The sequence below is a fragment of the Equus caballus genome, chromosome 26, assembly GCF_041296265.1.
Source record: "Equus caballus isolate H_3958 breed thoroughbred chromosome 26, TB-T2T, whole genome shotgun sequence".
Taxonomy (NCBI): domain Eukaryota; kingdom Metazoa; phylum Chordata; class Mammalia; order Perissodactyla; family Equidae; genus Equus; species Equus caballus.
The window spans coordinates 34061682-34133770 of NC_091709.1; the positions used below are offsets into that span (position 1 = coordinate 34061682).

Sequence of the window (72089 nt, forward strand, 5' to 3'; positions counted from 1 at the left end):
TGTTAAGTCTCTTTCTCATCATAATTGCAGCTAAGCTTTTTGAGCTCTTACTGCATGCCAGGGAGAAGAGTTGAACTGGATCTCCAAGTGTGTGACTACTTGACGGCTTTTGCTTTAGAGTGAGATGTTGAGAAACCAGTTCCAAGTGGAGGGCAACCACTCCCTCACAACTGCCTTATTTCTGCCAAACAGGTCTTTTGATTTCTTTCAGGAAGGACTGCTTATTGTTAGGGTTATTTTTGTTACATCGCCAAAAGAGGTAAAAGCATTGCTATCTGCAGTTCCGCAAGTGGTGCTGGGAGGGGCAGGACATCAGCTCGATAGGGCACAGACTTTCTATTAATTCCCTCCTTACTCCTTGGTCCAGACCTTTCCAGGGCACAGCCAGGCAGGCTGACTGCCTCCTTCCTTACAGCTCCTTCTCAGGCATTCTAGGCTGAAACTCTCTACAATTTGCTTTGCCAACGTTATCCCATCTACTTTTTTTTCAAGCAGAGTTTTGTTTAACTTTTTTCCTCTCCTGATGCCTCCAACAACCTCCCAGCCAACAGACACTCTCTTTGCAATTGTGCATTTATACTTTTTTACTTTATTTTCTGAAATTTTAAAAGGGATCTGAGACAGAGGGGACAGGGTTGCCTAATTTAGCAAATAAAAATGCAGGACACTCAGTTACAACAATTTTTTTTTTTAGAATAAGCATGTCCCACGCAATACTGAAAATATACTTATATTGGAAAAAAATTTGTCTATCTGAAATTAGAATCAACTAGATATCTTAGAGTTTATCTGGAAACCGTGAGAGAGGTGTCTCACCTACCTGCACATCCAGGCTGCTATCTTTAAATAGAACCTTCTCCTAGGTTCATGATGCTTCCTTTCATCTCTCTAGCAGTCCAAACCACCAAGACTATATGAGTGCGTTCAAGGCAATTTTCAACTTCCTCATAATCTTTTCATTTCTGTGGTAGCTCTTCAGTTATATTCCTTATCACCTTGTTGGAATAAAATATAACATGTGGTTACTCTAAGTGACCTTTCTTCAGCCTTTTTCTGAAAGAGTAATAACCTCAAGGCTAGAATCCATGAGCCTATAAACCATATTTATTAATGTTTATACAGAATCCTTTTTGAAGTTCAGGTCAGGAGAAACAATACTTTCATATTTCGGGTAATTTTTCCACAAGAATAAAACAAGGATATGGTTTCTTTTTCATTTAATTACTCTGCATCACTTTCATTATCTCGGGCATGATCCTTCACTAGAGCAGGCAGAAAGAGAGCATTGGTATATAGGTATGGGTATATAGTCATATATGCTGATGGCATATATAGGTATATAGTTATATATGCAGATGGCAAGGCTTTATTGTCAAGAAATAGAATAGACTTAATTGACAACTAGCCATGCTGTTCAATTATCGCCAGGGAAAAATAAAAGTCAATCAAGTACTCTAAAAGCAATTTCATCATTTTGAGTAGATGCTCCACATCATTTATCCAACTTATATACCTAACTGCTTTAAACAACTAATTAATGCTTTCATTTATCTTTGAATTAATCATGCAAACCTTTTAATTCAGAGGGACAACTTAAATTTACATTGTTTACTATTTGACAGGCTCTGGTTGTTAATAGGTTATGTGTGTGTGTGTGTGTGTGTGTGTGTTTAATAATATAAGATAATTGCTTGGCTACAATGACTATGATTTTTCTGGAGTCCAGTTATTGCCACAGGTACTGTGGTGCTGAAAGTTGGGGGGTCTTGATTGTTCATTGGTTTGTTTCTTAAAGTAGAGCCCAGATTAGTTATGGGTGACAATTTAGACCCGCTTCACAAGGCCTTTCTAGGATCCCTTCATGTGGAAGAAGGGTGACTTCTGTTTAAGCATCTGTCTGCATCAGATTTCTTACTGATTAGAAGATTTCCATATGGTATAGCTGCATTTCAGCTTCTCACAGGAGAATGGACCTAGAATTTATGATCACTTAACACTTTGCCAAAGCTTAGGCAAGGGAAACACTGTGAATGGACAAATATCAGGCAGATTTGCCAGCCCTCTATTCCTCTACACTCCAAACTCAATCTGCAATGTAAGCCAGAACAGTATCAGACTTGGAATTTAGCTGGCCCATTCTATATTATCCACCTTGAATTGGCATCCTAACCTCATCATACTATTTTCTTCTCATGCAAATAATTCCCAAAGAAATAAACGAATGCAAGCGATGGTGTATGTACCGCCAGGATGTTGTTGAGGGTGGTACATACTCCATTAGCCGATGCCATTTTTTTTTACAAAGACTCAGAGTTTTCTCTTGGATCCTAATATCAGGATTAACTGTGTTTCTCCTTGGAAATCTATTTCTTTCTATCTTCTTAGTACTGTCAATCTTATGACATGACATGTTAACATCTCTTCAGTGTTTACTGGAAAGCTCAGAGCAAAATGTGCACATTTTGAGCAAAATTTAGCTCAGAGCTAAAATAATTTTTAGCCTTAGGTACAGCACCCAAGGCATATATATACATGTATATACATATATATATATATATTTTTCACTAACCTCATCTCTGGTTTCATTTTATTTTTCTTTTTTGTTTTGACTTTCTCACTTGCTTTTGTATAAAGGCTTTATTTTCTTGGAATAGTTTAGGTTCACAGCAAAACTGAGAGGAAGGTACAGAGAGTTTACATATACCCCCCGCCCCCATACATGCACAGCCTTCTCCATTCTCAACATCCCCCACCAGATGATGAACCTTCATTAGGGTTTTCTCTTGGTGGTATACATTCTGTGGGTTTGGACAAATGCATAATGACATGTAGGCATCATTATAGTATCGTACAGAGTATTTTCATTGCCCTAAAATTCCTGTGCTCCACCTTTTCATCCCTCCGGGTTTCCACTCCAACTGATCTTTTTACTTTTTACTGATCTTTTTACTGTCTCTGTGGTTTTGCCTTTTCCAGAACATCATAGAGTTGGAATCATACAGTATGGAGACTTTCCAGATTGGCTTCTTTCACATAGTAATATGTATTTAAGGTTCCTCCATATCTTTCCATAGCTTGATAGTCCATTTCTTTCTGGTACTGAATAACCTTCCATTGTCTGGATGTATCACAGTTGCTTCCAAGTTTAGACAATTAGGAATAAAGCTGCTATAAACACTCATGAGCAGGTTTTTGTGTGGGCATGTTTTCAACACATTTGGGTAAATATCAAGGAGCATGACTGCTAGATCATATGGTAAGAGTGTATTTAGTTTTGTAAGAAAAGGCCAAACTGTCTTCCAAAGTGGCTGCACCGTTTTACATTCCCACCAGCAATCATGAGAACTCCTGTTGCTCCACATCCTCGCCAGCATTTGTATTATCATTTTCACCTATTTTTAATACCTCTCATTTTTTGGGGCACCAAGATTGAAGACATCATATGTAACATATTTTAAAAATATAGGCAATTGAAAGAAATTAAATCAATTAAAATTTTTAAATTTTTTAAAATTAAAAATATCAATAGCAGAAAAACCTTCAGCATTTTTATTGTGTATCTCTCTCTGTGTGTGTGCATTTGTGTATGTGTAAATTAAATTGTTCATATTTTTGTACATGATCACCTTGTACATATTTTTGCAAAATCTTTTTTTGATTTAAAAGTCAATAACATTTCTCATGTATGGCTACATGACATTGTGTTTTACGAATGTATTTTAATTTATTTAAATATTCTTTTATACTGTTGAACATTTGAGTAGTTTCCAGATTTTTGTCCTTAAAGGCAACTGTGTCAAACTCCCTTTGTAACAATTCTTTGCACATTTTATTCATCAATATACCCTTAGGTCAATAGTTCTTAATGTCACTGTGCCTCAAAGTTATTCTGCCTACTAATCCCTTTTCAGCTTTTGAGACCAAAATTTAATTCCTCCTTTTCTAGAGGGAATTTCTAGAGAAGCCTAAACCCCCAACCTAGAGAGAATTAATTATCTTTTCCATTATGTTCCCATAGACATTTTATATATCCTTAAGTGATGTTAAACTCTTTTTTAATGTGTCTATTTCAATAACTATGTATTATACTATAAATGGTTTTTACCCAGGAATGTGCATCAGAACACTATATTCATAGAGTAAAAAGATACATTCTGAGTTCTGTTTCCTCTAAGGATATGGAAAACCGCAAGAGAACATTGCTCTCAACCTGACAATGAAGAAACGCTAAATCACAACTGGTTTTTTGAGCCCTTTGGAGAGTTGATGTCCCATGGTTACCAAATGAGCCAAATTTCAGAGGGACCTGCCATTCCAAGGGATTATGGACATGTAACCTGCCTCACTCCAAAAGCACAAGAGGAAAAGGTGGCTGGTATAGAAACTAGGAAGAAGAAATCAGCCAAAATTTTAATAAATTCCTGAAAGCTAAGTGTAGGCTAAGGTTTCCCTTCAGAGCAGCGGGGGTCCCAGGAACAAGGGCTGTTTGCATTCACTTCCAAGCTCTTTTCAAGGGCTTCCACCAAGTACTCAGGCTTGGGACAAGGAGAGAGAATTCCCTCGTGGCACAGGCATAGAAAGAGGGGAAAGTGGCATCAAATGCTGTTCACTTCTGCAGACCCTTCTTTAACAGAAAAGGGCATGAAACGCTCCTGTCCCCAGGACTCAGACAAAGATCCATTGCTTCTATGCCATGGGTAAAAGTACAAAGCTCTAGAAGGTAGCAAACCCTCATAGGACCTGGATCCCACAGGAATACAGAGCAGAGTTCCGCTCCCTCTGGAGAGTGACAGGAAAGTTTCTCTCTTCTTTTGTTTTCTTTTTTTAAAGATTGGCATCTGAGCTAACATCTGTGCCAATCTTCTTCTTCTTTTTCCCTTCTTCTTCTCCCCAGAGTCCCCCAGTACATAGTTGTATATTCTAGTTGTAGGTCCTTCTGGTTGTGCCATGTGGGACGCCACCTCAGCGTGGCTTGACCAGCTGTGCCATGTCTGCACCCAGGATCTGAATCAGCGAAACACTGGGCTGCTAAAGCAGAGAACACAAACTTAACCTGTATGATCTCATCTTAACTTGGCTATATCTGCTAAAGCCTTATTTCCAAATAAAATCTCATTCACAGGTAACTGGGTTTAGGATTTTCACTATCTTTTTGGAGGCGTCATTCAACCCACACACATATTCAAGATTTTTTCTTGGTGAGGAAGATTCACTCTGAGCTAACATCCATTGTGAACCTTCCTCTTATTTGCTTGAGGAAGACTAGCCCTGAGCTAACATCTGTGCCAATCCTCCTCCATTTTGTATGTAGGATGCCTCCACAGCATGTCTGATGCATGGAGTAAGTCTGCACTGGGGATCCAAACCGGTGAACCTGGGCCACCAAAGCAGAGTGTGCAGAACTTTAACCACTCGACCATGGGGCAGGCCCTCTCAAGATTTTAACTAAATGAGTGTGTAATCAATGTATAGATAGTGGGGGAATTAATTTACTAAATCCCTAAATTTTGATCAATTTATTACGTAAGTATTAAACAAATAGTTAACAGAATGTAGTTCGTGTGCTGTTTGAAAAGCAGCATGTGTGTGTGGCTATTAGCTGTGCATATGGTGAAAGCTGAGCTGTAGTTATGTAAAGAATGTATTGGTGAATTGATCCTTGCTTCTGGGTTTATGAGCAGCTAGTGTGATGTATGAAAAATGACCTTACTGAAGAGTTTTTCTTTTCCTAGCCCTGTAGTTGCGGTGTGATACTATGGCCCAAGGTGCGGGTGTCTTCGCTTTAATGTCATCTCTTGTCCCAGAGGCAATTTTTGCTTTAGTTACCACAACTGACATTGGAATAGACTCAGTGATGTTTTATTCATGAAAGTAGATCTTATGACTATAGCTTCCAATACACCAGAGACAAAAATATTGCTAAGATTGCACCTAAACTAATCTGTAGTTATGGAACAAATTGACACATAAATTAAATTTTCACTGCTAATGCCTGCTTAACTGTGTAATCATGCTCCAGTTTGGAAGTCGGCTAAAGTTTAGCTTAGATTTGCTCATCAAAGATCACTGAAAATTGGAAAATATCAGAACTTCTATTCTTAACCAATATGCGCCACACCCACAGAGGCTTTTAAGGTTAAATCAACAACTAAGTACCTATTCTTCTACATTTTATTGGATTTGATTCATTGCTAGATACAGGCATAACTTGTTTTACTGTGCTTTGCCGATAACATGTTTTTTATAAGACCCTCCTCCAGCACAATGATTGAGACTCACTGAAGCCTCAGATGATGGTTAGCATTTTTTAGCAATAAAGTATTTTTATTTTTATTTTTGGTGAGGAAGGTTGGCCCTGAGCTAACATCTGTTGCCAATCTTCCTCTTTTTGCTTGAGGAAGATTGTCCCTGGGCTAACATCTGTACCAATCCTCCTCCATTTTGTATGTGGGATGCCACCACAGCATGGCTCGATGAGCAGTGTGTAGATCTGCACCAGGGATTGGAACCCGCGAACCCCAGGCTGCTGAAGCAGAGCATGTGAACTTAACCATTATGCCACCAGACCAGCTCCTAAAGTATTTTTTAATTAAAGTACGTATATTGTTTTTTCAGAAATAATGCTATTGCACACATATTAGATTAGAGTATAGTGGAAACATAACTTTGATATGCACTGGAAAACCAAAAAATTTCTGTTACTTACTTTATTGCAATATTTACTTTATTGCAGTGTTCTGCAAGGGGACCTGCAATATCTTCTAGGCACTTTATATTTTTTCTTGAGAATCCATTCATCGCACGGTGGACATGTCTCCTTCTCCTGCACTTTTTCTTCATTCTCTATTGAGAAGTCATCCTTGTGCTGAAAAACTTTCTGTTTTCCATATGATTGATCTTTTAGGTTGTGGGGGAGTCTTCGCTCAAACAGGGGTTAGAAAAATCACTCTCTTTCATCTTTAGTTTCATCTTCTGAAAGGAAGAAGAATTGAGCTATTTTACCAGCTGTTGTGAACTGTTCAAATTTCCTCTGGGGAGAAAGACCAGTTGCTTTCAAAGCTCTGAGGAGTATCAAAAATGCTCCTGGGCACAAGAAAGTAAATAAAAAGCAATGTAAACCTTCAAAGACTGCTCCTGGGGGCCTAAGATACAGTTTTAGCCACTGAGAATCACTGAAACAAAAACCTGTGGAAAACGCACACAAAATCGGCAAGAATATCTGTTAATTTAGCTTAAGTGTAGGGATCCCATTCATGGTCCTGATGAAGTAAAAGACTGAAAGAAAATATGTGTGCTTTCTTTCCAGAATTTGTGAGCTGGCAAGTTAGAAATAAGATTTGCTGATTCATGAACTAGATTTATTTATTATGGACTTGTCTATACAAATACTCCATAGTAAATCTATAAATCAAAATTTGGGTGAGTTTATTATGTCATGTTTGAGGACTATAGCATGGAGCCTTTCTTCCCCAAGGAAGGAAAGGCACCAAAGAAGTGGGATGTACAAAGTGGTTATATACAGTCTTGGAACAAAGAGCATACACCACATATGATAGGAATGCCTCATTTACAGTTGTCACAAGATGCTTAGCTGGCACAGCAGGCTGGTGGTCAGCAGCTCAGTGGTCACAAGGGGAGCACAGTAGGGCAGTAATGAATCCTTAGTTTCCAGGAAGAGATGCTTATCCTTAAAGAAATGCCAATATGGGAGAAAGTTACATCTCTATCTTTAGGGGCGTTATTCTTGGCTTTGGGGCACAGTAAGTGTTTAAAGCAGATGTACACTGCATGCTCAACAGGCCATGTCAGGACCTTTTGGAAAAACAAGGTCAAGCCAAGTTAGTTTTAACCCAAATGGCTTCCTCAAATACTCCAATATATTCTATCGCTTGTCATTTATTCATCAGACTCTATATCAAACTTGCTCTTCACTCTCTGTTTATAGGTCCTTATTTTTACAACAGGCTCCCTCCTTATCTACTGAGTTCTGAACTTGCCACTTCAAATCTATCCTGCATGCTCACACGAAAAAAATTAAAAATAAAGAAGTAGCGGAAGACCTGTTTTCGCGATAACAGTCTGTGGTACACAGGTCCCAAGATGGCCTCCAATCATCGCCTCCTTCTGGGAGTCACACCCCTGTGTAGTCCTTTCTCATATTGATCGGGTTTGTTCTGTGTGATTAATAGTATACAGTAGAAGTGATGGTATGTCAATTAAGAGATTAGATTTTAAAAGACTGTTGTTTCCCCCTTGGGTGTACTCTCCTGCTGTCTCTCTCATTCTCTCTCTGCCTCTCTGTCCTTCTCTTTGTGTGTCTCTCTCTTTGCTTACTCTTGTGGAAGCCAACCACCATGTAATCAAGACACTCAAGTAGCCTATGGAGAGGCTTATGTGTCAAGTTGCTGAGGCCTCCCAACAACCACATGAGTGAGCTTGGAAACACATCCTTCACCCAGGTCAGGCTTTGACAGCCGACAGCTTGGCTGCAACCTGAGAGATCCTGAGCCAGAACCTTCAGCTAAGCCACTCTCAGATTCTCACCCACAGAAACTCTGAGATAACAAAAAGTTACTGTTTTAAGTGGCTAAGTTTGGAGTAATTTGTAGCGTATAACTAATACAGATTACTTTTGAAAAACCCCAACTCTGTAATTACCTCTTTATTTCCAACGTTTTCAACATTAAAATTCTGCCTACTTTCATGCCCTTCCACATTATGCCTTACTCACTTTCTAATTTGCTTTATTATTTCCCCAACATGAAGACTAGTACTTTCCAGGCCAGAATACTTTCTTTTCAACTGCTACTGCCTTTATCTTCCTTAATTTTATCTACATTCCTCCTTCTGTGCAAAAGTACCTCTTCCTCTCATTTTACCTTACTACTTAAGGTCTGTTCTCTAAAATTAATATCCTCTTGGAATTCTCCCAGGACTAAACCAGGTCACTCTAATAACTTTCTTGTCTGACTCTATGACAGTTAAAAATTAGTAGTACAGGGGCCAGCCCAGTGGCATAACAGTTGAGTTTGTGCGCTCCACTTCGGTGGCCCAAGGTTCACAGGTTCGGATCCTGGGCACAGACCTACATACCACTCAACAAGCCACGCTGTGGAGGTGTCCAACATACAAAATAGAGGAAGATGGTTACAGATGTTAGCTCAGGGCCAATCTTTCTTACAAAAAAAAAGAAAAAATAGTAGTACATAATTAGTCTTAACATCAATAATTTATACAGCTTTTTAAAGATTGCTTTTAGTCTGGTCTACAACACTTGTAGCTTGACCGAGTGCATAACATAATAAGAGTAAGGAAAGAACAAGCCTTTGTTTTAATTAAAATTAAAGTAAAACTTTAATGAAATAGGGAATATATAAAGCCCCTAAGAAATTCCCTAAACTTTATTTTATCTAAAAGTTTTAATAATCTTTATCATAAAACATTTCACTAGAGTTTGCAAGAAATAATTACAAGCCTCCACATTAGTCTATGAGATCCTTCAATTTAGGAATTGTCTTACTCACCCTTGTGTTTTCTGAGTCTAACACAGTTGCTGGCATAGATAAATTAACAACTTTACTGAAATGGAGGGATTTGATCTCTATTGTCATTTCCCTCCCTACCTGCTCATTAGTGAAGATGATAATCTATGAAGTGGCTAGAAGGAAACAAAGCAAATTAGCAGTGTATTCAGTCTACAAATTGGATAATCAATAACTAAAGAGTGGAGAGTAAAATATGCTCTTTATTAATATACCTGCCATGGATCTTCAAGCGCTAATTGATTGATTTCATATATGGCCTGGAGTTATGGGACATATTCGTGTGCTTTGTTGTTAGTACTGCCAAGTTGATTCTGACTCCTAGTGACCCTGTGGACAGCAGAGTGGAACCCTGGGTCTGGTCTTTTTGTGCCATCCTCTCACCTCCCAGTGCTATTTCAGACAATGCTCTGCTGCTGTTCATAGTGTTTTCATGGCCAATTTTTTGGAAGTGGGTGGCCAGGTCCTTCTTCCTAATCTGCCTAGTCTGGAGGCTCCACTCAAACCTGTCTACCATGGGTGACTCTGCTGAGATTTGTAATATCAGTGGCATAGCTTTCAGCATCCCAGCAACATGCAGCTGCCACGGTGCGACAAACTACAGACAGGTGGCGTGGTTCCCTGACTGGAAATGAACCCAGGCTGCAAGATGATGGTGCCAAATCTTAACCACTAGACCACCAGGGCTGGCTATTTGTGTGCTCACCGTTTGACAAATAAAGAAAATGAGTTGTTAAGTTTCATAGTAATATTCACTAAGCATCCAAATCAGTATCTGAAAGAGTTGAAACAGACCTCTGTCTTCCAAGTGTGCCACTTCACTCTTACGCTCTTGCTTCTACTAGAAATTTGATTGGTGACATCCTTTTAGTTGCTTTTTAAATCCTTACTGTGACATTCAAGGCCTTTCAAATATGGATTCTTCCCTACCATTCCATTTATCTCCCTGTGAAGCTGGAGCACCTCAGATTTAATTACATGCCTCACAAATAGGATTGCCAGATTAACAAACAAAAATACAGGAAACCCAGTTAAATTTAAATTTCACATGAACAATGAATAGTTTCTTTTTGGTATGAGTATGTCCCACACCATATATGAAATATATTTTTCTAAAATATACTATTTATTGTTTGTCCGAAGTATAAATTTAACTGAGCATCCTGTATTTTATCTGGCATCCCTACCATTGCTCATCTTCTTGCCTTTGTCTGTCACGTTCCTCTCCATCTCTACATTGAAATCTTATCCATCACTCAAGGCCAAGCTCAAACGCCACCTCCTTGATCAGTTGTTCATGCAAGACATCATGATTGTCCTGGAACAAAAAAAGCCTTTCCTCTTTCTCTTCTTTCATGGAATTTTGGTATTTTGGAGAACTTAGAAATGAAAGAATATGATTTTCCTCTGAATCTCAACCTAAAGTCAACACACAGTAGGTCCATTTGGTTGACCGTGAAATATCAACCTAAACTATTGAGTACTAATGATAAAGAGTTTCCTATAATACTGTGACAAGGTAATCTGTATTGTATTACCTCGGTGAAATATTTGACTTGCTGGCAAATTCCTCACTAGTTCACCGTGGAATGGCAGCTTTCATCCTTAGCTACTGCTCACCAAGAGGTAGTTGCATTTTTTTCCTCCAACCTGTTTGTTGTAATCACATAAATTAATTAAACCTTGTAATCCAATGAAACTTGAAAGTGAGAGTTATTTCTCTGAAAACTAAAATATGTGTTTCAAAACTAAAATTTATGTTGCCTCCATTAAGGCACAATGCTAAAAAATATCATCGAATTGGACGTGGGATTAAAAGCAAAACTATAAAAGATTGAGAAAACAGGAACAACAACCAAAAAGTCATGAACAATTTTATATTCAGATTGCTTTAAATGCATTTAAATTCTTGATTCACTTTAAAGGAGCCATTACTGGAAATTGTAGGTGACATGTTACTCACATAGTTTATGTGAGAAAAAAGGAAAAAGCTCCAATCATCATACCCACACTGAAAAAAAGTCCTGGCCATATAGCAAAGGATGGAGGAATGAATGGAACTTTCCAGGTTTGGGGTTAAAAAATGCAATGTTTGCAGTAAATGTGTATTCACTTATGCCATCATTTCAATTCAATATTTTAAATCACTCACAAACTACTAGGCCCTTTCAGGTCAAATAAGATGTACAAAAGTTAAAATACTTATTGGTATGTTAAATCTATTCAATAATATTAGCATAACTAAAGAAAAAGAAGGATATGAACAGAAAATTCTCATTCTCAAAAGCAGTTTGATGAAAGGAGGGCAGAAATATTGAACTCGGTAAAGGGACATTTAGCCTTGTAGAAAGATTAAATCCTAATTTATGCACATTGAGTGTTTCTATTGGGTTCATCCCTCGACTGAAGGCCATATAGCCCTTGAACTCTTCCATGCTATTTTAGGTGATGACCTTTTCATCAATTTATCTAAGTTCCTTTACCTTGGATTATATTTGAAAAAACAGCTTTTTATTTTGATTTTTATTTGACTTGCTACCTAATGTATTTACTGAGATAGAATGGAGCTAAGCAAAAGATGGAGATTTTGAGATTCACTGTGGTCCAAAAGGTATCTCACACTGGAACAAACTTTCTAACGACTATCAGTTTTGTGCATGTGTGTATTAGTGAGAGAGTGTCGGTGACACTGGTTTTCATAACTCTTTGAGAGAAATCAGCCCCTGACTTCTTCAAAGATGGAAATCAAATCCTGCAACTTATCGTCCTATCTTAAATACTTTTATTTCCCAATAATTTCAGCACTGTTCCTCTTGACAATACAAACACAATCCCTGGCCAATCTCTGTAGTGTGGATGTCTTTTACAGTGATGCTCATAGTACCTCTGATGTATAATTATCCATGTACACATTTTAGCTCTCCTACTGTTTTGTGAAGCGCTTGAGGGCAGAGATTTATGCCTTCTAAATCATTTTGTGAAGTGTCTGGCACATAGTAAGTTGCAGATTGAATGTATTTGGGTTAAATTGAGCTGATGAACTTCTTGGTGTCCCAAATCTAGTACTTAAGGCAGGAGATGTCCTATACTTGAGCATAAATGAACAGTCACAGCTTGGCTACTGAAGGAAACTTTAGGGGAAGACATTTCTCTTTGGCATGCTGTAAAGAGCATTCGCTCCCTCTCCCTGACATGCCATCCTGTTAAAATGAAGCACTTTTCCCTTTGGGCTGATGGACAGCAAAGCAGCATACTTAACTGTAAGACAGTGATGACTGCCCTTGAAGCATCTTGGCCCTGAAGGTTTCTCCTGTCTTTGCAGAAGAACATATGAGATTCAAAGATAGAAATCAAAGCAAACGCAAGAGGTAGAATGACTTTAGGGTTTGCCTTTTATCTGCCAATCAGCTATTTTTGTTCCTATTGGGGAAAGAACTTGTTGGCCAGGATTTATTTACTTAAACTTGGCATAAAGTTATAGCTGTTATTAATAAACAAGCAAGGAGATATATTAATAGTAGACTATGAATATATTCAAAGAACTTTGCCTAGTGTATCATTTAATTCAGGTACAAACCCTCCCTCTGTTCTGTATTCTTCTGTTCTGTCATTTGATGGTATGAGGCGTGCCACAGTGAGAAAATTACCCTAACCTTTACACCATTTTCCTCTGGGAACAGTATTTCAGATAGCTTCCCTTAAGTTCAAGAGCTTAAATCTATTTTTATATCCTCTCTCATATTTAATGTAATGTCTTCTCCTTCTTGTCTTTCTTTTTTCCACTCCTTCACTTCACATATTTTCTACCTCATATGCATTCTTGTATATCAATTTTAAAACATATCTTTTTATAAAAATAGTAAATCTTTTCCTTTCTTTCTGGTTTAACTATTGATTTAATATGTTTTAATTGTTCCTACCGAATGCTTCATTTTTGTCTATAGCTAAGCCAGGCATCTTGGACTTGTCTCTGCTCCTTTTTAACAACTTTTGGGCTTTTCTTTTCCCTCATTACTTTTATGTCAATTACAGGTGAAATCTGAATGCTTCTCTTAATCATATGCTATATTAGTAAATTAATCTCGATTTTATGCAATATTTATTAAGTCTAAAGTTTCCAAGAAAAATAAGATCTGACATGTACATTGTCAAGAACATTTATTGAACCAATTTTTGCTTTCTGACATCTGGATAGAACATAGATAAAATTTTTAAAATCTTTCATTGTATATTTCAGTGTTTCTATAACTATAGCATACGTGTAATTCATTTGGAAGAACCTGTTATAATTCATATTTCTGGGTCCCAAAACACGGGATTCTGATTCAGTAGCTAGTTCTGAGGTAGAGTCAAGAAGCAGATGTTACAGGACTGATGAGAAAAATTCTACCCTGTAAAGACTGACCCTTTCAATGAGTAGTGATCACATTATTACACAACATTGTCTTTGTTTCATATAAACTTTTTAGAGCACCCTCAAAATCTGGGGCAAAATTATTCACCTAATCATTTGACAAACATTTACTGAGTGTCTCTAACGTAATAGTTTTTGGGGATATAGCAATCAGACAAAGGAAGCAAAAATACCTGCCCTTATGGAGCTTTAGCAAAGTGACAGTCTATAGACAAAAAAATTTCTGAAATATATAATATATTACCTAGTGATAAATCTAAAGGAAAATAAAGCAGGGAAGAAGTAGACAGTAGGAGTTGAAGTTTTAGATCAGGAAGCCAGGAAATCCTCCCTGGGAAAGTAACTTAAGTGTTAACCCTAAAAGAAGTGTGTTACCTTTATAACCCTGGAGTGATGTTCAAAATATTTGATAAAAAAGAATGTGGCCTGGACTTGCCAAATGCTCTGACCTGGAAGAGATTGACTCCAACCTCATCCTCCAGTTCACGGTTATCCTTTCTCTGACCTTATCGTGCCTGGTCCAGAATTGCATTTCCTGATCACATGTGGTTTCTTTGGTTAAAAGGAAGACACTCATGAGGCTACCATCAGGTCGTTTAAGGAGTGAATGGGAAGCCAGGGCTACAGAACCAGGCTCAGAAACAGACCAAGAACCAGAGCATCAGAAACCATTTGGTTGTCTCATCAGAGCCTGCCTCTGGTAGACATAAACTTGATCATTATTTTCCACTTTGTGTGGCACTCATCTCTATATCCAAAGTCTCACAAGAGAAGATCTGACTATGCTCAGGTCACATGCACTTTCCTTGGCCACCCAGAGGTGCCACAAAGAAGCACTTAGCAGAAGGAACAGCTTCACCTTTTGTACAGGCAGGACCTCTAGATTCAGAGAGCCACCCAGAGTGTCCATGGTGTGGGACAGCTAATATCCACTACAGTCATGATTTTTCCCAGCTCTACAAGCTCCACATTAATGCCTATGAGCATCTGGTTTAATATCACTAGATCCATTATTTCTATTAGTATGTTATATAAACTTTCCTGTGCTAAAAGACTGGTGAACATAATGAGTTATACATCAAATCACCACTTTTACAATGAATCCCACTGAGGGAAACAACTTACATTGTGAGATGCATTTTCTTCTTCAGGACTTCTTTAGCTGTTAAGCTGGGCTAGGATGCCACAGTTGGCCACATGTCAACTCCTATGATTGACATCTAGGGAACAGAAGACATTGAGAGGGAAGGCGCAATAAAATTTGACTAGTTCCTTACGTTAAAATAAAATTTATTAAAAATAAATTAGTAAGAATTTTCAAATTCTTTCAATTCAAATATACCTTATCTTTTTTTTAATGGACTAGAAAATTTCATTTTCTTTTATATTGTGTAGTCTGTTTTTCATAACGGTTTTCTGATCTCAATGACCTCTCCTTTCTCTGCAGTCAGCTTTGTGCAAAGCCTTTCTGGCTCCCACAGGAGCTTTAACAGTAGTGGCATTTGCAGTAGGTGGTGACGGCATTTCTAAAAATTTCTCTGTGCTGGAAAAATAAGACATATGCGTTGACATTTCCAATTTGAGCACAATAGCTGTTCATTAATTCTGTATTGTAAATGCCATTTCTGGATTTGATTTTCTTTGATTTTCCCAGATTCATTCATTTCAATAATTCTCTGCTCTGCAGAACCATCTTATCTTTATTTTTGGTGTGTTTATGCTGGTATCTTTCCACAGACCCATTTTTATGATTAAATATTATTTACTTTACATGGAGAAAAAATGAGATGAGTTATTATACAATGAATCTGCTTCAATGTCATAGGCATGTGTTTTAAATTGAAAATTTTTGTTTTTAATACATTAGTAGGATTAGAATACAAAGGTAGTGAGCCTAGTCTGAAATGTAAATGTTCTTGGAAAATGCAAATATATTTAGATTTACTAATGTTCATAATCAAAGAAGTCCCTTCATTCAAACAAATGACTAGATGTAAATATTGAAATAAAAAGATATACGTTATGAATTGTCTAGTGTTGTTTCCTTTTCTGAACATTAACAAGTCAGCCTATTTGAAATTGATGCCTGTAATCTCTGAGTGGGGATGGGAGATGTTGGGAATTTTTGGAGTACTAATGTGTTGACTTTTGGGATTCTGGGGGAAATTTTTTTTGTTCCTAAATATTTCTGTCCCCAACATCTCCAGGAACCAAGAACTGTGAGATTCTGACTCTCATCTCAAGCATTATGGACTTCAGAATCACCCTTTCATGGTTTGTTACAGGCCAGGTACCTGAACTCCATTCAGAACATAATGAATCATAATATCCAGGTCTAAGTTTCTACATTAAAATACATCTCAGGTGAATCTTATGTTCACCAAAGTTTGAGAACTATTTATTAATAATCCTCTCTTACCCATAGCTGATACCATTTAATCTCCAAATTCAGATACTTTCCTCTTCTTATAACTAACACATTCTGCAAGTAACCTTAAAAACAGTCAAAATGCACTGAGAAAGGGATAATCTCTTCAATAAATGGTGCTGAGAAAACTGGACAGCCACATGCAAAAGAATGAAACTGAACCCCTATCTTACACCATCCACAAAAATTAACTCGAAATGGATTAAAGACTTAAATGTAAGACCTGAAATAGTAAAACTCTCAGAAGAAAGTATAGGGGAAAGGCCCCTGATACTGGTTTTGGCGGTGATTGTTTTGGATATGACTCCAAAAGCACAGACAACAAAAGTGAAAATAAATAAGTGGGACTACATCAAACTAAAAAGCTTCTGCACAGCAAAGGAAACAATCAATAAAATGAAAAAGCAACCTATGGGATGGGAAAAACTATTTCCAACTATACATCTAATAAGGGTTAATATCCAAAATATATAAGGAACTCAATAGCAAAAAAAAATCCAATTAAAAAATAGGCAAAGGTGGGCCGGCCCTGTGGCACAGTGGTTAAGTTCTCACCTTCCGCCCTCTGCGGCCCAGGGTTCACAGGTTTGGATCCTGGGTGTGGACGTATGTACTGCTTGTCAAGCCATGCTATGATAGGCATCCCACATATGAAGTAGAAGAAGATGGGCACGATGTTAGCTCAGGGCAGTCTTCCTCAGCAAAAGGAGGAGAATTGGCGGCAGATGTTAGCTCAGGGCTAATCTTCCACAAAAAAAAAAGACAAAAAATTTGAATAGACATTTTCCAAAGAAGACATACAAATGACCAATAGGCACATTAAAATGTATTCAACAACACTAACCATGAGGGAAATGCAAGTGAAAACCACTATGAGCTACTATCTCATACCTGTTAGGATGGCTATTATGAGAGACAAGAGATAACAACTGTTGGCAAGGATATGAAGAAAGGAGAACTCTTGTGCACTGTTGGTGGGAATGTAAATTGGTGCAGCCATTAAGGAAAACAGTTTGGAGGCTTCTCAAAAATTACAAATAGAACTCCGATATGATCCAGCAATCCCACTTCTGGGTATGTATTTGAAGGAAACAAAATCAGTATATTGAAGAGATATATACACTTTCATGTTTATTGAAACATTATTCACAATAGCCAAGATGTGGAAACAACCTACATGGCCATCAACAGATGAATGGATAAAGATAATGTGGTACAAATATTCAATGGACTATTGTTCAACCACAGTAAAGAAGGAAATCCTGCCATTTGCAACAACATGGATGAAATTGGAGTGTATTATGCTAAGTGAAATAAGCCAGATAGAGAAAGACAAATATGTGGAATCTAAAAACATTAAGTAAATAAAGCTGATCTCATAGAAACAGAGAGTAGAGTGGTGGCTGCCAGAGGTTGAGGGCTGGGGAAACTGGGGAGATTTAGATCAAAGGGTACAAACTTTCAGTCATAAGAGGAAGAAGTTCTGAGGATTTAGTGTACAGCATAGTAACTGTAGTTTATACCACAGTATTGTATACTTGAAATTTGTTGATAAAAGACCTTGAGCTAAGTGTTCTCATGGCACACACGCAAAAAAGGAGTTAGCTATGTGAGGTGATGGATGTATTAAGTAACTTGGTGGTGGTAATCCTTTCACAGCATGGATGTATATGAAATGATCATGTTGTACACTAAATATATACAGTTTTGTGAATTATTTCTCAACAAAAATGGAAAAAATAAAATACATAGAAGAATCGAAGAAAACAAGTCAACACATTGAATAGTGTAAGGTTCAATATCAAGTCATTCCTACTATTTCCTTCTTATCCTTTTGTCTCTCCAGACCGTGTCCAGTCTGATAACCTGCCTAGTAACCTTGCCCCTACAAGGCTGACGCTTTGAACTATTCAATTCCCAGAACTACATTTGGCCTTGAGACTTACCTCAGAGGTATCCTTCTATTTTTCATTTTTCACTCATGTTCAGATTAACTTCATTGGGATGAGATCTTTCAAGACTTGGCAAAGGTGCCATTTATTATAAGAAGTATACTCCAATCTCTCAGGCTGAGCTCCTCCTCTGGGCTCCCTCCTGTTCATACCACTAAATCAGCTTTGTTTACATTACATTGCACTGCCAGTTGGTGTTTGGGGTAGGTCCCTCATTAGACAATGAGGACCTCTATGGCAAGGGTCTTACTGTATAAATTCTTGTATTCTCGGAGCCTGCGAATTACTCGACATCCAGTAAGTCCATCATAAATACTTGTTGCGTCGATACGAATTGAGGCAACCACAGTTTCTGTGCCAGAGAGTGGTTATGAAAGCAGAAAGTGGTTATGAAGGTCCAATTCAGCTGTGCTCTTTTACCGTTTAATTCTAATCTTAGCTCTTTGATCATAACTTAACATATTGAGGAAAAAAGAGATCCAGGGACATTTTGTTCTCTGACTAGATAATGTTTACCTTAATATTTCAAAGAATTGCAAGTTCCCATTTTCTTTTGACTTAATGAAAGTTCATGATTTAAAATAAACTAATTATTGTTGAAGGCTAGTTTTCAATTTGAGTAAAAGAAAATGCAATTTTTTAAAATGTTAAGCCTCCGGCATAACAATAATAATCATTTTCTTTTCACTGATTAAGTTAGAGAGCACTGACATCTTCTGCTATTGAGTGCTATTTTTTGCTTATATTTTGCTATTGAGTGAGCCCCAGGTGGGCACAATAGGTTTGATCAGAGTAATGTGTTAATGGCTTTGAAAACAAATATTTATTTGAGTTTTCTTGAACTCTTCTTGTGAGCTCATGTAAGTTCATTATTCTCAAAATTCTGGATTTGGCTTTAGCCTAGAAATGTTTTATGTAAATCACATAAGACAAGATGAAGTTAATGCTGCATATTTTCTTCTTTGAAATATATCTGTGCCTACCAGAGTGTCATCAAAATAAGATCTTACGAGATAGTAGAATTAAACTTCAGCAATGTAAAGAATTCAGTTGCAAAATCACACTACTTTCTTCTGCTTCTGAAACTGCTTTACCAAATTATCTACTATCTTTCTATGTTGATAATTGTCAGCTAAAATTTTAAATTAAAAATTTTGAATTAGTGGACTCTTGATATAATTTTGGTGGGAGTAAAATTAGTATAAACTTTTGGAGGAAAATTTGGAAAAATGTATCAAAAAATTTAAGTATACATATTTTTATAAATTCTTATCTATAGATTTATCCTAAAATGTGTTCAAAGATGGGTAAAATTTTAGATAAATATATTTATTGCAGATTTTTAAAAAGAATTGTTCAAAATCAAAAAAATGGAAAGTTCAACAGCTGAGTAAGATTACCACTCAGTGCAAGGATTGTGGTTTCTATTGGATCCTTTCTTTTTACACCTTTTCTATATTTTAAAAATGGTTATGATGAACATTTATTTCTTTAGCAATTAAAAACAAATAAAACAATTAAAAAATTTTTATTTGAAAAATGTAGTGAATTAACAGTTTACTTAAAACAGTTTCACTAAGTTATTAGTCATGGTTCTACTGACTATGAAAAATGTCTATAAATCACCCTATTGGGTCATGGGTCTTGATCAAGAAATTCATCCTTTCACAGTCGGTAGATCCAGGGACAGCATAAATCAAATTACAACATTTTACTAGACTTTACACCCTATGCTAAGCTCTAGGAATTATTCTTAAGTCAGAAATACTCAACCTTGCTAGAAGCTACATCCAAGCTTAGTTACCTCCAAGTGACCTTTCCGTTACATGACAGATCACACACACACATACACAAACACATTTTAATTTATACATATTCATATCCTTGGAGAACAATGGCTGCCAGCTTCATCCATACTTATCATGAAAGGGTAATGTGTGACACACAGGGTAATGTGTGGTACATGTAACACATATATATTACAACATTCTGTAAAAGGGAATGATTTTCTTCCTCTTGGAAATACTGGATGCTGAGACTGGGTCAGCAGCATGACCATTATAAGTACCACAGGTCATGTACTATCTCTATATCTCTCTATGTCTATGTCTGTGCCTCGCCATCTACCCGTATCAGTTCTTCAAATGGCTCCTTGATTGGGAACTTTATCACAATACCTGCTTAGAATCCAGAAACTATATTCTACCAGAATTACACATACAATCTGGATGTTTATTCATCTGCTGTCTTCAAAGTTAGCATCTTATAAGGGTTAAGAATAATGTTTGTTTTCACTGAACCTAGTGCACTGTCCTCTGAGCAGTATCCCTGAGCTTGGGTGGTTCCTTCCCCACCTATGCAACACTGTTTACTGCTGCTCATTGGTCACTCCAGTTTATTCAAACATTATTCCTTGGAATGATGTGTCCTCAAAAGGAGTGAGTAAGGAGATGGGCTAGAGTGAAACTCTTTCTCTTTACCTTGCGCTGGGTTTTGCAGATATATGCATGTTTCTTTATTTCCCTAATAAAGAGTTGAGTTAATTACAGAAGGGAAAGCTTAAGTGTTTTCAAGGATATGAATGTCCTCTGAGCGTCCTCTACACTAATATAGACATAGGATCTTTAGATCTAGCTTCTTTTACTCTCTAGTTCGAACTTTTCTCACCAGAATGCCTTTTAATTCAAGGCTGCCTGTTTCAATCTCTAACACCTCCCTCCCAAAATTGTTTTCCATTGGGAAGTACCTCTTAACTCAGACAAGTGATCCAAACTGTTGGCCCTGGAACCTATACTTTGAATGTTTTATTTGGCTGACACCATTTTTTTTTTAAAGAAGCCAGCGTTTTGCAGTAAAAAAGAATGTAAATAAAAAATCCAGATTTCTGACTCCTAGTAAATCCAGAATCTCTGACAATATCCCTAAGAATTGAGTAGGAGCTGAGTCCTGTAGACAGAGCAACTGCTTTACTTGTTTAATTACCTGGTCCCTATAGGTATCTGAGTTTGAAACTTCTACCCAAGACTCCTCTCTCTCCCCATCTCCTTTAAAGTTGGAACCATCCAGTTTGTACTGTTTCCTTGGGATTCAGGGCTGGTAGCCACAGAGAGTTTTCATTTATGATGCAAGTCCAACGAAACATTGGACGAAAACTGGGAAGAGAGGAGGGCCAGTTTTCCCCTGGTGAATAAAATGATTAGAATACACACACACAGACCTTCTAAGAGCTAAAATTAAATTTTATGATAAATAGTACATTCGAAAGCCTAGATAATAAAAGGAGGCAGCAAGACCCATTATTTTTGTTTCTTTGCTTTGGCATCTCTTGAAATAATAAAGAAGCTGTATATCATTCCATCGGGCCCTCCTTAAAATTCCTGAGGTCTCCTCAGTCTCCCTTTAAGCCTTGGGGCTGGTATCATAAGAGGGTAATTCTTTAGTTTTTTCTATTCTTTTACAATATATGTAAAATTATATTTTACACAAAATAAAGGATATGAAGTAAGAATAAGAGGACAGGTTAGATATAAAGTCTTATTTCTTCTCCTCATTGAATTGGTAGAAAAACTTGCATCAAGATTTCCCTTTTTCCCATCACAGAGATGCTTTTGTAAGTGCCCTAGCCTGCTCTTTCCAGAGGCTTGTCTATGCTGGGATGTTAGGTTTTCATGCAATGTCTCACTAAACAATATTTGCTACGTGTTCTCAGGCTGTGTTTATACCATCCTTCACACTTCCCTTTATCACTGAGACTTTTATATTGTTGTTAAGGAGGTTTGTTTTCTCCAACAGCCTTGACAAAATGATAGCTTCCTGCTTTCATTATTCACCTGGGAGAGCCCCAGTTGTGTGTCTTACAAATCTAAGAGGGCAACTCTATGTGTCTAGCACTCTTGTTTTTCTCTCTGTTTTCTGCCCTGATTGAGATGCATGCTTTACACTCTCAAATGAAGACCAGTAAAGTCTTGGTTGGAATGATACAAAGAGAAAATACCCAAGGGGGATAGTAGCTTCATCGAAGACCCTCAGACTAACCTCCTGATTAACCATCTCATCCTCACTGTCAAGCAGGTTACAAAAGGAATCCTTCCTCCTGCCTGTATGATTTTAGAGTCATTATTTTTAAAAGTCCTCCATGGTAGTACGGGAATTATATTATCTTGACCTTAAATATTTTCTGAACCTGACCAAGGAAGACTATGCTTTTACAATGAATGCTTTGACCTTCTGCATGCCCTTACAAACCTGAAAGAAAATTTTCAGAGAAATAGAAAATGCAGAACTGAGGATTAGGGCTCTATTGATATGAAGACCAAGTAGTCAGAGGCAGAGACTTCACAGGATCCCACGAAGAGGACACTCTAATGATGTTAAGAGCTGAAATCTCCTTAAGATATCAAGGGCACAGGTACTAGAATTCAAACAGGGGATGGCGGAGGTCAGCAAATATATTTCTTGATTCAGGATGTGACTGTGGGAGCCCATTGGGTTACAGAGAGAAGGGGCTTGGAGTACTGAGAAGACAGTGCTACTGGCTCACAGCAATGCAACAACCTAGAAGCTGGCAGCCTACAAAGAAGCATCCAGAGACCCCAATGAGTTTGGTGTTAGCAAGCAACTCGGAGATGGACTCTGAAACTGTGTCTTAGCAGTAAAGACTGTAATCTTGTTACAGATCTCAACCAGGAGTGAGAAAACATGGTGGCCAGGAGGCAGACATTTGGGAGCACACAAGAATCTTTTGGGAACATCATGGCATAGGCAGTATTTGATCCAGGCTGAGCTTCCCATGAATCTGGGTGGCAGAGGGTGGAAGGGTGTGGTGAGGAAGAGGGAAATGGTTTTGTGACTTTGCCCTTGTTGTATTTTCAAACTGGTGGGGATTAGCAAAACATAAGCTACCACAATAAAATAATAGCAAAGTTTACTCTAAATAAAACCCAACAGGTCCTGCTGTATGCTTTGTGGAAATAAAAGTTACATTAATATTAATAACTGAATTTTATTAGTTTGGACTCCCCCCTCCATATGTTTCTTTTCTCAGAGTTTCCCTCATTTGTATTTGGGAAATTTCTCTTACATTTTCTTCTTAAAGGCCAAGGCCATCACAAAGCTTTCTGAAAATAATTGACCACAGTCAGCTTGCTTGCTTCTCCATGAGTAAACCGTTCAGCCAAATGCAATGTGTTGAGCTGAACACTGTGGACCAGTTACCAATACCAGGGGAGGACTCCAACTACATGGAGGATAGCAAGGTCATCACAAGGCCAGCCACCAGGAATAGAAGTCCAAACAATTCTGCCCATTGTGTCTTGGTATTGGAGTTGCCAAGGAAAACACAATGGTCAGGCACTGGATGGAACAATGCTTTACTCACATAGAAAAGAGACAGAGTAAGCTCCAATGGCACGCATTGGTCCCTCATGACCAGCAGGTAGCCCCAGCAGCTGATACAGGGCAATTGGCCTGTGAGCACCCCTCTTGTGTTTCAGTAGAAGACCACAAACCCTCCCAATCAGTCTGAAATACTGATAGTTGGGGACATACCTGAGAAACATTGATGTACACACTGATGCAGAACAAAGGAGCACTCATTGAGACTGAAACAGGGAAAGATATTCCCACACAAGGTGATAAGCCAGGCACAGGCTCTATGGTCTCTTTATCTCTTGGTAAGGAAATGTTCCAGGCCCAACACCCATTCTTATGTGGCCAAGTGGGGGTCAAAAGACTGTGCACATGAGATTGCCTTTCCCAACAGCAAAATCATTCCTGTGATTTCACTGAGCAAAGCATTTCTTTGGAGTAGCTACCCACAGCACTCAGACTGGCAGAGTTCTATGACAATCCACAGTAGTATGGAGGGAATGGCCCACAGCTCAACTGTGTCTTAAACGTTCTCAACTGGACTCTAGGAAGAAGCAGTCCTAAGTCTGTGTATTTCATTTCCTTTGTCAAAACAAATCCGTTGGTTTTCTCCAATATCTTTTTTCCTATAACAGATCGTTCCTAGACTCTTGGTTAGATGGAAAACAGAACATCATTGTGTTCTTCTTTCCAGTCATGTTTCCAGGTGCCTAAGCAGAAGACCTTTTTTGCTCTCCAAACAAGAAGAACAACAAAGTAATCACTAAAAAAACACTCCCATTATTCCCCACAACACACACATTAATTAAAGGAAACCAGACCAAAACGAAATAAAAATGAAACAGAGACCTTGTCCATTACAACTTGGAAAAACCTTAGGGCAGGAGGGGGCGTTCATTCTCTCCAATTCAAAACAGCCTCTGCGTAGGCTCCATCAAGCTTACCATAGCTACCTGAAGTCACTCACCCTAACTCTTATTTCTCTCATCATGTTTATAAACTGAATTTATAAACTTAGTCCTGGCTGTCTGGTTTTCCTGATTTTGATTACCTTTCTGCTTCTTTTATCCCACTACAACGTTCTCCTCATATTTGAAATTTCTTTTTCATTGGTTTCTGTGTCTTATTCTCTCTAGTATATGTACTTGAGAACAACTTTAATACCTGAAGTCATATGTGTGCCTATAGATCAGAAAGGATTCTGGGTTATGAGTAATGGGAACAAGTCAAGATTCTTAGAACAATAAGGCAAAGGTTGGGGAAAACAGGCAAAATATGAAGAGCTCTGATGTGTTGGGCAGCCTGATCCATAATGAAGTTTATGCTAAAGAAAAATCATAACAGGCATTGCTGTTATGATGAGCATGATCTCTAACCAGCCACTTATTGCTATATAATTTATCCAAGATTCAAAGTCCTAGGAGAAAGTCTGAGATTCCCTGATCCTCGTTCACGTGTCTGCCACCTGACAGCACCAGAGTGTGGAAAAAATGGCCAATACTTCCAAAGTCTATACATATAAGAGATTCCTCCAAAGGCAAGATTGAGGTAATGATATACAAGAAGTTGAGTGTTGGGTGGCCAAAAAGTGAGAAATACTCACCAAGGAAAGCAAACTCATTGGTCTCACAATTTTAACTGGACCTTATCCTGGAAAATACTATACATCTATCAAATATATTATTAATCATTTAAAAAATACTGATCCAACCTTCCATCTTTGTCATCCTAGAATTTATCTTACATTTATCTATATAAACTAAATAAGGTTTGCATGACTATGATTAGACTAAGGGAAATCTTAGTATAAGGACCTATACATCTTTATCATTTCCCATGTTTTTATATAGTTTTCATATCAACCGCTTTGATGGTTCTATAAGTTGTCAAATAGATAAGTTATAATTTGCTTATAACTCCCTGCCTCAGCCCTTGTTCACACTATTGGACATTTAGGCCACTTCCATTTTGTTGGCTAACACAGGTAATATTATAATAGATATCCTTACAGGTCTTTCCTACTTTTGGATTATTTTAAGATAAATCCTCAGAAGAGAAAACGATAGTCTTGATATAAACAGGTTAACATATCTTGGTTGAGATTAGCATGTTACTTTCTAAATACAATCAACATTTCTAACGTTGCTTTGAATAAGGCAGTGCAGAGATAAGATGGCTAAAACTTCAATTAAGAGCCTAGAGGTAATATATATGATCACTTAAAGAGAGAAGTTGATTGCCCCAAGATCTATGGAGGGATCAAAAAGCCCAAACACACACACACACGCACACACACCACACTATAGAGAAAAACCATCTGAATCTGATATAGGTATGGTATAACTGTACAACAGTCTTGACAGAAATCTGTCCTTGAAGCCATAAGTAGTAACATGTTAGTACTTCATGATGTGTTATTGACTTCCATTGACAATTGCTGAAAAACCCGTTCCAGAACCATCTGTAACTGAATAAATTAGCTAATCTCCATGCTGGGAAAACTATAAAAATGACTGTATGAAATTAAGGCAACATCTGAACTCGTGAGGCTGCTTATCACATTTAAAGTGGACAGTATGGGTCTTTGGCGGCAGTCGAGCGGGTATGGTAAAACACAGCAGGTAGTACAAGAACTTCAGTGCCAAAGATCATTTCACCACAGGAAAGAGGTAGAGAGGGAGTGATGAACTAAAGCCTAAATTTAACATGTAGGGCTTTATGCCTTCAAAGCAATTTCCTTTTTTAAATGTCAGAAAAAATACTTTAAATAATTAATAAACAGAATAGTCTGTACGTTATTCAATTGTGCTAACATTATTTTGAGTGTCTGTCTGCACTCTCACAATATTTGGGTAAGTCCGTATAGGGTAGGGCAGAAAGAATTCTAAATCAGTTTGTCGAGACTTAATTTTCCTTTAAACACTTGAGTTTGCCTTTCTGATATATGATAACAGAATAAGATTATGGGATCCTTGAAAATAGAGTCTAAGTCATATTAATTCTTTTTTTTTATTAACCCAGCTCTATTTATTCAAAATAGCATTCTTTCCCACCATTTTAAGGAACAACATTTGTTGTAAATCAAGCATTCGCATGTGTCTATTTCTACATTCTCTACTCTTTTTCATTGGTCTGTTTGCCCATCCTTGTACCACTATCATACTGCCTTTTTTTATAACTCTGTATGTCTTGACGTCTGGTTGAGCAACTTCTCCAAACTTGTTTTCCTTTCTCAAAATATTTTTTTCTAACAGCTGTATTGAGATATAATTCACATACCATACAACTCACCCATTTAAATGATACAGTTAAACGGTTGTTAGTATAGTCACAGACATGTACAACCATCACCATCTTTATTTTAGAATATTTTCATCACCTCACCAGGAAACCCCACACCCTTTAGCTATCACCCTCCTCCCTTCACACCTTCCCCCTAGTCTTAAGCAACCACTAATCTACTTTCTGTCTCTGTAGATTTCTCTCTTCTGGACTTTCATGTGAATGGAATCACATAACTTGTGGTCTTTTGTGACTGGCTTCTTTCACTCAGCATATTTTCAAGGTTCACTTGTGTTGTAGCATGCATCAGTATTTTGTTCCTTTTTATGACCCAATAACATTCCATTGTTTGGATATACCACATTTTGTTTATCCATTCATCAGTTGATGGGTATTTGGGTTGTTTCCATCTTTTGGCTATTATAAATAATATTGCTATAACCATTCGTTTCCAGGTTTTTGTATAGAGAAGTTTTCACTTCTCTTGGATATGTACCTAGGAGTGGAATCGCTGGGTCACATGGTACCTCTAAGTGTAATTGTTTGAGGAAGTGCCAGACTGTTTTCCATTCCCATTTCCCACCAGTAGTGTATGTGGGTTCCAATTTCTCCACATCTTCACTAACACATTTTATTATCTTTTTTTTTCTAGCCATCTAGATTGTGCAGTGGTATCTTGTTGTGGTTTTGATTTGCATTTCCCTAATGACTAATGATTTTAAGCATTTATTCACGTGCTTATTGGCCATTTGGATATCTTCCTTGGAGAAATGTCTATTCAAATCCTTTTGCCCATTTTTAAATTATTTGTCTTTTTATCATTAAGTTGTAAAAGTTGCTTATATATTATAGATACAAGTCCCTTATTAGATATATGACTTTCAATTATTTGCTCTTATTCTGTGGATTGTCTTTTCACCTTCTTGATGGTGTCTTTTGAAGAACAAAAGTTTTCAACTTTGATGAAGTCCAATTTAACCATTTTTTTTCTTATGTTGACCATGCTTTTGTTGTCATATTTAAGACTCTTCTGACAAATACCAAGTCATGAAGATTTACTTACATGGTTTTCTCTTATTTATTCTTGTTTCTCAAATACTGTCTCCTACATGTTTAATTACTGAATTAAACACTAGAACATCAAAAGAGATGAATGTCAAAAGTATAGTTTTCTTTTCAAGACTGACAAATTCTCACAGTAGATTGCTCATGCCATTTTCTGTGTTTCACCACTACTGTGGGGAAAACGTCATAGCCCCCTTATATTGTTGATATGTTTTGGTCTTCTTTATCAAACTTGCAATTATATGGAAAAAATTTGTGTAGCTCAAGGTTAAAATAGTCAAGATAGTATTTTCAAAATGTAAAAGCTTAGCTTTGTTAACTTATTTTTTACAAAAGCATCATGACTGGGGCCGGCCCGGTGGCACAGCAGTTGGGTTTGCACGTTTCACTTCAGCGGCCCGGTGTTCGCCGGTTCAGATCCTGGGTGTGGACATACGTAACGCTTGTCAAGTTATATTGTGACAAGCATCCCACATACAAAGTAGAGGAAGATGGGTGTGGATGTTAGCTCAGGGCCAGTCTTCCTCAGCAAAAAGTGGAGGATTGGTGGCAGATATTAGCTCAGGGCTGATCTTCCTCAAAAAAAAGGCATCATGACTAATCCATTGATTTTTCTAAAAAAAAAAGAAAGAAAGAAAAAACCTGTTCTTTCACCTTATTTTAATTTTAAAGAGATATTCTAAAATTAGTAACTTTGTGATCTAATTTATTTAATCTCTATCAATACATTTCTCCTGGATTGCTCTTAAGAGAAAAAAAGCAAAAATCCTTATGATATTGATAACTGTTATTTTTTGAACCTTATTTCAAGGTATTGGGTCAGAGTATATTCATTTTTGGGGAAAAAAGGCCATGAAATATAAATAAACAAAAAGCTTAAGAAAGGTAAACAGGTGAACAGCTAATACCATAAAACAGATTAACCAGTAAATTATATAGATACATACTTTTAAGTAATTAAACTTCTTAGAGTATTCCCTTCTTCTATCCAATTCCATTTATAGTTGGATAAAGCTAACTAGGATAGGCAGCTGGTGGATTTTCAACAACAATGAGCAACAAAATTATAAAAGATAACAAGCTCAATGTGTAGACGTCTCACATCAGAATTAGGTTTAATGTTGGATGTTGCTTTTAAAAAAATGACAAATTAGGATAATATTTATAAAGAATAGCTGACAGAATGTACAAGTTCTGGCAAGTATTTTGTAGAGAAAGAGTTGAAGGAATTGAAGGGTATTAATCTAACAAATAAATAGCTTCAGGGTAACATGATAGTTCTTTTAAACTTTTGAAGACTGAATTTTGTTTATAACAGGAGACAGATGTAGGGGTAACAGATAAAAATTATGAGACAATTGTTTTCCCAACATAAAGAAAAGATTTTCACAATCTTTTGAGAAGTTGTATAGCTGTCTAAAGGAGTAGAAATGAGACTGAAATTTCCTTTATGGATATTCTCCAGGGATCCTAACACAGTGTATTGCTTCTCATCAGGTGACTTTTAATATTTTGTCCAACTTGTAGACCTTACGATTCCATAACATGGGTTACATTTCCTTTTAGAACTTCTGAAGATACTATTGAAATGATACATTTCAGTCACCCTCTTCTCAAAATGGAACCGAATTACTGAAATGCCTTCCATTATTTTTGGCCTGTGTCAGGCACCATCCCATGACCACCAGCCCGTTGAGTGCAACTGAACAGTCTTTGTTATCTTGGGCATTGATGATGCTTCTGATGCAATCGCACAGGTGAACAGAGTGTTCTATATTCTCAGTGTCATTGGAACTTAAAATATTTGACATTTTATGAAGCACTTAGCTGTCTGGTGAGAACCCACGAAAGGGTCTCCCTTAAGTACCCTAGCGTTAGATAGAGACTTTGAACACCAAAGCCAAGTATGACTCACATTGGGTAGATAATTTTAGTGTGGCAGGTGCATTCCAACTTGAACCTGTACTTCCTTACAGGGATTGCCCATTCCTCAACAATATTCTTTATTATATTTAGCAACATAGGTTATTTTTGCCTGATTTAAATTCAAATGATTACATATGTAAGTTTGTTTTTCTTTTCTTTTCTTTTTTTTTGGAATGAGCTAACTACTGCCAATCCTCCTCTTTTTGCTGAGGAAGACTGGCCCTGAGCTCCCATCCATGCCCATCTTCCTCTACTTTATATGTGGGATGCCTACCACAGCATGGCTTGCCAAGCGGTGCATGTCCACACCCGGAATCCGAACCAGCGAACCCCAGGCCGCCGAAGCAGAACGTGTGAACTCAAGCACTGCGCCACCTGGCCGGCCCCTATAGGTTTATTTTCCTTCCTTTTCTCTTTCCTCTCTTTTTCCCCACTCTTCCTTTCTTTCTACTTTACATTATTTGGTAATTTTTTTCTTTATCCTGGTAAGGTTTGAGCCTGGAGTCGATAATTATTTTTACTTTAACAATTGGAATAAACAAGTGCAAAAATAAACATAGATATGTTTGTTTTTAACATAGACATCAGGAAATGGTAAGGATATAGACTGAAAAGGAAAAGAAGAGAAAAACTCACACCTGTAGTCAACCCAGACTTTAGAAGACTAAATCTGACTTTGTCCCTAAGGAAGGACTAACTAAGAATGTTGAGATTTTGCACTTCTGGGATCCCAAACTGGTATCTGGGATAGTTTTTATTTGCAAGACAGTGGTAACAGTACATGCAAATATACATGAAAAAGAGAAATTCTGTACACAAATGAAGAGACAGGATAGCGCAGATAGTGCAAAGTTATGGGTATGTGTCCTAGAGTTAAACTACTTGGTTAGACATTTCCATCACTTTTTATCTTTGTGAGACACTCACTTAAGTTCTCTGTGCCCCAGTTTTTTCATCTGTGAACCATAGATAATAATAGCATCTATAGCAAAATGATAGATCTATGTCAAAATAATAGATTCTGAAGCTTTTAGAAGCATGCCTGACACATAGAAAAATGCTCACTGAATGTTAGCTATTATTATTTTATTTTTTTATGCCTAGAATAGGCAACATACATTATTTTATTTGTTCACTCTGAGAACTTTGAGGCTAAAGCATCACTTCACATTAATCCCTAGTCTGACTCCTTTTGTGCAGGTCCCTGGAACACTAAGTTAGTGCTCAGCTTCTGAATGGAAATGCATCAGAAGAGGCTCTGGGTTAGTTTGCGAGTGCTGGATAATAAAGTATCATGGACTGTGTGGTTTAAACAGAAATGTATTTTCTCACAATTCTGGAGGCTAGAAGTCCAAGATCAAGGTGTTGCCATGTTTGGTTTCTTTTGAGGCCTCTCCCCTTGGCTTGAGTTGACCTCCTCCTTCTCTGTCTTCATGTGATCTCCGCTCTGAACACGTCTGTGCCCTTATTTCCAGTCATAATGGTTTAGGGTCCACCCATAGGACCTCATTTTACCTAAATTACCTCTTTAAAGATCCTATCTCTAAATACAGTCACATTCAGAGGTACTGGACGTTAGGAATTTTGAGTGGGGCGCAATTCAGCCCATAACAAGCTCCATGGTGATGAGATGCTAGAGGTGAGTGTATTAGGAATAGAACAGAATTTACTAAAAAGGTGCAGTCAAGGTGTGGCCCAAGAAGCCCCTAGGATGTCAGTTATTTTGATGGCAGGAGGGCAGCCTCCAAGGGGGAGCCCCTGAGCTGTGGGGGCACACCCAGCACTCTGTGCACAGCTATAACTGGTAGAGACCTATCTCACCAAGAACAATTGTCGGAGACCTGCATTCCAACATCCAGATGGGTTATAGGTGTTAACCCATTACAGAGATATTAACGACAGATACAGTGATGCCAAGAACTGAAATGTTTTAAAAGTGTGCCAAATCTATGAATTTTCTTAAGCTTTTAAGGCAGTGGATTTCAAAATAAATGGTGAAATTTACAAACTTTCTTAAAGCTAAATCAGACTATAGAACCTAGCCTAGTGATTTGCATGTAGTATTAGGTATTTAGGTAAAAGTTTGATGAGTTTAACTTAATATTTGATGTTTGAATCCATTGTTCCACTGTTTTCTTTAAGATGCAGCTGGCTTATGAAATGCTTTACTGGGGACACAGACACATAACAAATCAGCAGCGTCTACTTTATACCCTACAACCTGGAGAAAGGTAGCGTGTGCCTTACAAAAGAGGAACATAATTCACTTGGCAAAATAGAGCCTATTAAACCCCTCAGATCTTTCACAGTGTACAACACTGTGTTGCTACACCTTTGTCAATCCCTCCTGCTATATCTGTAAAGAGGAACTGCCAGAAATTTGACTCTTTTCCAAATTGCTATGGGTCCTATTTACTTTTGTGTTATTTGGAGCCATGCTGCAATATAAATGCCATTTTTCATTCTAAAGTAGAATGATTCTATTTTAGGAGTCACATTGAAAAAATTGTTTGTGCATTGGATAAGTGCTACACGCTGATTTTCCCAAGAAGGGGTCTTTATCATAAATGAATTGCCTGGCTATTTCTTAAGCCATTTTAATTGTATGAGTGCCAGAGGAATAGCATATTTCAAATTCTTTACACTGCTCTTACTTGCGTGTGTGTTTATTTCCTCTAAAAAGCATATTGTTTATTCTATTGCTTTGAGTTCTCTGATATGAGAAGAAAAATATCTCACTTTTTATATTTCTGGCCAGGTCCCTGTGATCAATATTATGCCGTGAGAAAAAATTTGAAAGGCCTTTGACACCAAGGGCAGCATTGCACAAATAGCTTCTCATATTTCTTTCTTTAAGAACTCACATGCATGTGTCTGCATAGTTACAGGATTATGAATGATTATCGGCTCTTGTGACACCATCCTAATAAATTCTTTGGTTCGTTTCAACAAGTATTTATTAAATAAATATGTTATTTTCCAAACTGTCTTAGGTAGTGACAGAAATATGTGGAATAATTACTACCTTTATATTCCTCACTTTTTTAAAGTAACAAGACATACTAAATTAAAAGGAATAGGTAGTATAATCACATAAAATATACATAACGAAGGACTAAATTTAATGTAAATTTAAATGTCCAAATCATTGGGTAAATAATGAGAAAGTTCACTGTGATTGGAGTTTTCTAAAACATTTCAAAGAAGATGTAGGACTTGAGATAAGTATGGAATTCTAAGTAGAGAGGAAATACATGCTATTGAAGGCTTTACAGCAAGGATGTATATGATCCATATGTCTTGTAGAGACAAGCTAGTCTGGAGTGAGGCCAGAGTTTGAAGAGTAGTGGAGAATAGTCTGGAGAAGTAAGATGGGCCTAAAATAAACCATAAAGCTTGATGGATCAGGTAGAGTGTAGGAGTATAGACCTGATCCAATAGGTAATAGAATTCTTGATAAAGAAAATGGAATGGTAAAGACCAGGCATGTTGACTTGACTTTGGGAACACCAAAGTTAGGAGATCTTGTAACTTCTATATGGGAGCTCGTTAGAGCTATGACTAGGGTGCAGGCAGGGAACATGCGAAGAAAGAGTCAAACAGGGGATATGCTATTAATGCATAGGATTTGGTGGTAGTTTAGATAATAGAAATGAAAGATAGCAGAGTCCACTATGGCTCCCATATTTGGTGCCTGCAGTATGGTGTTTCCAGTAACAGAAGTGGAGAAACTGGGGAAGGAATTGCTAAGAGAGAATGATGATGAAGTCAGTGCCTGGCCTAATGAGATATAATTGGGGATATCTGTGGGGAATGGTATAAAGGTGGTTGCAGTTACAAATCAGAAGTTAGGATGGTGACGTTGATTTGGGAGAGGGCATTAAGATAAAAGTTAAAGGTCCAGGTGAATAAGCTCACTGAAGAAACCGGGGTAGAGAGAGAAAAGTAGAGGGTGATGGATGAATGGATTGGTGATGACCACCATTAGGAGAGGGGGCTCTTGGAAAAGGAGGGGATGTTCCAAAATATTGTCATGGAAGTCAAAGTAGAAGGAAGTTATGAGAAAGACCCAATAAAAGTATTGGCCTTTTTAATATGAAATCAAGGAAGAAAGGAAGGGAAGAAAAGTCCCTTGAGACAAGGAGTTCTAACTGTTGACTTTTAATAGAGATATTTAGAATAACTGCAGGAAAAGGAACAAAATCCTAATTGTGGTGTGAAAAGGAATAAAATCAAGGTGAGGATGAATATGGAGTTAGTGGGTAGAGACAACATATTTGAAGCTATGTATAAAAGACATAGTGTCAGTAACCAGAGGAAGCAGAGGATAGAGAGTGATTTTTCTCCCCTAAATGAGGTGATTTCTCTACATAACTGTAAGTAAAGTATCCAAATGGGAGGATCTCTATGAAGTTTGAAGGATTTAAAGCACAGGTGAAGGGATAAGATGTATCTCTCCTCTTTCCCGGGTTAACCTCTTGATCTGGATCCTTTAGTGCATCTTTTTCCGTCTCTTCTAAAAACTTGTCTCATTAATTATTGCCCTTGGGGTTTTCATTCTCAAGCAGCCCCCTGACCTGGCTCCTTGCCTGGCCCTGTAAACATACTGTGATCTCCCCATCCACAAGATATTTTTCCTTATTGGGCCCTCTCAGCTACAGGCCCTCTCTCTTTTCCTCTTCAAAACCAAGCCTTTAAACAGAATTTTCCTCCCTTATTCTTACTACATCTTCCTTCTTATTCCCAGCTCCACACTCTCCCTGTTCCATGACTCCAGCGACATAGCTTTTGTCAAGATTATTAATCCCTTTTGTTACCAAATCAAATTGCTGTCACCTTCTTCCCCTCTTAAAACATTATTTTCCTTTGGCTTTCATGACACAATACTTCTGGCTTTCTTCTTATCTCTCAGGTTCTGCTCTTTCTCCTCTTTTCTCTTCTGACTCAGTCTATACTCTTATGCATTGCTCCTGTGGCTTCAGCTGTTGTCCTGATGCATGTGAATCCCAATTTGGGTTAATAGCCCAGATCTCTCTCTTGACCTGCAGACTGGATACTAGATCCCACAGAAGCTTCAAACTCAATGGATCTATCGCTAAAGCCATTTAGTGCCAACATCCCCAATTCTTCTCTTCTTCCAGTGTTCTGTATCTCTGTAAGAGCCCATTCCCCACCCGGTTAGACAAGCCAGGAATTTCACTGTTGTCCTTGCTCCATATTTCTCCTTCTCCTCTCACATCTCATCTATTACATCTTCTCTTGGTTTTGTTTCCTAAATATCTACTAAATCCATCTATGTCTTCTCACCTCTACTACCACCACTTATTCAAGTCACTATAATTTTTGCCTAGGCTGTTGTAGAAAGCCGCAGAACTGATGCCTTTGATACTAATTTTGGTCCTTTCCACCTTTCTCCTCCAATACACAAGGCAGTACTAAGACATGAATCAAGTCATGTCATTCCCTTGGTTAAAATACTTCCATAGCTTCCTACTGGGCTCTGCATAGCATACAAGCTCCTCAATATGCCCAATATTAGCTTTTTAAAAGTATTAAATACCTAACTGTGTCAGACATTATCTCATTTAACCCTTAACCTATGACTTGTATAAACCAGATCTGTTTACTCCAAGGTCTCTTCATAAAAAGTATGTTTTACGCTTCCCATGCCCTTCTGACTTCTCCAGGAACGTCTCTTATCATTCCATCTTCACATCTTGCAGTTTAGCCAGAGTGAATCCCTTGCTTCTCTCTGTCTCTGTTCTGTCTTGTGAACGCACTCTTTCTTATGCCTGGAACTCATTCCCCATCCCATCTCACTCCATTTTCCTGGCTAACTCTTACTGACACTTCAGATCTTGTCTTGGATGTCACTTACTCTAGGAAGCTATCACTACTCATACAAGCGGTTCCAGGTTGGGTGCCAGTGCTATGTGCTTCCACACCATGCTGTATATTCTACTCATGGCATTTGTAACACTTTATTGTAATCTCCTTTCTATCCCACTAGCAGGTAAGTTCTCTGAGGTCATTACTTTTCCTGTTCACCATTATATCTGTCAAAACAGAAGCCAGTACAGGGTAAGCACTTGGTGATTACTCATTGAGCGCATGGAGGAATGAATGGCTTAGGTGCAGATTTATGCCCATATAGAGAAGATAAATGAAGACCTTCAGGTAGGAAGGCTTTTCATGGAAATATGAGGTAAGAACATCTCAGAATGATGGTTTTGCCACAGGGAAATGTAAAAGAATAGGAGGACAAATAAAGGTCTGGAGGAGCCTTAAATTTCATCAGGAAGGAACAGGATTGTTGAGAATAGTAAAGGAGCCAGATTAAAATTGGATAGCAAAGACAAAACAATGATTTTTGCATCTTTCTCTAGATGTATTTGTGCTGCAAAGAAAGAGCTCAGACGCTGAATGGTAAAAGCCCACCATTGAGAATTGATCCAAGGTTTAGGGTGGCGTGTGTGTGTGTTGGGGATGGTAGTGCTTGTTTGGTGGGGTCTAGGGTAGAGATAAAGGTGGTTGTGAAGTTATCACTTATACAGCCTAACCTAAGAATGTGGGCTGAAAGAGATCCATTGTACTGAAACAAAGTTGGTGGTCTGCTCGAATGCGAGGTTTGGAATAGCTAGAAATTTTGGTGGAGGCACAGTGAGTGAAACGAAGGAATCTGGAAGACAAGCAAAGCATCAGTAAAAGAAAGTATTAAATTCAGTATTTATGAGTTAATACTATTGCCTGTAATTATAGAAATTTACTTCTAACAAATACACTTGCTTTTATCAAAATCAGAACTGATCATTTGGTATGGTAATAATGAATAGTTGATTCTTCTCTGGTAAAATTGTAATCAATATAATGCTTGGAGTTACTTCAAAGAAAAAATTTTAAAGTCTGAGGATCCCCTTTATATATCCCCCTCTTTGATTTCAATCAGCGTAGAAAACTACACCAGGAGACTAGTTTTGCCATGGCAACTAATTATCCACCTAATGCACTTATTTGTGGGTGGATCAATTTCTCTCTAAGTATTTATTCATCCCCTACTGTGTGCCCAATACGATGCTAAGTGCTGGGGGTAAACAAGAAAAATATAAAGCATGATCTCCATACTCTCAATCTGCAGTGTTCCTGTGCGTCAATTCATCCCCCCAGATTTCAATGTCATTTCACTCTTTTACATAAGTAATGACATTAGTGACAGGGTGACTTTTATTGATAATTCTTGCCATTTGTTGTTCTATAATTCTCTTTTGGGTCATCCATAGCTATTGGTTCTTTTAGGTGACCAACTGTTTAATCATTTTTTTAAAAAAGTTGTTAATTTGATCTTATTCTGTAGGTGATAGTAAGCTACTTGTGAATTCTAACATCAACATCCCTTATGCTATTCTGTAAAATGTACTATTTCTTACTTAAAGAAAAATCTTATCTATAGTGTTTTCTGAATTTGCATTTTGATCTATTCTAGATTTTGTTTAATTAATACTTTAACTCATAAAATCTCTTTAGTTTTCTTAACCTTTTTTCTGAAAATTCTGCAATTAAATTATCATTACTTGTTATTAATTCATGCAATTGTTCCTTAAATAATGATTTACTTTCTCTTCCTCCTTAAATATAAACATCATGTTCAGTATTTAGAAATATTTTCCCCCAAGTCTTACTTGGATTTTCTTATTTTTAATATAGTACAGCTTTAAATTAAATCAATTTTAATGGCTTTTTTTGGAATTTACAAGTAAAGAAATTGTAGCTGTGGGGCCATGATATTGCCTTTTACTTATAAACTGAGATTTTTGTCTTAATCTAGACTAAGAAGTACAACTTCCATAACCATTTCTGAGGTTTATGTGGAAATATTTCATTTGAATTGGGGATCAGTGCCACAGATCATAAATGACAGCGACATTTGTTGCAAGACACTATTAGTGAATCCTACGGCCAGTGGTGTGATTAATCCATGGAAGAATAAAAATAAAACAGATTAAGAACGCCTATTATTTTTGCATTGATACTATCTTGCACTTACAGTCTAATAGATAACATACTGCCCATCTTTTCTGGTAATCAAAGTATTATCTGTAAGAATGCCTCTTTGGATTAAAGTAGTAGGCAGTTCCAGAAATCTTTTGAAACACTAGAATGAGTTGCCTAAAAATCAATGCTATTCTGTTTGGGAGGTATTTGCAAATTAGATAGTTATTCATTTGTATAGAAAGAGTTATATGAAACTTGATTAAAGTTAGCAGTCTCTGAAAAGACTCCTGGGGCCACGTTTCATTCATATAGTATTTATTTGACATTTGGACAAATTCTGACAAGAAGAATTCCTAAGTTCAAACTTTATGTCTTCTCATTCCTCGGACATTCTCTTTGGACCCCTAGGTAAAAGGGACAACTCCTTATAGCTATTGGTGAACAACAGCAAAATAGAATAATCAATGATGATCCCATTCAAAATTTTGCAACATGCAGATTAATAAACAACGATCATGCCAGGAACATTCAAAATGGCCACATTCACTGGCTCTTTCTCTGCAGGATTTGCCTGAAATCCAGCCTTCTTTTACAATCTGAAGCTGTATAGTCATGTATTTGGAAGCATTCCCACCAGTCCCTTCAGAGGAAGGAGACTTAGTCTGAATAGTTAATAGGAAGGCGTATTCCATGGAACTTCAGTTAAGGACGTGAACATAAAGATAAACAGTGAGCACCCCTATGAAGCCCGGGTGATGCACATATTTTTATCGTGTACGGTAGCATCTACATGCTTATGTGTGCTATACTTTGTTTACTTTCAACATGTTTCTCTTTTCCCCTCTGCATAGTGGTGAGACTGTTTGTATTCAGCATTGTACAGAGACATAATTATAAATGCTGAGCAAGCTTTGTAGATTTATATGCCCTGCTCCACAGAACAGCGTGACAAATTAGAGATTATAAATCAATTTAGCTACCCAAAGTTGGAGACTTTTAAAAATGCATTTATTTATTTATTAGATTTTTCTCTGAACATCTGAATCCTTTGCCTTTGATTTATGATTTTTGTTGTTGGGTTTTTTTCCTTTTTTTTTTTCAGGAAATGTTGGAGGTATTCACAGAGAGTAAATATTTACTTGGGATCTAATTTATATATATATGTATATTTTCTTTTTCCTTAGGGCACTGTCTGGAAGTTCAGTATGACTGTTTTTTAATGAATAAACATTGCTTATCAATCTGTCAATCAAAGAATCTTCCAATGGAAGAAAAATGCTAATTTACCCATCATCTTTGACATATGAAAATTCTGTACAATTTTGCTTTCTTGTAACACAAAGACCATAAATTAAGGATCTATATCTAAAACATGGATTTAAAAATCTGATAAAATTATCTGTGATGCAAACATATGGAAGAATTTCTGACTGTCAAAGGATGCAGGACTCTATTTTTTAAAAGTTTTTAAATTTAATACTGAGTACTATGACAATTAGAATATTCATTTCTAATAGGACCTTTGACCAAGTATAGCCTTTTAAACACATTTGCTGGTCTATGCGAATCTCTAAATAAGATAGATCACTGTAACTACTTCTCATTTTCAGAAACACATTCTGAACACCAACCCCATGGATGAATTTTCTAATAGAATTTGTGATTTGTGAGTGTGGAGCAAATCCTCCCATGTCACACTGGCCACTTCCAGCCTTATGCACTAAAGACAGATAGTGTTGTCCCCTAATTAGTTCATATAATTTTGCTGTGAATGTTGAACTCTTTTAGAGCTGAGTTTTTCAAATTAGCATTTTCAAAATCAGTTTATTGGGACGCAATGAGATTTAAAATGAAGTTGTAGACTAGAATATTATAGAATAGAATATAGAATTCATTGAAGGAGGAATGACAGTAAGTGTGTTTTTTGGAACTTTTCTTTTAGTTACATTGTATATATATATGTGGGTTCTAGTTGCAATGTTATATATATATACATATATATGTATATGTATATTTCTTTTTAACTGTGGATAAAAGTAAAGATTAGTTTCAAAATAATTATTCTAAAGGTATGTCTTTTTTAGTATCAATATCCAACTGACTCAGCTACACATTATTATTAGTTGTGCTAAAGTAACTGAACTCTTTTTTTACTGAGTGGTGACCATGCACCAAGTAATATGTGGATCTTCTCACATTTTCATCTTTTATCAGTCTTGATAACTCTATGAGATGAGAGTTAAAATTAAGCCCTTGTTACAAATTAAGAAAATAAAACATAGAAACACAACTGACTAGAACTTAGGATGGTGCAAAAAATACACTGATATCAGCATTTTTCAAACATGAGTTTCCCAGGTTTTTAAAGGATATTATTTCAAATAACTGAGTTCCATGGTTGATGGATTTTGGAAATTTTGGGTTAAACTTATTGTTTTCTTTATTGTAGTACTTCTTTGGGATTCTAATGTACTAGTGGCTATCTCAAATCACCAAGTATTAAGACATGGATATAATGTGAATTTCCCAAACTTATTTAACCATAAAATCATTTTTAAATTTTATTTTTTCAGAATATTGTTTATTGGGACACACTCTTGGAAATGTTTAATTTAATCATGTCAGTTGAAATAAGGTGAAAGAGATAAGGCCCTATAAAGTATGTTTGAATGATGTTATGATGTGTGATAATGTTTCCTAGAAATCAGACTAAACTCTAATTTTCCTGTTAGCAAGAATTTAAAAATGGGAGCATTTGGCATTTTCCAAGCTCAAGATTCAATTTGAATGTATATACTCTAGTCTACTCTCTTAGGGAATTCACTTTAGTGAATTTAGAAGTAGTAAATGCTTTGTATTTGTTTGCCCTGCTTACAATCAATAATTTAAATTATTCATTACTATTTTTATTTTAAAAGTAATGTCCCATGGACACTTCCCAGATGTATAACCTATGTTTATTCAAGTCACTCTATCTTGAAGTTACAACAGTATCAGAAATACATAAACTGGTATTTATTTTGTCCAGTGCCATGTCACAGATTTTGAGAACAGGCGATCTCTCAATTTTCTTTAAGCTGGTATATTGATTCCCTGAGTGTGCTCAGTGCAGTAGTCCTTTTAGCTACCACTTCACTTCAAACATTATCTCTCCTTTATCTCCCACCATTGGCTTACAATATGCATGGGAGTGTGCCATTACGAGATTGTGCTTTAGAGGTCTGCAGTGTAGCTCCTAAATCTGATTTTTTAGAAATGTCCTGTGTGTACCATAGATGGAGGATGAGAAGGGAGATTTTAACTTCTTTAAAGTACAGTTGGCTCGCGGACTGGGACGCTAGGATCCATATTCTCTGTTCCTTCCACCTTTCTTATGTGTTGGGCACTGTTCCCTTTCTTCTCTGGTCAACTTTCCAATATGCTTCCAATGAGACGTGCATATGAGTTAGCTTTATCTTCAGCCCTGTTTGTGTATAGGTTTCAAATGCTGTCTATATCCGTGGAGATATTTAATGGGATGGCCATCTGGTTTCCAATGTTCCTTTCTGATAAACCTCTTTCCCTAGAGAATTGGCATGAATTCAGAAGGACTGGTAAGAAGACAAGGATCATATATAGTGGGCTAAATGTACTCTTTCCCATAGAAGAACCCTTTCCTTTGGACAAGGATCATGAAGATTCTGTCCCTTTTCCTTGGCATGAATTCACTTCTTTGAGGCCCACCCTGCTGATGTCACCTGGCAAAGTTGCATGGCTCACCCTCCAGACGTGCCTGAATATGTCTGCTTACTAGGAAAAAGAAATAGAGTTCATTACTAATGTAACTACTGCTTATACCCTGTCTACTATTATAACAACATTGATAGATGCTTTATGTTAATATCACATTTAAGCCTAACATACCTTTAAGATAAGTATACAGATTCCCATTTTTTTAAATGATCTAAATGAGTCACATAGGGGTTAAATAATTTTCCCAGAGTTACTCCACCAACTTTGAACCCAGAGCTATGCAACTCTTGGGCAAGATTAGCCAGCCTTGTTCTAGATTCAGAATTGACACTCAGCGCCTCCCTAGGATGACGTTCTAACCATGTGACGTAGTCTTACCTTGTCTCTCTTCGCACAAGAACAGTTTTAACATCAACTTTATAAAAGGCTATTTGGCAAGGTCAGAGGATTGCTTCTTTATATATCTATTTTAAAACCCAGAAAACGGTAGCTAAGCCATGGTTTAGTGGTTAAGTTCAGCACACTCGGCTTAGGTGGCCCAGGTTCACGGGCCCCAGTTGCCTGTCTACACCATTCACTGTGGCAGTGACCCAAATATAAAATGGAGGTAGACTGGCAAAGATGTTAGCTCAGGGCTGATCTTCCTCAGCAAAAATAAATCCCCCAAAACAGAAAACAAAAACAAAAACTTTTACTAAACACTGTTGGTTGTAGGTCTGCTAAAGGAACAGATTGACCTGATAGAACTGGGGAGTGAGGCAGGGTTGACCACCTCAAGTCTAACTGACTAATAATTCATGTTGGGAGTATCAACAAATGTGGAGGAAGCTAATACAGATGTGAGGGAGAAAGAATTAGGGAGGGTTTGGCATTAAGGGGAGGGATTTAAGTGTTATATGAGTCACTGAGTAAAACCCAGGAAGGGAGAGGCTAATTAAAGAGAAGGGAAATGAATCAGTTCACATTGCAGAGACAAGGATTAGAGGATAAATGTGGAACATCCGAAGGAGAAACTGTAGCTTAAATTCAGGTAACCTTTCCATAAGGCCTTGAATTTTTTATTTCTGAAATTCTGGAGTTCACTTACTTTCACATATGCCAGATTAATCAAATGAATTATTCCATGATTGTTAATGTCATGCATGCAACACACTTACTTGATGTATATTTTGAGGGCACTGATTGAACCAGGTGCTGAACCACACCACACAGAAAAAATAAAAATTCTACCGTCGACTGTTTAAAGTTGAGAGAGAGAGAGAACCCACATATTAACGGATGCTCACCATATAACTCTGGAGCAAGAAAGAATGTATTCAGGGGCCGGCCCGGTGACGCAGCGGTTAAGTTCGCACGTTCCGCTTCTCGGCAGCCCCGGGTTCGCTGGTTCAGATCCCGGGTGCGGACATGGCACTGCTTGGCATGCCATGCTGTGGTAGGCGTCCCACGTATAAACTAGAGGAAGATGGGCACGGAAGGTAGCTCAGAGCCAGGCTTCCTCAGCAAAAAGAGGAGGACTGGCAGTAGTTAGCTGAGGGCTAATCTTCCTCAAAAAAAAAAAAAAAAAAAAAAAGAAAGAATGTATTCATCATTGATCATAAAAGTTTTATCCAGAAAAAAATAAACTAGATAAAAATATCCTCTGACAGGTGCTGGCTTAAGAAAGCCAAACAAAATTCTCTGAAAAGGCTGTCTAAGGAAGAACTCAGTCTGGCTGGACTAACTAATCCCGGAAGTCTCGTAGGTGTAGCTGGAATTGGTTCTTGATCTTCAAATGAAAATTTTGTTTGCAGACACTGAATAATGCTGTTTAAATACAGACACACATTGGCTAGAAGTGACAGAATGGAAAGACAAGCTATGAAAATACTAACCATAAGAAACCTGAAGTAGTATTTTAACATCCAGGAAAATGATCTTAAAAACAAAGGATTACCAGAAACAAAGAGTCATTTTATAATGATAAAATGGTCCATTCATCGAGAAGACATACAGCCCTAAATACCTAGCCACCTATTAGCAGAGTTTCAGTATGAATGAAGCAAAAATTGACTAAAATTTAAATTAAAATTAATCCATAAATAAAGTTAGATATTTTAGCACTCCCTTCTCAGTAATCGATAGCATAAATATACTAAAAAACAGTATGGATATAGAAGATTTGGGCAATATCATCAACCAACTTGGCGTGATTGAATATTTACATTTTCATTTATTTAACAATATAGATAACAAATGCAGAATGTGCTATGTTCTCAAGAGCCCATGAAAACGTTCATCATGATAGATTATATGCTGGGTCCCAGTGCAGTATGATGAGGTGCCCTCATCAATGTCCTCCTTGCTCAGAGAAATTATAGATGCCTGAGACAGTAAGACACCCTGGTATCTCCTCTACTGCCAAGTGGTCCCTACGTGGAACAGCAGAAAGAGGAATGAGTGCAGAGTTCAAGCATTCTCGCTTTGCTTTTGCACTCTGTTTTAGCTTTTCTCCATTTAATCCTGAATTTTATGTACTTTCTTTGCAAGGTGGTATTTTTTTCACCGTGATTCCTTTCTTCTTATATATCTACTCTGTCCTTCATGGCTCAATTTAAATTTTACTTAGTTTACTTTCTCAAATCTCTCCAACATTTCTCTCTTCTTTCTATCTGCTCTGAGCTTTCTAAACATATATTATGTGTTATTATTTAATTCTTTCCTGCATCTATGTCTTATTAAAAGCTCTGTGAGAGTAAATGTCATGCTTTGTACTTCTTTGGAAATATTGCTTAACTAATTGCCCAATAATTGCTTGTTAAATGAGTCCAATGAGTGAAGGTCAAATTCAACCTTTTGTAGTTTCGTAGTTTCAACTTACTTGTGCAGACATATTTTTAAGATGTTTCACACATGGCTGACATATTTAACAAAGATGTGTGCTAGTAAAAGATAAACGTCTATTTTAGATGAACTTTGTTGTGAAAGCAAACGGTTAATAGACAAAAGTTGAGTGGGGAGCTGAAGCCAGAGAGACAAGAATTTTAAAATACTGCCAAGAGAAACACTATTTTGAAATGGTGTCTCAAATTGGCTTTCAAAACCGGCAATTTTAAATTAAAAAACCCCTCATATGAATCCTATCACAGAGTTGAGGACTATGAGTCTAGGTAGTTTCTATCCATTGCCTGTGGAAAAGAACACTAGACGAGGAGTCGGGAGTTTTGAGTTTTAATATCTGGTCAGTTAATAAAGAATTGTGAGAACTATGTCATCATATTGCTCTGTGATTTCATTTCTTCAGCTGTAAAATGAGAAGTTACACTGAATGTCACCTAAGATGGCTTCTAGGTTTAACATTCTTCTATCTTACCTGGTTTACATTGGAACTCACACTTGAAGTGTCAGGGACCAGTAGCAGTAGTATCACCTGGGGGCTCGTTGGAAATACAAAAATCTCATCTCAGACCCTACCTGAGACCTGTATGCGCATTAAAGTTAGAAAAGCACTGTTCTAGATTGTGTGAGTTAAATTGTACCATGGCCACCCTAAATAGGATGTATATTTTTCTTTGAAGTTCAGAGAGGTAGCCATGAGTGCAAACAGCCTATTTTTCCCTTTCAGAAAGCTCTATGTCAGGAGGAGTGTGTTGTTCATTGTGTGTATAATTATCAGCTTGAATTTTTCTTTTATGAATAAGGAGGCATGGCATGTCACTCTTTCAGGCTTCCACCTTCTTTTGCCTGTTTCAGATCTAGGAATTTGGGGGGAATTTAGACTTGAAAGGACAAAAGCAATGCATGGAGATGTGAAGTTTCATGCCTTCTTCTCAGCTAGGACTGTAGTCTCTATTTCCTCTGTACATCCTAAGTGAATAACAGACTAAATTACGCTGACATGTCTTTCTGAAACGAATGAAATATTTAGTTTAATTAGTTTTTCCTGTTGCGTTGCTTGACATTAGCTATAATTAACGTGTTAAACTGGATGTTACTGTTCAGAGTTTCTTAATAAACAGCAGCCTTGGAACTCATCTGTTTTTCTTTTTCTCTAGAACAGCAGGCTTTGTAACAGTAGACATTGTTGTTGGTGATTTTCATCATGTTATGTTGATTCTCTTCCTGTGTGACATTTTTCTGTTCTACCAATTTCTTATAGGATTTACTATATGACATTTAAAAAGTAAAACGTTCAATCAAATACGTATTGATTTCACTGTTAAAATGGATTTCCTTAAATGAACTATTTATTCCAATGATTGACTGAAACAAAAAACATTGATGGAATGTTTTGACATTATATTAATACAGACTTTGTAGTTAATTTCTCCTTTACCATCCTTACAAACTAAACTGATAAATGTGTCTTCAACTAGCCTATATTTCTATGTTAAAAATCTTCATGTTTGGGGCTGGCCCCGTGGCCGAGTGGTTAAGTTTGCGCGCTCCACTGCAGGTGGCCCAGTGTTTCGTTAGTTCGAATCCTGGGCGCGGACATGGCACTGCTCATCAAACCACGCTGAGGCAGCGTCCCACATGCCACAACTAGAAGGACCCACAACGAAGAATACACAACTATGTACCGGAGGGCTTTGGGGAGAAAAAAGGAAAAAATAAAATCTTTAAAAAAAAAAAAAACTTCATGTTTGTCCAGCTGACATTTTCATTATTCTTTAAAATATACCACTTTGTTCCTATACATTCAAGTGACTTTATTTTAACACATTTCTCAATACTACTAAAATCTTCCTTTTTCAGCAAGTCCCCTTTCCATCAGTTCAAGTTCAAATGAATTAATTACAAGGCACAGTGTGCTGTGATAGAAAGCTGTAACCATCTTAGTTTAGAAAGCAGGACAGTTAGATTTAGAAAGTTATTGTGCGGTATGCCATCTCACGAGAACCAAGGGGCTAAGAAGATAAATAAACCACTGTCCTAAAATAACCCACATATGCAGCATATCTCTGACTTTGCAATGCTTTTCCTTTTTTTTTCTTCCTAATACCTAGAAAGGATGTTTTAGTTTTTCCATTCCATCAGATACAGCAGGCCAAAGACTCATTTTTATTACCTAGTCCACCATTACATAAATTAAATTGCCATCACTCACCCGCTATGTGTTATTTCCACTGGGATTTAGATATAAGATTCCAGTGATGGGAAGTGGGAGGAATCTAACTGAGTGATTATCTATTTCTGAAGTCAGAGAAAATAACAACAGTGAATGGATCTTGTCCCCATTTTATGAACTGGCTTACAAATAAACATAGATGCAAACGTATTCCAATTGATAAACAAAGATAAAAATTTTAGAGTCAAAACTTACATGATAGGAACTCAGAGAGAGAAATCTCATAATTTGGGTTAATATCATCGTCTTTCTCCTTTGTTAAAAGTTAAAAAGCATAACAGATTAATAATAGAGGTCTCTGGTTTCAAATCCTGAAAAGAACCTGCTGGCAAGAAAAGCCGAGTAGCATTTGGGAATTGATGAATGAGATCATAATTCTATTAGCAATTGTCTTCATTTCATCCCATTTGTAGTTATGCTATTTTCATCCTAATTTAGATTTGTATTGGCGTCTGGCTACAAATTACTCCATTGAATAGTTGTCATATATTGTAATGTGGCTCCACTTTATACAAAGCAATCATTATTAATATCAAATAGTGGGCCATATGACTTCTAGAAGTACTCATCTTATGCTTTAAATGCTGTATTTGAGGTACATAGACATATCTTAGGATAGTATTGAGGAGAAAATACTCTTTTTCTAACTGACATTTTTTAAAGTATACGCAATTTTTAAAAAATATCCTGGTAAAGTATTGAGCTACTTTTAAAAGTAAAGAAGAAATTTAGAGGAGGACAGAAAAGTGTAGAAAAAGTTCTATTGTGTACATTTTTTATCACATGGGCAATTTCATGAGATAAGTTCATGATCAAAACATTGATTATAAAATATAAAATTTTTGTTCTCATTTTTTTGGAAGTCAAATTAAAAGATTTAGTATTGAATGGGAAATATAATTCAGGAAAACTAAAAGTGTAGTATTTTGCATGGTATAATCTAGTGTGTCTCAGAGGGATACGCTCTAGAGCATTTTCTGTGTTCAAAATGGGTAATATCAATGTTTTTCATGTTAATGACTCTCCTCATCCACAACTCCTCAAACTCCATACAAATCGTCTATTTCAATAACTTTTGCATCTCTCCATTGTATTGTCCTCTTTGTGTAGTCATTCCTTAGGTATCAATATCACTTGAAATGCTTTCGTTCCATATCTTGTACCACAAAATTCTTTTATAACAACAATATTATACACTCAATTCATCCCTTTTCCCCTATTGAACGAGATTTTCATTTTCATAATGATTTTCAGTTCTTTTATAAAGATATTTTCTCCTCGTCTTTCAGGTCCTCCCTGGCTTTAGTTTTTTATATCCTGGGTATCACATTCATTTCAACAATGATTTTACTAAGGACTTAAAATTCCTTGCCTCCTTAGCCTTCTGCAATAGCTTCCAAATATATGCACAATCTTGGGTATATTCTCCCCACGGTATATTGCATACCTACATACCTAGTCTATCAAGCATTTCTTTTAGGAAAAAAAGTAAATAAGTTTTCAATAAGCGAGTAGCAATATCAATTACAGTTTTTTAAAAATACAGCAGGGTTTTCTCTTTTTATCAGCAACTGCATTGAATCTCTGTGACAGTTAGCTGAGTTATTGTTTAAAAAAGACAGAATAGGCTTTGTTTTGCTTCAGAAACAGATATACCCAAAGCATAATTGGCTTAAAATAACAAAGAAATGAAAAATAACAAATAATTAGATTTCATGCTAGTTCATTTGGGTAGGGCATATCTTTGTTGCCAGACTGACAGAGTCTTTGTCCTTTAATAATTCTTCTGTCACAAGACTTCAGGGTTCTGTACATGAGGGAAAGTTAGATAGAAGGACGAGTCAGAAGAAGAACTGAAAAATTTAGCAGTCATTAGAAATATCTTCCACAGTATTCTGATTCTTCTCATTCTCTCCAAACCCTAGAACTCATTTCTATTTTTCTCACTCTCAGCAAATAATGTTTTTCCCACTTTATTTGGCAAACAAATGCTAAACAACACGTCACACAATTTCTTTCCGCAGCGCATTCTTCCGTATATTCACTCATCCATTCTTCTATTTTGACATCTCCGGCATCACCTCAACTATGAAGAGTTTAGAACCAGGTGCAATCTTGGTTGATACTGGAAAAGACAGAAGGACTGCTAGGACAATAAGACTAATCCATGAGTCAGAAATGATGAGAACTGATAGTGTAATGTTATTAAGTAAGGTCACTAGTACAATTATTTAAGTGAGATGGAAAAGCTGTAGTCCAGAGTAGGAGTAACTGTCAGGGACTGGGACATTTCATTAAAGCAGTTGGAGGCAAGCATATGGGAAGAGTAGAGTCTATAATGCTGCATTCATAATGGTAAGCAGCAGCCCAAAATTTGTGTTAAAAGTCTCATGGATTCTTGGGTTGGTTCTGCCAATACCCATTCCAACCCTTTACAGATTGTAGAAGATAGAAGACCAAATTAACAATTCCTTCTTCCACTTGTTGATAGGATTTTGGAACTGATTTTGATTCTACCTTTCAAGTACACTCCCATGAGATCTAAATTAGGAACTGAATCACGGAGATAAGCATGGGGCAATATATCTATTTTGTTGACTCAGATCATGGCAGAGATGGCATACTTAGCAGCTTTTTGATTCATCAGTTAACTGTAGAAGGAGCAACAGCTTTGCCAAACATGGTGGACATAGTGTGTCTTAACAGTTAGTAGAAGAAATAGCAGTTTCTTGATTGTCAGCTTCTTACAAGGGAGAGGGCAAACTCAGGAGAAAATGAATGATTGGTGGATGGGATGTTGTTTCCAGGAACCCATCTCATCTCTTCTCTAGCCCTTCCAACAACTCTGTAAATTCTTAAATCTTTGTATCAAATGTGTGTCTCTTTAAACCAGCTAAAGTAGATTCTTTTGTCAAAAACTTGACACTGACCAACATAGTAATTGATAGCAGAATTGGTTAAATGCAATAGACCTTCAGGAAAATGGGAATTTGGGAATGGTACATCAACTATTTGGATCTTAAGGTGGTGAGAAGTCACTTACCATTAGAAGAAAGGACTGGTATGAGATGCTGAATAAAGGCAAAGCACAGGTGGACAAAGTTACTGTTAGGACAGACCATTACTGGGTCAAAAGGAATAGAAAGCCTGTAGGCTAGAATAGAGAATTTAAAGGTAGAAAGTGATAAGGTCAACATTTTGAAATCTTGCCTCAAGTCGTCATCAGAGAAGATAAAGTTTCCTAAAACTAACTTACAGATTATCTTAACATCTTTGCCTCAAGTCTGGTGTAGCAAAAAGTTAACTTAAGATTCTGATCCTTTTTATTATTCAGTTGTAACACAAATTAAATTCATTATGTTAGGTGATTTATTGGGGAAGAGAGAGATCTTGAGAATTAGGATAGTGATTGGGAATATTCAGGCAACTTGTTAATAACCAGGTGATGTAAGCCCTAGCAAGCCCGCCAGCAGAAGCTGACTTTCTTGCCCTTTGTGAAGAGGCTGGCCCTGCATTGCTTAAAGGCCTAGTTACAAGCTTATCTGGAATAGTGTCTTGCAAGGGGATATCCTTCCTCTCCACACTTCATCCCTACTAGCTACCATTGCTCCCAGATCTTTAACTAGATCAGCAGGCTCTGGGAGAAATAAAAATTGAAACCTAGAGGGAAAATGCTTTCTCTAATATACTTTCAAGAGTTTTTATTTTTTTCTTTAGTTTATTCCAGAAAAAAGACCAACCCTGAGATATGGATGACAATGGATTCTAAGCGTTAGACTAAAAGTGAAGAAATATAATTTTTGTATTTGCTGGATTTATTAAAATGGTTGCACTTACTCACAGTTGTGGAAGCAAGGTACTGGCTGTGGAAACTAAAGGGATTCTTACTGTGTATTCATTTCATTGCCTGAAAGCTGGATTTTGTGTTGTCTTTAGGGAATGTTACAGTGAATTTGTCAAGAATGATTCTCCTATCTATGTCCTTTGAGAGAGTTCAGAGGTACCCTCTTCATCACTAAATTATAAGTTACAATGGTGAAGGGAAGGTCTGGCATCCTTGAACAGATACCGTAGTGATTGTGTTTTTTAGGCCAGAGATTAAGGAGGGAAATCGGCCAATGAAGTCTCAGGGTGCACTGACCAAGTAGTGTCATTTACTCATACTTATACTCCAAAAGACAGCAACACTGAAGTGACAACCAGAACTGTTTGACCTGAAATAACTTGAAGGTAGTTAATTATTCATAGGATTCCTAAGACTGAAATAAAGGCCAGTCAACTAAAGGTATAATTATGCTGCGGGGGGCAAAGAAAATTCTAGCATTGCATACAGAGGACTAATTCAACATGATAGAATTGTGGCCTTTTATTTAATCTTACCCAAGTTAATTCCAAAACCTAGATCCCCTTGAATTATAAAGACCATGTGGAGGGACTCCACAATGATACCATAAGAGTGTGTTGAAAATCTTCCCTCAGCCTTCCCTAAAGGAATCTATGACTATTTACTAAGGTAAAAGGTGCAGTAAGGAAAGAGAAGTACCCAGAACTTTTGCTAATTATTAGACAGCATCTATGAGCTAAAACTGAACTCTGGGAACTCAGAATGCCAGGCAGAGTGAGGACTTATGCAAGTCAGGTGATAAATGGAGATTTATTCTAAATCCATTTCAAGGTGGGCACAAGGGAAAGCAGGAAGAGATTTCAAACTCATGTTGCCTTATTTTTTAAGATTTGGAGAATATACTTGGAATACACATACATGACAGCTGACATGATTCATACATTGATTCTCTGACACAGGAAGTAAGAGTAATATGATAAAAGAGGTCAATTAGTAACTTTGGATCGTCTTCTCCCTGTGAAAATAGTTAAGTAACAGCAATACCACCTTGCTGAGGGCGTCACAAAGATTATTGCCACATTGAAAGACACAAAAGATACACAGAGTTGGTGATTTTGATCAGATCTTCATTTATCTCACCTTCTAGGCTTCATAAAATTCAGATAGATCTAAAGAGATGAAAATGAGTTATCATAAGCTTAAACAGGGATGACTCCTTTGGGGCTGCTGTTTTTGAAGTGATCGCTTTTCTAGAGCAATTCAACATAGCCCCTGATAACTGGTAAATGCATTTCCTCTATTCCAGTAAACAGGAAATAACTGAAGTTATTTGCCTTCACTTGGAAGGGAGAGTAAAACATTTTCAGGACCTTATTTCAGAAGTGCATCAAATTTCTGCCTCAAATTATTCCTTAGGGAATGTATCTCTTTTTCCCACAAGAAACCACACTGGTCCACTAAACTGATAACAGCTGATTGGATCCAATGAGCAGGGAATACTTGCTGTATCACATGGCCTTTATGACCAAATGGATCAGATGCTATGTAGGGTTTATGAAAAGCTCTGAAAGGAGAATAGGAATGGAAAACCTCAGAATTTGATGTAAAGACATTCCTTTGCCAGAAACTAACTTTTCTCTTTTTGAGATAGCTCCTGGATTGCTAATGGGCCTTAGCAGAGATAACGCACATAGCTTCAGTTGAGCTGCCCAATTACCAAGTGGTTTGATCCACCAATCCAGGAAATCAGATGTTCTAGCAGCATCCCAACATCAAGTGGAAAAAATCAAACAGGAAGAGGTTCAAATGATTCTTAAGAACACAAGTGATTTAAACAACTAGAGGACTCATCTTTCCAGTGTGACTGCTTCTGCAACACCAGCGTTATTCCCTCAGCCTGTATTTATGACCTCATTGAGGACTTCCTAAGACCAGTTGATCAAAGAAGAAAAAACTACCTGAAGTTTGTTTACAAATGTTTTATTTATTTATGTATTTATTTAAATATTAATGGAGGTCTCCTGTTTCTTAGGTCTCATTCTAGACCCTGGAATACAATAGAAAAATCGTACAGTTACTACATCCTGGAAATTGCAATTGACTTAGGAAATACAAATATTCCTCACTATCCGGACTCACTAGCTCCTTTATTTCAAACTTGCCTTTTCTGAATTCAGGAACTGTCCTTATTTGATTTTTTTGTTTTAATCATCAGATGATTCTCTCACTAAATGAACTCTTGTTACTAGCCAAAATGCAAGAATCTATTCTATTCCAACCTTAATTTATAAGTTAAATATATTTGGATTAAATAAATGTATTTGGACAATAAGGGATATTTGTGTATATTATGTTATTTTTCAATAAATCCTTTGGCGATGAATAAAGCAGAGTATGGGAGAAGTGACTTCTGGAATAGGCATGGGTGATTGATATTTTACATAGGGTATAATAGAAGGTGACATTTGAGAATATGACATTTGAGTAAAGGAACTGAGGGAGTGATCTATAAAGATATCTGGGTAGGGGTGTGGAGGTAGCATTCCAGGCTGAGAGAACATCAAGTACAAAGTTCCTCAATCAAGCAAGATTCCTGTGTTCTAGGAAAACAAGGATGTTGGTATAGCTCCAGTGATGTGATTGGAGAAAACTGTCAGCAAGTGACATCAGAGAGATTTTTAGGGATTGGAATTACGAAAGATCTGAGAACCCACTGTACTAATGGAAAGGGAAGCCAATGACGGGTTTGGGATGACAAGTAATATTTATTTATTTGATTTACTCATCCTTACATGCCAGACATTATCCTAATTTTTTTTACAAATATCAAGTAACTTAATCTTCATTACAACTCTACATGTTGATCACTTTTTCATTCTGATTTTATATATAAGGAAACAGAGGCCTAGAGAGATTAAGTGACCCATGCAAGGTCACATGGCTAGTAAGTAGCAGAGGCCAGAATGTCTATCTCTAGTGTCCATGCTGTTGGCCATGAGTCTATGATGCCTCTCTGACCTGGCCTAGGCTGTAGGTAGGTAACTCTGGCTGCCGAGTTGAGAATAGGTTGTAGAGAAGCAAGCGTAAAATCAAAGAGACCAGTTAGGAGCCTATTGATAAAATCTAGGCAGAAGAAAATAATGGTATGGATAAAGTGTTAGTGGTGATGGAGAAGGCTGGTGGACAGATTCAGGATGCATTTTCAAATGGAGCTGACAGAAATTACTAAAGTATTGAGTGGGAGGAGGGAGAGAATTCAGGAATAATTCTAAGGTTTTTAAGTTAATTGATTAGAAGAATGGAAGTACCATATGCTGAAATGAGTAAGACTGAGTAGGGAGGCAGAAGAAAAATTATAGGGAAGGATAGGGTAGCAGAATCAAGAGTTGGACATTGGAAATGTTAAGTGTGAGATGCTTATTAGATACTAAATAAAAGACAGTTGTATATATGAGTATGGAGTTCAGGGGAGAGATCTGGCTGGAGATATATATTTAGTTCTTCAGAGCATAGATGATATTGAAAGACATGGGAATAAAGAAGAATATTCTGGGAGTTAGTATAAAGGGAAAAGAGGAGAAGTCCAAGAACTCCAATATTTAGAAGATTAGCAGATCAGGAGGACACTCTACATCCTCCCCAAATGAGGGGGAAAGTACAACTTGAGGGTAGGAGAAAAACCAAGAGAGAATAAAGTCAGAGAAGTCAAATGAAGGAATGCTTAAAGTATATGTGTGTGAATAACTGAGTCATGCCTGCTGATAGGTCACATGGGATAGACTGAGAGTTGATTCACGGTTTAAGCAATATTAGTGATCTTCACAAATGCTGAAGTGGTTGGAATGAAAGCCCACCTGAAGTAGGTATAGGAGGGAATGATAGGGTGGAACTGGAGATACCAGGCAGACAAAAATGTTTGAAGTATTTGCAGAAAAATGGGTAAGAAGTTAGAATGTGATATCAGATCAGAAGAGAATATTTTCTTACTTTTGTACACCAATGGCAACAATTCAACAGGAAAGGTAAAAATGATAATATAAGGGAAATAGAAGAGTATTTCTTGAGCCATTTCATTAAGTAAGCAATAGAAGATGAGATGTAGAATCCAAATACAGAGGCTCTTAGAAAAATAAACAGTTCATCAAAAGTATGCAGGAAAGCAGAGTATATGGACACATGCACAGATAGCTAAAACTGTGGTGTGGGAAGTTTGTGGAGATTATCTTCTGATAGCTTGCATTTTTTCCAGTGGAGTAAGGCTCTAAGTTGAGAGTGAGGATGAGGAGATAGTGAAAATTTGAGGGAAAAGTAGGGAGGAAAGAGTAATCTAGGAGAGTGAGAGAGGAAATGCACAAGATAAATATAGGAGGGTTTCTGGCTGCAGTAAGGGTCCACTTGAGGTCATGCACCGAAAGTTACACTACTCAAAGTATTTATGTGTCTCTCTCTACCTTGTTCAGGTGCCCTGGAGTAGGGGCAAACTGATTGGAGGGTTGGATTTAATTATAATGGGACATTTCCAGTTGATAACAATGAAGCAGAGGATCAACATGTTATTGAGGGCATGTGTCATAGAGTGATTATAAAAATGGATCTGTGATAAACAAGAAAGTGAAACAATGAAGGAGATGAGGTTAGTGAGGACAGGATGGGATCAATTGATTATATCGGTTCAGCCAAAGGATTGTTTGAGTTACAGCATCACAGGGAATGGACTGGGATATTAGAGGAAGGTGAGTGGAATTTGGAATTCTTGGAATTGATAGTATGGAAAGTGAGAAATTAATGGTAATGACAAAGTTCATGTTACTACTATGAGAGTGAATGTTTGAGATATGGTACTGATAGGATCATTGGATAGGGGGAAATACAAAGCTGAGAACCTAGAGCATGATATAGATCATCTATGTAAATACCGAAATCACAGAATCATGGCAGCCATGAGGTTGAAAGAGTCAAAATAACAAAGTAAATACAAACTTTCAAAGAACGAGGATGAGTGTCTTAGGGGTTTGTAGATGATTACAACGAAGTGAGGGAATGGTGAAGAGAATCTGAAAGGATGAGTTTCAATATGAGGACTTTTGCAACAGGTGAAGGGATGGTGTTCTGGCTGCCAATCAAGAAGTTGGAGGATCCCTTCAGAATTTGCAGGGTGGTACAAGTGAAGTGAAAAAGAAAACAGCTTTCACTTGACAGAACCACGGAGAAGCCAGTGTCTTCCAGGTAGAGCCAGGCTCTAGTTAGAGCAAGAAGGTTGAGGGGAAATTCAGAGAAAAGAAGGAAGGTAAAGGAGTATAAGGCCTTGGGAGGTGTAGGGATGAGTGTAAACAGAGAATAGTCAAAAAAAGATAAGGGCCTCGGTGAGGAAGGATAAATTGGAAATCTTAGACTTTTGGAGTTATACGATGTACAGAAGGGTAAAGGACAGCAGGTGACTTGTCCTAGTTGGCTGCCAAGCCAGTTGTGTTTGTGAGACTTGGAGTGATAGAGGAAGGCAGTCAGGATTCTTAGCAAGACAGAGTTCTGGAGTCCCATCTTGATTCCTGCAGATAGAGGTGCCAAGGCCCTGATTAGAGTGGTCTTACCTAGAGATCATCTTTTCTTGCTTACTTTATTTGTATTTATTCAGATCAACCAATTTTATTTCATTTTCTCTCTTTCTTCAACTATAATATATGAGTTGTATTGGTGGTGATTAGTTTCAAAATTTAGTTCATAGATTACATGAGACCAAGATGGCATTGTGACCTAACTAAGGAGAAATAAATGCTGCCAAGATATGGAGGGAGTAAGTCTCTGGATCTCCCCTTGCAATAATAGGGCAAGTGCCTAGTTGCATTACATTAGGTGAGAACATGTTGTTATTGACTAAAGAGTTCATGCGGGGAATTCTTAAAGAAATTAAGTTGGAAAGGTAAGCAGAGGCCAGATAACTGAGAACTTATCATTTGACAAGTAGTCTACATTTTATCCTGCTGTCCAGGAGGAAATTTGGAAGATATTAACTGGAGACTGACATGATTAGGTTTTTATTTTTTAAATAAAATATTAATCTGACTACCACGGATAAAGGATTTAAAAGAGAGAAGGCTAATGAAATTAATTGAAGCAATAATGCAATAGTGCATGTGATAGATTTGAAAGACCCACCTAAGAGAATGACAGTGGAGCGAGAGGTAGAAACAATTTCAACACATATTGAAAGTGAAGGCATGACAGGGATTATTGATTGATTGAACTGGAAATTACGGAAAAGAGAGGAACCAAGGAAGTCCTCAGATATGTGTCTTGTGTGACTCAGTGGATGGTGGTACCATTCAACAAGTTAGAAGATACAGTAAGAAGTGCAAGATGGAAGATAATAACAATTATTCCAGTTATTTGTAGGTTGAGTTGATAGTGCATGAAGGCTATGTAGAGTGATATGTCTTGTAGGCAGATAGAAATATGGATCTGAAACTCAGGAAAATAGTTTGGATAGTGAAAGAGACGTGGGACTTATTAATTCAATGGTACATTTGAAATAATTTGTGTTGATAAAATGCCCAGAGAAAGAACGTAGGATGCAAAGAGAAGAGGATGGAAAAAAAAAATCTTGTGAACATAATATTAAGAAGCTGTTGGAGGGAAAGAAGCCAATTGAAGGAGACCAGGAAGAAATGGAGAGAAAGAAAAAAAAAGAACCAAGAGGCATTTTAGAGGAGAAATATTATTTGTGAGGGTCAAATGCTGCCTAGCAATGATGCTCAGTAGAGACTGAAATGTGTTCTTCGGATTTGGTAATCTTACCACTGGTGGCTTTACCAGCCTGGTGAGGTGGAGAGCAGAAGTCAGTTTGCAGTAGGTAGAAGAGTGAATGGGTAGGTAAGAAGAATAAAGAGCATCCATAAATTTAGAATAATTTTGACTACAAAGAGGAAAAATATCTAATGAGAAAAGAGTCAAAGAATTTTTTTAAATGATGAAATAGAGTTGTGTATGTGGATATGCTCACAAAGAAAAGAGAGGGAGAAATGAAATATTCATAGTGCAAGAGGAAACTGGTGGATGAAGCCTGGATAAAGTAGGGAAGAGATAAGACCTGTGATATATGTAGAGAGATTAGCAATGAACAAGAGAAACAATTCTCTTTATTTGAGACAGGAAGTGAAGGGTAAGTGTAGATATAGAAAAGACTTAAGGTAGAGGAAGAAAGTTGATAACACTGACAAAGGAAGAATTGAGGGATAGGAGAAGAAGGAAGTAGAACCACTCTGAGAGACTGGGAGTCAAGGGAGAGTCCAGAAGCTGGATGAGAGCAGAACCAAAAGGAAGTGGGGTCAGCAAGTAACAACCGTAACAATATGGTTTTCACACTCATATCACAATTTTCCTCTTCACCTACATTCTGACATCTTTCTGGTGACTCTAGTGTAATTGCAACTGACCTGTCAGCATCTATCATCGTAAGACTTTGACTACTTTATCTCCAATAACCTTGATATCCTCTCAATCTGAGCAGGCCTAAGGTATATCTTATTTGCCTTTGTAACCCAGACTAGCTCACTGTGTAAGATGAGTGAGCCCTCAATATAAATGAATAAATGAATCAGACAATCAATGAAAGGAGGGAATTAAAAAACCCATGATGGGGGCCAGCCCTGTGGCCAAGTGGTTAAGTTCACATGCTCCACTTTGGTGGCCCAGGATTTCATAAGTTCAGATGCTGGGCATGGACCTAGCACTGCTCATCAACCCACGCTGAGGTTGTGTCACACACAGCACAACCAGAAGGACCTACACTAGAATATACAACTACATACGGGGGTGCTTTTGGGAGAAGAAGAACACCAACAAAACAAGAAGATTGGCAACAGATGTGAGCTCAGGTGCCAATCTTAAGAACAAACAAACAAAAACCCACAATGGAATAATTGGAGGTGTCATAAAATAATGTTAAATTTTATGAATGAAGTGTCTCACTCTATTTTTGGAGGGTAGTCCCCGAATTTTAAAATATCTTTCTATTAAGTTTTGTCCTAGTACCAACTACTTGCTAATACCTTCTTAAAATTAAATTGTGTTTTTGGTTAAGGCTCCACCAGTTAGTCAGATGTATATTTCAATAGTATAGTTGCTATAAATGAATTTTTCACTTTTTCAATAAACAAACATAAACTGAGTTCATACTTTATAATTTTCATTGAGGAAAATACCAAAACACTTGTCAATGAATGAATAAGAAATAATATTTCTCTATGTTTATTTATTAATAATGCTTGGCATAACTTTCAACTGTGAAAATTTAAATAATAATATTAAATAATATTCTAAACTATTTTAATTTACCTTATAATTTAAAATACTTAGGTAAAATATGAGGAAGGTAATAAAAATCTATGAAAAGCAGTTAAGAGAAAAGCTTTGAATAAATTTAGAACTATCACTTCCGGTATTGTAAGCAGAAGTTAAGATTTTGGTCAGTTTTATGAACATATAAATTTATGGTATACATATAATGTATCTTTAAATATTTCAAAAGTCTCTTGACTCAATCCTAATAAATGAAAACAAATGAGATAGTCTACTTAAAATATGCATGATCGTATACCTAAGTGGAAAACTTTGACAAGTGGCAGTTGGTGTCACACAAAGATGTTCAGAGTAGTATAAAAATGATAAAATGAGTAAAGTCTCCCAGAAGGTTGAAAACAACTGCCTGGGAAAACCTTGGTACTCTGGCATCATGCCTTCTAGAAAAAGTCAATTAAGTTATCTGCATTCATTTCCCAGGTTAATAGGGAAACCAAGATTGCCCGGAGGAAGGCTTGCATCATATACACTAGGAAGTTTGAACTGTAGCCAGACCTACAATTAGGATGTCCCAGTATAGTTATGATTCTTGGTTCAGGCAAATTCCACTGGCACAAGTAGGAAGAATATACCAAATAATTCATGCTTTAACTCATAGAGTTAATATTGTCATTGTTCATGTTTTAGCTCATAAATTCTTAGTGTTGTGATTTTAAAAGGCAGGGACGAAAATAAAGGAAAGTTATTGTCCGTGCTTGCTTTACAACTATTATGTTCATTAAATTTAAGTACTAAAGGAAATAATTTGTATCTATGTGTTTACTACAATTGTTCATATTTATCTAGGTCTAATTCCCATCAAATTTAGGATATAAATAAAGATACACTTACATTGTCGCTTCAGTAGCTCAATTAGCATAGCCTTACTGAGAAAACCTCAATTCTGGAAAACTACGTGAAAAATAGTAAAATCACAGTAAAGTTAAAAAAAATTCAGAATACATTGTGGCAATACAGAATATTTCTAAAATAACACTTGATCTGCCTGAGTTAAGTAAGATGTCCTTCACAGAGGGTAGACCCAGTGAGGAGGTACTTGGTCAAGTCCTACAGAAGAATTTGTTGGAATCTTCATGGATTTCTGTGGCAAAGGATGTGAGTGACATTCTCTGCCAATGGAGACGCTGCTAAGATTTGGGGCACTGCTTCTTAATTACCAAACCCTTCAGTCAGATTGATTCTGTCATGAATATTAAAAACTACTCAGGTAACTAAAAGAGAATGACTCTGGGCAACTTATGATAAAAAGAATTATATTCCCCTAAAGAAAGTGAAACTTTGAAATGCATTACATAGTGGAAACACCTCAATAATTTATGGAGAGAAAGTAAATATGCAATTTTTTCAATTATAGGTAACTCCAATGCATTTGTCTACTAACTTTTATAACTACACAAAATTAAATAATAACCGGAAATAATCATGAAAGCCTAGAGAAAAGGATAAAAGATTATCATGGTCTGAAACAGGGATTGCTTTTGACTGTCATATGTGTTTCATAACTTCTGATATTCTGTCCCTTATGCTTCAACTATAGGAAGGACACATAAAACGAGGCCAATCATTTTCTGAAGTCAACATAGAACTAAGTTCTATTATATCGTCTATTTAACCTGGCACACAAAAATTTTGAAATATCTGAAAGCCATGCTCATATTTCCTAAAATTATTTTTTCTCCAAGATAAACAATCTCAACTGTTCTGAATATTTCTCAGACACATAGAACCAGACTTCAGTTATCACACTTGGATAATTTCTGCCATCAGCAGTTGAATTATTCATTTCCAGTTCCTAGCTCTGGAGGTGCAAAATAACTTGGATCTTTGAATGTATTAAAGCCTGGTTTAATTAAAAAATAATAGCTATATTTTCCGATTAAAAAATTAATATAGGCTCACTGGAGAAATCTTGGAAAATTGAGAAAAGCATCCTTAAAAGATTTGCAATTGAAAGTGTTAGTTAAATAAACATGATTTAACTACTTTAAAGTTATAAAAGGGGAAACTCAAAGGTTCTGGTGCAGACTCCTGTTCTGTTTCAGAGAGTTATAGTTATGTCCGATTTGCCACCATCTCGAACTCTATCACAGCTTCAGACGTATAACCAAAACATTTACCGCCCTAGCCCATCTGCTTTTCTTCTTTCTTTTCCTTTTCATCCTCCAATTTCTTTGTGTCTTACTTTTTGGCCATTATAAATATCCTACTATGTACAAAATTCTAGATTGTTTTAGGACACTGGGTTTCACATATTAAATAAATAATTTATTCACATACTAAATACTAAATAAGTAATTCACATGCTAAATAAATTTTTGTAATTTTGTAAATAATTTTTGACACTTATTAATTATCTTTAACAAATTACCCCAAAACTTAGCAGCTTAAAGCAACAGAAATTTGTTATCTCACAGTTTCTGTGGGTCAAGAATCCGAGAGCAGCTTAGCCGGGTAGATCTGGGTCAGCGTCTCTTGTAAGAGTGAAAGCTGCATCAGCTACGGCTGCAGTCTGATCTGGAGCCTCAACTATAGAGAAACTGTTTCCAATCACACTCACATGGTTATTGGCAGACCTCTGTTCCTTGATGGCTGTTGGCCAGAAGAGGTTTTACTTTGTTGATACTTGGGCTTCTGTATGGATCCACACAAAGTGGTATCTCGTTTCTCCCAAAATTGCCAAGATGGAAGGCATAAGATTCTATAACCTAATCTCTGAAGTGACATGCCATCACTTCCATCATTATTGGTCATGTGACCAACTCTGGGGCCATGTGACAGAGGACTACACAAGTGTGTGAATGAAAGGAGGTGGAGTTGATTGGTGGCCATCTCAGAAGGTGGTGACCCCAAAACTGAATAAAACAGTGGCATTTTTAACTATGTCAGGAGACCAGAAATCCATTTAAACTCATCCTGATATGAAAATTAGTTATTTAAAAGCATGTATCTCTTCTGTGATTTGAACAATAAAAGTATACTCCTCCCCACAAAACTGTGTTCTCATGAACATAATTTGAAAACTGACAACTAATAAAGATAAAATACATGAAAATAACTTTTTCACCAAAAGAGACAAATGTTTCTACCTATTAACTACTTTTACAATATATATTTTTTTCCTGGTGAGGAAGATGGGCCCTAATCTAACATCCTTTGCCAATCTTTCTCTTTTTGCTTGAGGAAGATTGTCTCTGAGTCAACATCTGTGCCAATCTTCTTCTATTTTGTATGTGGGATGCCGCCACAGCATGGCTTGATGAATGGTGTGTAGGTCCGTGCCCAGGATCCAAACTCGTGAACCCTGGGCAACCCAAGCAGAGTGCATGAACTTTTAACTACTACGCCACCAGGCTAGTCCCATTTTACAATATTTTTTATAGTGATAATCCCCTGAGAAAAACAAAATCATTTTATTTTTGTAATTTGAAGATATTTAAAACTCAGCAATGAAAAGGCTGAATCTCTAAAACTGGATTCTTTTCTGAACCTGGATTTTATTACATTCAGTCTATATTAGAACTTAATTTACTCTGCATGTCACCTTTAATACGGGGGCTAACATTTATTGGGTCCCTGTGTTGTTCCAGGCACACATTCTCCTTGGCACCTTACAATGGGTCATCATCTCCTTTAATATCCACCTTATATAATAAAAGCAAGGCCAGTGACCATAAGGATACAGACAGCAACCTGTGCTGCATCATTCAGATGGCAGAGAGGACTCAGGTTTACTGATGCTAACTCTCAGGCAAGAGTTTTGCCTCCTCTCCCAATTCACTGTGTTTGACAGTTTATAGCCTCAGCTTTGACCAGACTTAGGTATCAAAATATGAATCTTATTATTTGTCTTTCTCTTAATTCTATTTAAAATAATTTGTATCTTTATGGCACTAGGTGTGTTTTTATACTGGTTGTTTTTATATTCAATAAAATATTATTTAATTATCTATAAGGTGTTGCTTTTTAGTGGTACTAAAGTGAATGGTATACAACTTACATCTCCTAGCTCTCTGTAGTCTGGTAGGAGAAAGAAGCAAACAGCAGCAAGTGATCAGTGCTATTAAGCCAGTCAATAAATTTGCCAAGCGCCATGTTGGGCTTTAGAGCCAGAGGAATGGAAAAGGTAGACAGATCCTTATTTCCAATGAGTTTGCATTCCAGAGAATCGGCACAGATCCTTAAACAAAAAACTGAGATCCATCCACATTACGGACAGTGCTAAGAAGGATATAAACAGGGTGATAGGAGAGAGAGTAATCAGAGGAGGCCATTGTAGGAGTGGCAATCCTGGAAGGCGTTTCCCATCGAGTGACAGCTGAGGTGAGACCTGAAGGATGAGTATGAATCTGCCTTGAGATGAGCCAGGGGAAGGGCATTCCAGGCAGAAAGAATGAGCAGGATGAAGATGAGAAAGCGCCTTGTGTTCAAGAAACAGAGAGAATGAAGCTCTGTGTAACGAACTAGAGAAGAACTAAGGGAGAAGAGATTGGAGAAGTAAGCAGAGAGTAGACCAGGGGGAAAGCACAGATCAGAAGGCTGATGTGAAATTTTTACTTAAAAGATGAAAAAAACCCATTTGCCTATACTGTAAATAGAAGGCGCCAAAGTGAAAGCTGTGAGGTCAGAACTGTAATAAAGTTACTTAGATCGTGCAGGAACATAATAGAGGAAATTCTCAATTCATGTGGGAAAGGCTAGGAAGAACCTAAGAGAGGAAATATTTGCTTTGAACGCTGAGGGATGAACTAGATCTTGCTGGGGGAAGTGGGAATGAAAGAAGGAAGGGTATGCACCAAGGGAGGGAAGCATGAAATGTTGAAGCAAATTTCAAGGGTTGCAAGTAAGTCAGCACGGCTTCAAGTTTAGGGTGTGTTTCAGAATCATGAGATGACATTTTAAAGGTAGGTAAGGGTGAACCCTGGATGCCAGGCCCTGGAACTCAAGCCTCAAGCTTTATTCTGTAAAAGATGGAAGGCCAGTGAATAGTGCAAAGTAAGGACTTAATCAGACTTCAGTCTTGGAAAAGAGTTGGAATTAAAATAAGGATGGTGAATTTTAAAGGATCAAGACTACATAAAAAAAAAAAAGGAAAAAATAATCATCAGCAAGCATTTTATTCATCCAGTTAAAAAGAGGATGACGATTTGGCTGAAAAGGGGAACAGGAGATGGGCTCCACAAGTATTCTGGAGGAAGCATTGGCAGGAAGATGAACTCCTTTAGAATGTGAGCTCCACAGGACAGAGATTTGGGCTATTTTATTCACTGCTGTGTCTCCAGGGTCTAGAAAAGTGCCTGGCACCTAGAAGAAGTTTAATAAAGTATTTGTTGAATGAATGTATGGATGGATGAATTAGTGACCAATTAGGGAGACCACATTTTTGTTTATTAAATAAACATGATTAATCGTGAAGCATGTACCGAGTACTGTTCCAGCCACTAGAATACAGTGTTGAAGAGATATAAATCTATCTATCTATCTATTTATCTATCTATCTATCATCTATCTATCTACTATCTTTCTCTCTCTCTCCTATCACCTATCTCCATCCATCCACCCAGGCAGCCAGCCAGCCAGCCATGCTTCTATCACCTTTTTATGTATCATTGTATTTACCCAAATTGTGGTAAAAGTTAGTATTTAAACCCCAAACCGTTTCTGACTTACAGAGACTGGAAATAGAGGACAGAAGAAATCTTTGGAAAATCAAAGTGAAGGCTAAAACTGAGGAATAGAGTCTAAGTTTTTCTGGTAGGAAAATTCACAAGAAATGAGAAGAGACCCTGGGAATTGAAAAACCCTATAGATCTCCTGAGAAGTGGAGTGTAGTGAATGTAGAAAGTTAGAGATGGGAAAGAAAAGTGGCTGGTGAGAAATTTCTGTTGTTAAATGACTGAGGAGCTTCTACAATCAGGGATAGCTAATAGCAATTAATTTTTAAGGTTGATTTTTGTTTGTATTCTGGTTACCTAAACCCTCCCTATCAAACCTCTGGTAAAATCTACTGCAAGTAGATTTCTTGAGAGATTTTACTGGAGATGAAGGATTAAAGAAATTGTATTGTAATCCATATTTGCATTAGCAAGAAACAGAAGAATCAGCCACAAGGATGAGATATAAGATCCAGAGTTGCAAGTATCTAAAAAATGGAAAATCTCCACAGGCCGGCCTGGTGATGTAGAAGTTAGGTTCCTGTCCTCTGCTTCAGAGGCCGTGGGTTCATGGGTTCGGATCCCAGGCATGGACCTACACACCGCTCATGCTGTGGCGGCATCTCACATATAAAACAGAGGAAGACTAGCAACAGATGTTAGCTCAGGGCCAAGCTCCCTCACAAAAAAAAAAAAAAGAAAAGAAAAGAAAAGAAAAGAAAATCTCCAAATTTGCAAACCTCTTGTGGAGGTTTCTCTCCACAAGCTCTCCCTCCCTCAAAAAAATATGCTGGGAATTTCTTTTTAATTACATTTAATTCTCACAAGGCAAATTAATTTCAGGTAATATTTAAGTTACATGTCTTAGTCGTTCCTTTAGGAAAATGATTGTATCTTGCTGTGACGTACAATACTCTGCATCTTTGTGCATATGTGTGGTGGGTGTCAGTGTTGAGTTTAAGGGGTTGATGTGATAAAGGAAGGAAATTTCTTTATCCGGTAGGTTCCCATGGTTCTTACTCAACAAAAACATAGACTCAAATTGGCTGCCAAAAAGCAGCTACAGTCACAACTCTGCGGTAGGCAAGGTTCCACCAAACCAGCCAAGATTCAAGGATCTGGTCCTGTTGAGGCATAATCCATGGGTAATTGCTGCAGTTCCCTTCCCAAAGTCCTGCACGTTTCAACCACTCCTCTCAATTAGGCTCCTGTTGAAGCTGTAACGACGCCAGCCAAAGTGATGCAATAGCAGTTTTATGGACAGACACCTGAAAAAAATCCATTTAAAATGCTCTTCTAGCTCCCACGAGTGGTTTTTGAAGATATTTGGAAGCATTGTTCGCACTTGAGATGGTATTTAAAATGCAACAGCAAATCCACCAATAGCAAGAGAAAGGAATAACAAGGCTGGTTCAAAGGAAGTCCCTGAAATTCAAAGTGAATCGTTAATTAGACTAGTACCTTTGACAACACCTGCAGGACCTACTCCATTTGCTCACAGGTAATTACAAAGTGAGGAGAACACAGGCTTGCCCACCTTGCCTTTGGCAAATCCTTCTGAAACTCTAAGGTGTGTGTAAAGGATGACTCTGGGGTGTGTGTAAGCACAAGATCCTGGGCTCCATCACAGATAATCTGATTGAGTATTTCTAGCATGGAGAGCAGGAATGCGCATTTTTAACAGGAATCTCAGGTGTTTCTGATACAGCCATCATAGGAAAACCCTGGCCGTCTCTGAGATTTCAGAAACTTAGAGGGTAGGTTTATTCCATCTTTTCCAAAAACACTTTCTTATTAGCCCACTGATACTTGAAATTCTTTTAAGGGCAGTCAGATTCTATCAATCCACAATTAGAGATTAAGATCCATCTAGTAATTTCCAGATCTAATGTGATCTAAATGTCTTATAGTATTCTGTGTTAGGGGTTGTGGAGAATGTCTGTCTCTGAAAGTAAGAACTGTCTGTATTAGTTACACACACACACACACACACACACATATATGAGAGAGAGAGATTATTATCAAGAACTGGCTCATACAATTATGGAGGTTGAAAAGTTCCACAATCTGCCAACTGTAAGCTGGAGACCCATGAAAACCTGTGGTGTAGTTTGGTGCAAGCCTGGAGGCCTGAGAACCAGGAGTGCAGATGGTATAAATCTTAGTCTGAGAGCAGAAGACCTCGATCTTCAGCTCAACCAGTCAAGCAGAAAAAAGAAAGAGAAGAATTCTTCCTTCCTCCACATTTTGTTGTAGTCAGGCTCTCAATGGATTGGATGATGTCCATGTACTTTGACAAGGGCCGTCTACTTTATTGAATGCACCAATTGAAATGCTAATCTCATCCAGAAACACCCTCACAGTCACATTGAGAAATAATATTTAGTCAAATATCTGGGCACCCAGTCAAGATGACACATAAAATTAACCATCACACGACCTTTAACCACTGGCATTAAAATCTCTCAAACCATAAAGTCTAGACTACTCGAAAGTTAAGATGTGAGAACACTCATTTTAGTAGAATATATGAGAAAATTACAGTGTGTATTTCATTACATCAGTCAAGTGGAGTTCCCTCATAAGTATTCCCTACTGCCTCGCACTTTGATCAGGCCATGAAAATATTTGCAAACATTTATTATATCCAGAAATCTGTTCTAAAGTAAAAGCCACAGCTTTTATCATTGATAGCTATCTTTTTACTGTAGGATATGATTTAGAGACAACAGGACTGTACATTTCTTGAGAGCAGATGTTTATTGTTGATCAGAGGAGTTTTGTTTTTTAAACAACTCATGACATCTAACCCAGTTCCTTGAATAGTGGGTGCTCACTAAGTACTTGCTGACACATTTACGGCTTTGACAGGCTTACTAATCAATGAGGCAGATAGGTAAAAAGTCGATTAAAATGAGAGAGAAATGTTTCTAGGAACAATTGTGACAATATGATTCTGTTGTGCAAATTCCTTTGCCAGATCACAAAACAGAGAACTCCACATTCTAGTTTGTAAGGTTTTTCATGTGCGGAACAGTTAACTTTTCCAAACATATCTCAGATTGCTCCCTATTGTGTATGCACGTGCCGATTCACATCTCCTTGTACATACTTAGAGTGTTTCCATATCGATAGCTCCACTTTGACATCTTTTCAAACTTTTCACTTATTTTTACCCCTGTGAATCTTATTCTTCCCCAAGATCTGTCTCAATCTCTGTCTCCTCCAGAAGTGTTCTCTTCTTACACATACTTTTTGGTTTTTTTAACTTTTTTGGTGAGGAAGATTGGCCCTGAGCTAACATCTGTTGCCAGTCTTCCTCTTTTATTTCCCTCCCCAAAGCCGCAGTACATAGCTGTATATCCTAATTATAAGTCACCCTAGTTCTATGTGGGATGCCACCACAACATGGCTTGATGAACAGTGCGTAGGTCCATGCTCTGAATCCGAACCAGTGAACCCCAGGCCACTGAAGAGGAATGTGTGCACTTAACCACTCGGCCACAGGGCCAGCCTTGTAGACATACTCATAATCCATGTGATCCCTCTCCTGTGCACTTTCAAAGCATTTTGCTTTTCAGATGGCAGTTATCACAGACTGCGTTGTATTTCTTTGTTTCTTTGGTTTATTTTGTTTCTACATTTCATTGCAGTGAAATCTCTTCTATGGTACAGGAGACCTTACAGTCTTTTTGTACTCAAAGGAGAAAAATTTCTTGTATACCCTATTGAAATAGCAAAATGAATTTCAATTTTAATATAAATTCTTTATGGATTGGAAAATTTTATTCAAGTTGCTTAACATTCTTGGTGATGGGTATGCTTCTCAGGAAAATAAAGATGGCAACACCTACTTTGCATGGTTGGTACAATAATTAAGTAAGACCATTTATGCAAAGCAGTTGCATAGCCTTAAAAATTTCAAAGGTATCCTTGTAGATGCAAAGAAATAGGAAAGGTAAAAAATAAAACATATTATATTGATATACAGCTAGCCATGTTAAGGGAATGCATGAAGGAAAATGAGACTTTCAAATATCACTTACTTGCCCACAATTCTATGAGGCAGAGTTTGGGCTAGGCTCAGGCAAGATGGGTCTTCTCTGCTCCACCTGGCTCACTGGGGCTCACTCATATGTCAGAGACCTCAGCTGGGATTGCTGGATTACTGGGATGGCTCAGAAGGCTGGACTTCTCTCTCTACCTGACTTATCATCCTCTGTCAGGGTGGTCTGGACTAATCACACGGTAGGAGCATTCCAAGAGAGAAACACTGAAAGCTTCAAGAGTCATAAGGTCTAGACTTGAACTGGCATAATGGCACTTTCATTGCACTCTGTTGGGGAGAGTAAGTCATGAAGATCGTCCTGATTCCAGAGCTGTGGAAGTAGACTCCGTCTCTTGATGGAAGGGACTCCAAAGGATTGATTGCCATTTGCCATCTACCAAAACAGAGACGGAGGAGAAAGCATTGCTTACAAAAGCAGCAGAGAGTATGCTCTAGATCTGGAGGAAACGTATGTATGATTAATGACATATGCAACAGGTTGAACCCAATTGTGTATACTCCAAGTAGTAATTCATAGTTATAAAGAGAGAAAGCCAAGGGAAGAAAAGTAAAGATAAGGAGTAATTGAAAGTAGACAGTAGAGGTCAGGATCAGGAATTTAAAATGCCTGTGAGCTCTAATGAAGGAAGTGGCATGATGATACCCTTGGTTGGAGGTGAGAATCCATGCCTCTGTATGCAGGAAATATGGAAGGGAGGGATTCACGAGATGAGCAGAGGGGCAAAAGGTCTATCTCAGTAAGTTGAGCAAGTGCAATCAGATTCAGGTTAGTGAGTGTAAATGGAGAAGGCACAGGGTTTTAGAGCACAGTGTTTTAGAACACAGTGAGCAAGAATGGAGAAGACAGGGACCACAGCAGGAGGCATCTAAAAAGACCTTAGGTTGTCATAAATTTTTTCACCCAGAGGCCAACCCAATGGCATAGCGGTTAAGTCTGTACGCTCTACTTCAACAGCCCAGGGTTCACAGTTTCAGATTGCAGGTATGGACCTACCCACTGCTCATCAAGCCATGCTGTGGTGGCGTCCCATATATAAGATGGAGGAAGATGGGCACAGATGCTAGCTCAGGGCTAATCTTCCTCAGCAAAAACAGGAAGATTGGGAACGGATGTTACCTCAGGACTAATCTTCCTCACACACACACACAAATTATCACCCAAACTAGGATCTTTGAAAGAAAAAGAGGGTGCTATTGATTATTAATCCGTGACAGCAGGAATTAAACTAGAATGTAACAGTCATCAATGTCTTAGGGGAAAAATTGAATTGTGACACTTATGAAGGTAAAGAAAAATGGTTGAAATGTGAAGTTTAGGAAAAATAATGCATATTATTTTTGTGTAAGTTTAAGGCCAACAGGACATACAAGTCAATTACTTTATGGGAAGAGAAAGCAAGTGACCTCTAAAGAGCTTAAGACTTGGACTGCTGGGAGATAATAATAGTAATTATGTATTACATTTACATAATGTTTAACGATTAAAATGCTTTCGCAGGCACAGCCTCATTTTCTCCTCACAGTAGCCCTTCCAGGTAAAGAGGGTGGTTATTAACCTCCCTGTACAGGAGATGAGGAGGAAGGGTAACATAGAAGAAAGCATACTTGCTCAGGATTCACTGATGTCCTTGAAAAGGTTACGTAGTCTCTTTTTTATTGAAGCATAGCTGACCTACAGTATTATGTTAGTATCAGGTGTACAGCATAGTGATTTGACATTTATATACTTTACAAAATGATTACCACAATAAGTCTAGTAACCATACAAATTTATTATAACATTATTAACTATATTCCTTATTCTGTATAGAACTTCCCTGTAACTTACTTAATTTATAACTGGAAGTTTGTACCTCTTAATCCCCTTCATCTGTTTTGCCCAATGCCTTCCCACCTTCCCTATGGCATCTACCAATTTATTCTCTGTATCTGTGAGTCTTTTTCTGTTTTGTTTTGTTTGTTTATTTGTTTTGTTTTTGGGAGTCCACATATAACTGAAATCATAGGGTGTTTGTCTTTGTCTGACATTTCGCTCAGCATAATACCCTCTAAGTCCATCCATGTTGTCACAAATGGCAAGATTTCATTCTTTTTTATGGCAGAGTAATATTTTATTATATATACCACAATTTCTTTTTTTTCTTATTGAGGTAACATTGGTTTATAACATTATATAAATTTCAGGTGTACTTCATTGTATTATGATTTCTGTGTAGATTACATCATGTTCACCAACCTACACCACAATTTCTTTATCTATTTATTTATTGATGTACACTTAGGTTGCTTCCATATCTTGGCTATTGTAAGTAGTGCTGCAATGAGAGTACATGCATATATCTTTTCATATTACTCTTTTTCTTTTCTTTTGTTAAATAGCCAGAAGTGGAATTGCTGGATTGTGTGGTAGTTCTATTTTTAATTTTTTGAGGACGCTCCGTCCTGTTTTACATTGTAAATAGATTGCTGCAGCAATTTACATTCCCACCGAGAGTGCACGAGAGTTCCCTTTTCTCCACTTCCTGGTCAACACTTGTTATTTGTTGTCTTTTTGATGATAGTCATTCTGTTATGTAACCTCTTTAAGCATCAATTTTTTTACCATAAAAAAAATAATAATGACAATGAAGCTTAAAGTGTGTATATATATGTCTTATTTAGTCTAAGATCAAGGCGTTGGCAGAGTTGGTTCGTTCTGAGGGCTGAGAGGGAAGGATGCGGTCCAGGCTTCTCTCCAAGGCTGTCAACAGCCATTTCTTCCTGTGTCTTCACATTGTCTTCCCTCTTCACCTGTGTCCACATTTCCTCTTCTTTAAAGAACACCAGTCATATTGGATTAGGGCCCACCCTAATGATGTCATTTTAACTTAATTACCTCTTTAAAGGCCCTATCTCCAAATATGGTCACATTCTGAAATACTGGGGGTAGGGCTTCAACATATGAATTTTGGCAGAGGCCACAACTCAGCCCATAACACTATCATCTAATCTAATGTAACCAATTTATCTATCTAATCTATCATCTAACAGTAACTACAGTAATTGTTCAGGACTTAGACTAACACAATTTTTGTGTTTTTTTTAGCAGGAGTACTTTATCACTGACATTGTTTTGAAAGGCCAGCATGTTAAGATAATAAAGAGTAGACTCAATATTTAGCTGGTTGTATTATCATTTTTAAATTCTCTACACATAGAGTTACCTCTTATTGCTTGAACCTGGTAGGGGTCACTCCCATCACCCGCTCTTGGTACAGCCCGTGGGAGTCAGCCTCCTTAAGATACTGATTAGAGCACAGGAAGGAAAAGGAATGGATCTGAGGATAAACAGTTGATGGACAGGCCCACTTGTCCATCCATGTG

The 72089-nt window shown here is 37.3% G+C and overlaps 1 long non-coding RNA gene across 1 annotated transcript; it reads right to left on the reverse strand.

Annotated features, from left to right (window-relative positions):
* Positions 1-236: 236 nt before the first annotated feature.
* Positions 237-18705, reverse strand: LOC138920885 (uncharacterized). Its single transcript, XR_011432844.1, has 5 exons — positions 18331-18705; positions 16940-17123; positions 15082-15176; positions 6707-6972; positions 237-995 (listed from the first exon to the last, which is right to left on the reverse strand). It is a non-coding gene; the product is annotated as an uncharacterized lncRNA (long non-coding RNA).
* Between the last annotated feature and the right edge of the window lie 53384 nt (positions 18706-72089).